Below are 72,089 nucleotides of genomic sequence, written 5' to 3'. Positions count from 1 at the left end.
TATTAGAATGAAAACAGATTTGAGTGGTTCTTTGGGAAGTGTCCACTGGGTATATTTAAGCTTTGCCCAGGGTGAATGGAGCTCCACTACGACGGTGTTACACTGCAGATGAATGAGAGACTGAGGCCAGGGCTGGCTGTCCTCCCAGAGGCTAAATGATGAATTATGGAGCCCTGTTTGTCTCTGTTTACTCAGACAAATGTACCCTTGCTTGATTCATTTACTTCTAGTGTATATGTGAAAGAGAGGAAAGAGAAATGCTAAGGTTGTCAAGCTGAAGCTCAATGGTGTCACTAGACATCAGCTGACAAGAGATTTCCTTCTCACAACACTGTGTCCTGAGGACTCTGTTTGCACATACCAAAAACCATCAGGAACAATGTGTCCTTCACAGACAGGGAGGCTAGTAGACATCATGATGAAGCTGAATGTGAAGCCAAAGTGCTGGAAAGTGTCTGCCTGTCCTGGGCGGCAGCTCACTGCACAAGCACGGCAGACAGAGGGAGAGACAGCTGGAGATACAGGCAGATATACAGGCATTTGTAGCGACACAGAACAGCTGACAGACAGTAAGAAAACCAGGAGAGGGATGGAAATGATCACACATACAGACGATAATGTATGAAGTGACATATGGATGGAAAAGCAGACAAAACATACAAAAAAGACATGTTGCATGCATGACACTACTATATGCAGCAGCCCCTCAGGTGTTTGGGGCTGAACCAAGATAGTCTTTAAAAATTAGCCATTTCATCTTTCTTACAACAAAAAGTTTACTTAAAAAACCTTTTTAGTTTATAGCCATGCTAGCAGAATGGCTCTAGGGATGGCTATGTCAGTCAGTCAGTTGCTTCACATCTGTGACCCAGACTGTACAAAGTTTCAAGTCTGTCCTTCTAATAATTGTTGAGATATTTCAGAAATTCACTGTTCTCAGAGGAGGAATCCTACTGACTTTACTGAGCCCCTGAATTTTCCTCAAGCACCACAAGCAGACCATTGACTGGTTAAAAATTTGGTACAGGTATTCATGGTTCCCAGAGGATGTATCCTGAAGACTTTGGTAATCCATTGGCTTTCCTTGTAGCGCTGCCATTTCTGATTTTAAGTGCAATGCACAATGTATTCATGTCCCCCTCAGGATAAATTGTAATAACTTTGGCAATCCCTTAACTCACCTAGCACCATCATCAGGTTAAAAATATTCATTTGTTTAGTGCTTATTAACAATGACCACATCACAACAATATGTCGTTTAACTGTTTAACTGTAATTCAGGAGGTGTTAGTTGTTGAGGAAGAAGAAGACGGATGTCTGTTAGGTTGATCTGGGAGGATGTAGTGGAGATCGGGCAGAGGGAGACTCAGTGTGCGGTTTCTGTCTCAGTCGGTTTCTCCACCCAAGCTGATAATGGCCCCCAGATGGTACCTAGAATTAGACATGGGAGAGGTATGCACCAGATTGAACAAGAGGAGATGAGGGGAGAAGGGAAGAGAGGATGAAGGAATGTTAGTAGGGATGAGGTAGGGAGGGTGGGTCGAGAAATCTGAGACAAAGACAGTAGGATGGGTTGACCAGGTATGGGTAGCCTTGGCAGGTAATCACAGGTGTGGTTGAGGTGTGGCCCTGCTCTTGATTAGCATGCTAACCCATATTATGATGGTGACCGTGGTATACCTGCTCCACATCTGCTCGCCAGCATTGTCATTTTGAGCATGTTCGCATGCTAATGTTAGCATTCAATTCAAAGCAGTGGACCAGCCTCACAGAGCTGCTCGTGTGGCCCTTGACTCTTAAGTTGCGTTCCCAATCGCACTTTTTCTTTTTACTTTTAGTAGGTATGCAGCTGCCCTTAAAAGTATGTACTGTTGCATGCAGTATGCACACAATTGGGACATACTACTTCCTCATAATGTTGTCGAAGATTCTCAGTCATCCAAGTCATGGTAATCTTAATCGCTATATCGTAGGCAACAGGACTTGCTTGAGTTTTTTGAAGATGTTTCACCTCTCAGCTAAGAGGCTTCTTCACTGAAGAACTTAAGAAGCCTCTTGGACGAGAGGTTCAACATCTTCAAGGAACTCAGGCAAGTCCAGTTGCCTACGATATAGCACATAAGATTACTTCCTGAACTTTGACCCTCTTCCATTTATATCTGTTACCTTGGAGATTAAACAATACAAATAAAATGCCAGTTACCGCATTCGCCAGAGACAGAGATCAAGAGCTCTGATGCTGAAAAAACTATAGATTCTAACATACATTTGCGACAGTGAAATTTCATCTGCAGTTCTCTGTCATTTTTATAGTTATGTCCTGTTGTTGTTTGTTATAGTTTTGATTATTTTGTTCACTTAAACAATTAACATTCCTATTATTACTCTTCGACTGGTCATCAGTCACTTCAATGTGCTGTCATCTATAATTGCGACTTCTGACAGATGCCAAACAGCTGTCAATGAACTGTCAAACTGTCATCTGTTAATCGCTCAGTCAATGTGATGTGACGTATCATCCACTGCGTAGAGGATTGTGGGTCAGCTTGCATATTGCAACATTGAATTGGATTCTGTAGAACATCTTGGTATTTCTGGCTTACTGCATTTGACATACTATGTACTGGGACATACTAAATCTTTTGTCTGGCATACTATATAGGAGAAGTATGCAGAGCTGGTGGAGGATTGCCGCAGACGGGGGTGGCATGCACGGTGCATGCCCATCGAAGTGGGGAGCAAGGGCTTTGCGGGAAGGTCATTATGCAAGGCCTACAGCCTCCTGGGTATCACTGGAGCACGCAAAAGGAAAGCTATCAGCAGAGCCTCAGAAGCTGCAGAGAAGGCCTCAAGATGGCTGTGGATTACTAGGGACAAGCTGTGGGCTAATGCTTCTTGGACACAGGCCGGGTATTGATCACTTGCCTGGGCGAGGGGGTCTGAAGTTGAAAGACCCAAAACCCCCTATGATGCCAGGTACTTTGCTGATGATGTGTCCAAGTGCATCAAGAGATGTATGTATCAACCCTGAACGCACAGTATGTCTTCTTAATTGCAGCTTGCGTAAAATCTTTAATTTAAACAATGGAATGGAGATTTTTGAGATACCAAATATTTTTAAGGTAATGTAGAAATAGTGCTGGCATCTTGTATTTGTCCACAAAAGTTCCCAGTGTTTACGTAAAGAAAAGAAACACCAGCTAATATATTGTTATACTGATATTGCACACCGATATAGAGTAAGTACAAACTGGCTCAGATACCTGTGGTTTTACACGCCAACAGATCAAACAAATTCAAAGACAGAATAAAGATAGTCAGACAGATAGACCGATGAATGACACAGAAAATAAATACAGAGGAACAAACAGACAACAAATGGATAGATAGATACACAGACTGACAGGGCAGACAGCGAGATGACAAAGGGCACATTGATCTGATTTAAACCCCTGTGCTTCTCTGCTTCCCTGCTCTGTCTCGCTGCTCAGCTGGGAAAAGGTCATCTCTTTCTGGCTTGGTTTCTCACTCACCGTGGCCTCATGCCTCCGAGGGCAGCCCTGCCAAAACGCCTCAGATCTCTGTGTGTTGGCAAACAATGAGAGGAGAGAGACAGTTTACTATAGGAGGAGGGGTTTTTCCTGCCACAGAATCAAAGGAAGGCATGGCCAGTGAGAGGAATGCAAAGAGACAGACCGATAAAACGTTAAGGACCCGGATGAGTAAGCTGTGACTGAACCTATGAATGAGACGGTGGCTGCATGTGGAGATGTTGGGCAGCAGAGAGTGGACTATAAAGGGGAGGAGAGTAACTGCATACAGAAATGACACATGAAGAGAAGCGGGCTGGTGGTGACAGCCCATCCTGCACAGAATCGAACGGACGGGCGAGTGATAAATGAGCGGCCATCAGAAAGCTGGGTGGGTGAGCTATGGGAGACCCTGGTGCTGACAGACTGTGCACTCCCTCAGACCCTTACACTGATACACACACTTACACACACCAGTTTCAAGGGAAGGACAATGCTATGACCATGTTGATGACAGCGCTAAGAAAAATTTAAACGCATGTAAGTAGTGCTCTGGATAACAGAGTGGGATACACATCAGAACACTGGGATACTGAAACATACTCAACATGGTCTGTAGACAATTTCTGCCTTTTATATTTTAAATTGGCACCAAAATACACATCAGAAGAAATGAAACTGTAGCGTCTAATGGGAAACAGAAACGTCCCACTGAGTCAGAATGTCTCTGCATCTCAAGGTATTTCTGCATTAGTTTCTTCTTTCTAAATATCCTCTTGTTTTGCACTCTACTGTACATCTTCCCCTTGTGAGTCACGCAGCTCTCATCTAGTTTTATGAGGTCCGGTTGCAGAAACGGCAGATTGGATTCTGATGTTTCATATACTGATATGAAAATATCAGGTGGCATGCTGGCCCATGTTTCTGTGGGTTTTTTTCTCAAAGAGAAGCATGCCAGGTGGTTTCGTGAGACTAAATCGCTCTAAATTTGGGACTGTAAATGTTTGTCAAGTGATAGACTGGAAATCTGTTGGGTTTTTTTCTTTGCCTTCAGTACAACCTTGGAGAGAATCCAACTTTTTCTGGCCCGAAATTAGTAAGCAAAGTAGCTGAACTGTCGTACATTTGGTACTGAAAATGAGACATCCTTTCGAAAAGCATGGAAATTAAAAATGATGACATATGATTTTGAGGCCTCTAGCCACCCAACCACACTGGCAGTGAGGTTAAAGGAATACTTCACCCCCCAAATGACCATTTGTATGTCAATTACTCACCCTGTGTTACTTTGAATTTCTGAAGAAATGCATCCATGGTTTTCTCGGAACGCCTCCAAGGTGAGCGAAGAATCCAAAAACTGAGAAAATTCTCAATGAATTGAAGTGAAAGGGGTCCATGTTTAACAGCAGCAAAACTGTATCAAAACATCAGTTTACAAACTCTCAAATGGGCAGTATAATTCACATCTCATTTATCAAGTCCTATGCACAGTACTTCTCAAACACTACCGGTGCCTGGATTGGTAGTTAGTGTTCTTATGTGACTTTGGTGAAGCTGAAATAACTCTTTAAAACACCAAAGTTACACAATAATACGAAGTACTGTAAAACTTGAATTAGTAGCCCGGGCTAGAACTTGGTTAAATCCCTGAACACAACAGGCGTCCATATGGGACAGGCCTTTAATTCCTTTTACAGAAAACTGTTGCTCAGCAAAGATGGGAAATGCGACCAAATCGTTTTTGAACCAGTATGAATATTAGTTGTGTTAAAATTAGGCTTTAAATAACATATCAATTACGTCATGATGCTTCATGGCACCCAAGGAAACGGCACCTAGCATACCGACACAACACGACTTTATCCTGGTAAAACAATATTCATAACTTGGATTACATTTCATGAAAAACACTTGATTCTTTTGATTGGTGGACTCTTACAGACTAATAGAATAATGTAAGGAATGGACACATATTCTGACTTTATGACAGCTTCAGAAGAACGGAGTCACCACTTTTTTTTCGTCATGCCAGTAAATCTGAATGAATTACAGTCTTCCTTGATGCTCATGGTTTCAGTGAAATGAAATCAACCGAGCTAACAATGTGTAGCAATTCCATATTGACCAAAGTTAAGACATTTATATTTGCATGCACAATCTAAACAGCTAACTAACATTAGCTCAAGTGGGTAGCCAACAATCCGGGTTTATACATCTAAAGAACTTCTATAGCAATGAATTGCATGGCAACCAGACCAGGCATTTAACCGAAACAGGCCTTTATTTGTTAAAATGTGTTGCCACACCTGGCTAATAAAAGGCACTGGGTGTTTAATTGGGACTGGGCTTTTAATCGATGTTTACAGTAACTATCCGATTGAGGCCGTGGTAGACCAGCAGCCACACCTGGCTAATAAAAGGCACTGGGTGTTTAATTGGGACTGGGCTTTTAATCGATGTTTACAGTAACTATCCGATTGAGGCCGTGGTAGACCAGCAGCTCTCATGTTCAGCAAGGTAAAATTACTCGTTACTGTAACTCTAAGTTTCACTTTCTGTTCAGTTTCCCGTCGGAAAAGGCCATCTGTTTGGGAGGTACTGATCATACGACTAGATAAATAAGATTTGGATTATACAAATGGTAAAATGGACTGCACTTGTATAGTGCTTTTCTAGTCTTTCAACCACTCAAAGCACTTTTACACTGCACATTCACCCATTCACACCATGGTGGCTGAGGCTACCATACATGTTGCCACCTGCTACTCAGTCACCATTCACACAGTCTTGCACACCAGTGGAACAGCCATCTGGAGCAATTTGGGGTTCAGTATTGTGCCCAAGGATACTTCGACATGCAGACTGGAGGAGCCGGGGATCGAACAATCTTCTGATTGCTAGATGACCTGCTCTACCTGATCGGCTACAGTTACCCTGATACTGAATGAGTTGTGTGAGAGTTTGCAAACTAATGTTTTTATCTAGTTTTGTTGTGGACTCAGTTTTGGATTCTCCTTCATGGAGGCAAAGTTATCCTCATGAATTCAGCGTAACACAGGGTGAGTGACTGATATACAAATGGTCATTTGGTGGTCATTGGGGGTGTAAAATGTTCCTTTAAAGTATGTTTCTTTTGCATTTGCATTTCCACCTCATCAGCTGTGAGCTTCTACACTAAAAGCAACCACACCTGTTTTAAATATATCTTTAATTTATCTAAAACCAGCCCCAAATACACGTGTGATAAACCCCCAAAAAAGCCTTGGTGTAAAAATACATAATTCACGTCATTGCAGTATTTGCTGTTTTTAGGCTCCATCAAGCATGTGGGAGTATTTCTGCTGTGCATATTCAAAAACTCATGACCCTGTTTCTATCTGGGGAAAAGTTATTCTTTTTTAGCAGCTGCAAGCCCCGGTGACGTACTTGGGCAGCGAGGCGCCCTCACCTCGTGTTCCCAATCGTCAGTGTTAGCAGGATATTATTAGCCTGGCTGAGAGCTGAAAAAAAGTCAGCAGCTCTGCCCAGACCTTATGCTGGATCAACCAGCAGCTGTGACTCCATCTTTGTTTTCATCCTGACCTCCGATGCTGTGTGTCTGTGAGTGTATTACACAGTACACAGCGCACAAGACCCAAACTCCTACACACAAATCTGTAGCTGTATCCTTACTGGGTTTCTGCAGACTCATATCCAGAGATGCCAGCTGAGGACATGGTTTTATTTTGAGCTGGTAACACACAGCTTCATTGTTTTCTGCATCTACATGGAGGGTTGATATCAAAATCAGCTGAGTGCCCTGATAATTTTGGATTCATTTTTTTAGTGGTTTATTTTTTAGCTCATATTCTTACTAATTAAATTCCAGTAAATAATAGTGGTTTGTTGTCTTGTGTGGATTCTACTTAACCTTCACAACCTAGCAGTAGAGATGCCAGTATTGCAGGCTAGAAAAATCCATGAATGGGCTTTATTTTGTCCAATTATTCTTGGGCACTGAGAGAACAGGTTGTTGCTGACAGACATTTTAAATGAAGGGAAATCTGTGCACAAAACTGTGGGTTGTATATTGTTTACCACTTAATTGTTGACAGACACTTTTTGCATAACAGGCCTAGTGATATGATGAGAGACAGGAAAGAGAGGACTTCTAAAATAGACCAAAATAACTACATTATACATTTTGGAAATGCCCTGAAAACTGTGGGAACAAATAGAGTATATCAGACAAAACAAATTGACCTTAACAAAATATAAGTATTTCTATCGTGGTGTTAACTCCTGTTCAGTTGACTATTTTTTATTCACACTTTCCTTTAGACAGTATACTTTTTCTGTCTCATGATCATAACCAATGCAGCAACCTGTGTGGTGGGCGAATGTTTGCTTGTTAGTCCCCGTGTCCTGTTTCCCTGGTTGCATATTAACTCATTTCCTCTCAGACAGTAACACTCTAGCAATATTCCCTCACTTACCATAATGAAATGCACACAGGTGGGCTGCAGATTTCACACATATTTCAGCATGTTGTTGTTGGAAATTAGGTAAGCAGTGGTAGTTGACTATATGAGTGTTTTAGTGATGTCAAAGTGTTTGAGTGGTGTACCGGAGCAGTGGAGTCGTGCAGAGTTCTGTTATGTACACGAGTGCTTCAGTCGTGTATCTGGGGGGGGTGTTATATTTACTGTAAATGTTTAAGCGCCGCGTTGACTGTATGTCTGAGAGATGAAAATGTGTGTTATGTAAATTAAAACATGAATCATCGCCTCTGTGTCCTCACATACTATAAGAACTGCTATAAAAGAAACCTGGAGGCAACAGCTGTGTGTTGATAATGTCTGTACTGGAACAACAGACAGATCTCATTTTCTCCTTATCGCTCCATCCTGTACAGACCTGAGGCAGTGATCAACTGACTCACGCTGAGACAGATTGAAACCGAGACAAATAAGGGGAGAAATCTAGAGATAATGGACAACCTTAAATTATTGGACCCTACAGAGCCCAGAGCTGAGGAAGCAAGCTGTTGGAGAGGTTTTTGAAAACTGCTTTGTCCTCTTCTAAAACATGTATCTCTAACACAAATCAAATACACTTGGAATTGAGTTTCTGTAAATGACCTACACCACCTTGTGTAAGTTACCAGCATGTGATTATCTGCGGTGTCATGATTCAAACTCTGCTTTCTGCTTTTGTAGGATGAGCCTCTGCTTAAAGGGACAGTTCACCCCCAAATCAAAAATACATATTTTTCCTCTTACCTGTAGAGCTATTTATCAGTTTAGATTGTTTTGGTGTGAGTTGCTGAGTGTTGGAGATATCAGCCACAGAGTTGTCTGCCCTCTCTTGAATATAATGGAACGAGATGACAGAACTACACCCACCGACTGTATCACCATGCAGAAGGAAGCGTGCAGCTACTGTTAACTCATCTAGCACTACTAAGCTAATACTAGAACAGGGGTCAGCAACCTTTGCTATCAAAAGAGCCATGTTTGATTAAAAATAATTTTTAAAATATCTGTGTGGAGCCACAAAACACATTTTAGCTTGATCATGAAGGTAACACAGACGAGTAAGTCTAAATTGGCCAATCAGCATTACTAATAGTATTAAATTTAATATGTTTTACCACAAGGTGGCTAGTCTGCAGTGGGCAGTCTATGATTATTTGGAACTTTAACTTTGCAGAGCTGGTGGTAAAAGCAAATGTTACTGTTCACACACTATTCATTTCTATATTCTCCTCCTTACTTTTTACCTCCGCCAAGGAGGTTATGTTTTCGCCGGCATTGGGTTTGTTTGTCTGTTTGTTTGTCTGCAAAATAACTCAAAAAGTTCTGAATGGATTTTGATGAAATTTTCAGGAATGGTTGATAATGGGACAAGGAACCGATGATAAAATTTTGGTGGTGATCGGTTGAAGCGCAGTGGATAAAATAATAAAATGGCGGGAAATCCGAGCTGCTTGGCGGAGGTCTGTGCTCTCTGAGTGCTTTTCTAGTTTGGATTTGGAATCCATAAATAGTCTGCCTGCTTGGTAGTTTTTGAGGTTTTGCAAAATTTGGAGAAGAAGGCCATAGACGTTTGAAACACATTTTAGTTGATTAAATGTGAACGCCACTAACGTGTACCTCTTGTGCTGAGCACAAGCTTCTTGTCCATGGGTAGATGCTTTCTTCTGCACGGTGATACAGTTGGCAGGTGTAGTCTAGTCTAGTCCATCTAGTTCCATTATATTCAATAGAGGGCAGACATTTCTACAGCCGATATCTCAAACACTCAGCAACTCACACCAAAACAATCTAGATTGATAAACAGCACTACTGTACAGGTAAGAGGAAAAATATGTATTCTTCATTTTGGAATGAACTGTCCCTTTAAAGCCTGAAATGTAGGGTGTGTTTTGACCTTATTGGAATGTTTATTTGAACGAGATCTGCAGCTGATGGTTATATTTTTTATTGATTAGTCATTTTAGTGTGTAAAATATGAAAAAAAAAAAAAAAAGCCCATCAACAGTTCCCAGAGGTTAAGATGCGTGACTTCTTCAAACTGCTTTTTGTCTGACCAATGCCTGCAAATGATTGCAATGATAATAAATGTGAAGAGATTCAATTTACAATGGTATAAATCAGAGAAAATGAGGATATTCTCACATTTCAGAAGCTGCAACCGGCAAATAGATGATATTTTTGATTGATGAGAGATCTTGATTGATCAGTTGATCAATAATTTTAGTACTAATTTGAATCATAGTTACTTGTCACATCATTTAATAGCACTTAAACCAAAATTTCTGATGCCAGATCTCCTTAATGCACATATAAAGTATGTCTGTAGCATTATTTTCTCAACCGTCTGATAAATCTGGATCTCTCTCCTTTGGCTTGCTCTCTTTGCACTTCCTATTGCAGTGTTTTGACAGAGAGATAATAATAAAAAAAAGAACAGGAGGATAAAGTGATTGAACAACCCATTTGACAATACTTTCTGCACCCTTTGATCCACCCCCAGCAGGAATTATTTCCAAAATAGTTTTTAACATTCAGAAAAAGGTCTTGTTTTTGAGTCCTCCAATGTCTAGTGCTCTCCTTTTAATGCATCCATTTACAATTGTGGTGACTTTATTCCACTGAATAGATATATTTTTTTTATTATTAAACGCAAATTCCACTCAACCCTTCTATGCAGCACTAAAATGTACTGGTTTACCTCAAATGACACTCTGTGCCTCAGTTTGGAGACTAACATCTGTCGAGAGCTATTCAATAAGGAGGGAGCATGTTGGAATAGGCTGCTGCTTCTTCTTCCTGGAACAAAGTGTCACATGTTATGGATGGCAGAAACATACTGAGAGGGAAAGGTTTACACAAGTGGTAGCTGCAGGCTGACGGTGCTCTCACCTACAACAAGGGTAGTGAAGAGAAGTGACTGCAGCAGAATGATTTTAGCTGCAAGGCCTTAACATCAGTCAGAAATGCTCCCTGTGCTATTGTGGAGAATCCCCAGTGCAGTCCAACCTGATCCCACATTCATGTTACATTTTGTTAGGGCTGCAGTTGCCCCAGAAAAGTAGGCTATGCTAACACAGCTTCCTCCCTCCAAACTTTAATTTAACATCTTTAATTTTACATGGAAATGCAAAAGTTTCAACCAGACATGGTCGCCTTCAGTCAAAATGTTGGAGTGAAAGAATTGGGAATGATGCAGCAGAGTATGGAGGCCCATTAATGCCTGTTTGATGAACAAAAAGACCCTGTTAATTCTCAAACAATGACTCAGTATCTTAAAAAATAATGATGTAGTATCACAAAATAATGAGACATTTTCTGAAAACAATGACTCAGTATCTAAAAATTGTATCTCAATATAATAAGTACCTCAAAATAATGAGACATTTTCTGAAAATAACAACCTATAAACCCATAAATAATGACTTACTGTCTAAAAAAAAAGTATCTAAAATAATCAGTATGTCAAAATAATGAGAAACTTTACTTTAAACATTACTTATCTTGAAATAATTACTTAGTAACTCAAAATGATGTAAAACTTGCTAAAAACAAGGACTTATCTCTGAATAATGACATGGTATCCAGCCAAGGTATGACCATGTCTAAATAAAAAAGATGCAGAGAAACTGATTTGTGCCTATATTTCGAGCTGACTCGAATACTGTAACGCACTTTTTACTGGCCTCCCAAAAAAACACCGAGAGACTTAAACTCATTCAAAACTCTGCAGCTCGGCTATTAACCAGAACCAAGAAGAGAGAGCACATCAGGCCAGTCTGAGCTGATCAACACTGCCTTCCTGTTTCATTTAGAATTGATTTTAAGCTCCTCCTCCTTGTATATAAAGCCCTACATGGGCTGGGACCAAGCTACATTGCCAACTCCCTTGTTAACGATTTACCTCCAAGAACACTGTGATCATCTGCTGCTGGTTTATTGGAGGTTCCCAGCAACAGCCGGAAGAAGATCGGACAACAAGTCCAACAAGTTACCCGTTTACTTTCTATTCACGCTTCACGCTGCTGCAACTCTTTTAAAATCATACTTGATATTATGATTTATAGTTTAACAACTCAATGATTTTATTAGTGGGTTCTATTTTGTGTCCATTCTGTCTATTTTCATGTGAAGCACTCAGGGCTTACACTACCCTTATTGTAAAGTAATTGTACTGCATTTCTTGCATGAAAGGTGCTATATGAATAAAGTTTATATCTCAGAATAATTGGTTAGTATCTCAAAATTATTAGTCTTTCAAAATGACGAGAAACTTAATGAAAAAATTCCTTATCTTGTAATAGTGATGTAGGACCTCAATATAATTAGTATAATGTTAAACGTTCTGAAAATAAGGGCTTATCTCTGAGTAATGACTTAGTATCTTAAAATAATTAGTATTTAAAAATAATGAGAAACTTTGAAAATAATGATTTATCTCACAATAATGATGTAGTGTCCTAAAATTATGAGTATCTATAAATAGAAACTTTTTAGTATCTAAAAAAATAATGACCTAATATCACAAAAATTATTTAATATCTTAAAATAAAAAGAAACTTTCTGAAAAAATTGACCTAGTATCTTAAAATAATGAGTAGCGTTTTCAAAAAGATTTACTATCACAATATAAAGTGAAGCTTTCTTAAAGTAATGACTCAGTATCTCAGAAGTAATGAGTTAGTATTGTTTCTCATGTTTTGAGATCTTAAGTCATTATTTCTTTCTCATTTTAATTTGTGTGTGTGTGTGTGTGTGTGTGTGTGTGTGTGTGAGAGAGAGAGAGAGAGAGAGAGAGAGAGAGTTTCTACCATTTTTTCCCCATTAAAGGGTTTTTAGGGGAGTTTTTCCTTATCCGCTATGAGGGTCCAAGGACAGAGGGATGTTGTGTGCTGTGAAGCCCTCTGAGGCAAACTGTGATTTGTGATATTGGGTTTTATAAATAAGTTTTAATTGACAATTAAATGGAATTAGTTTTGAGACACTAACTCATTATTTTGTGGTAACTTGTTCATTTTTGGGAGGGAGGTTTTTCATTATTTTGAGATGCTAAGCCATGACTTTGAGATGAGTACGTGATTTTGACAGAAGTAACTAATTATTTCTCATTATTTTGAGTTATGAGGTCATTATTTTTGAGAAAGTTTCCCATTATTTTAAAATAATAAACCATTATTCCAAGAAAGCTTCTCATTATAATGACTTAACATGACTTTGTTTTCATTACACTGGCCCAAATGGGCTTCCATGTGTAAACATTATAAGTGTGCATGTAATTGTCACCCGGCACCTGCGAGGAGATAATTGATATTTATGTGCCTCCTGATGGTTTCCCAGCATGGTGATAACTAACCAGCTGCACTGGGACACACAGAAAATCAAATGAATTGCAATGAGTTGATAGATCAATAATGGATGTATGATCTTTTGTGTATAGAGTGTGCTTTGGTAGTAATTATTACTGATTAATCTACTGATTTTTTTGTAGTAATAGTTGAGTTCATAGAATGTGACAAAGACAGGGTCTGTAGGTCTCCTGTTACATATTGTACTATCACCTTCATGAAATGATTTCAGGTTCAGTAGGTGGTGCTAACACAGTTTTGTATGGGGACCTTCCTGTGTGTTGACTCTCTATTTTTGTATTCACACGTCACAGAGGCCCTTTCACTACAGCAACAAAAAGTGTGACCCACTTACCTGTTTAAGTCCTTTTTGTCCCCATTTTCTGAAAGCCCGCAGGCAGTGGAAGAAGACGAATGAGACGAGATGATACTAGAGGGAGGGAGGGGAAAGAGCAGGGCTGTGTGGATGGAAAGATGGAAAGCAAGAGATATACAGTATGTGGCTGTGGACCGTTAAATATGACCTTCTATAAATCAAAATGTCCGTTTGTTTGAGGGCAGAAACTTCCCCTTGTCGCCCCTCTTTCCCTGCCTCATTCCTCCATAAATGGCTCGCCAAATCTCTTGCTGCCAGTCACAGTAATTCAGTCCAGAGTGGGGTCATTGTCCGCCAACACAGCAGCACCATGGCACCGCTTGTTCACTGTCAACCTTGTCTTTCTGTCAAAAGACTCTAATATCCTGGGAGCCTGTACTCATTCACCCTATTTTTGAGCCCTCCACTTTCCTCTCTGTAATGTATCGATCGAAGCGAGTGCCACTTATTCCCCTCTCGTACGCTTCTCCCTTCTTGTGACCTAAATTCCCCTCTGCGTGCTCATTAATTAGCTGATGCAAGTCTGCGGTCCTGGGGGAGTGTGGGGGATTGAAAAAGCTCATTATAGGACACATCAATAAGGTAGGATTAATCATCCATTGGTATATATTATCCATTGCTGTACGTGCGTGTGTGTGGTAAACAGGCCCACAGGTGTGAGAGCTCTTCTTCTGTGGTAATCTCTGTTTTCTGTAGCACTCTCCCTTGAGCTCAGTATATCACAAATCAAATGCTTGCTTCAGTGGGTATCTCTTAGAAAATCTCGCATTCTTATACATGTACTCATCTTACTGTACGTACTGCATCCATCCATCATCTTTACTCATTCTTACTCATGGTCTCTGGAGGTAGGAGGTAGTTGCAGTGATATGCAGCAGGCCAAAGGCAGGGGCACATCCTGAACAGACATACCATCATGCAACTCAGAACAGTTTCAGTATAACACAGTGCATCTTAACAGCAAAAGAGTTACAAAACGATGGAAGGCACTTAATCACAAATACATGTATTTCTCTTGCCTTCAGCGCTCTTTATCAATCTATCTTGTTTTATGTGAGTTGCAGAGTGTTGGAGATATCTGCTGTGAAGATGTCGGCCTTCTCTCAACATACCATACCATGACCTTTTCATGGTATGCTTTAATATGTTGCTTAATGGCATACTATACGAGACTTTTTTTTATCACATACTGTCAATCAATCAATCAATCAATTTTATTTATAAAGCCCAATATCACAAATCACAGTTTGCCTCACAGGGCTTTACAGCATACGACATCCCTCTGTCCTTATGACCCTCGCAGTGGATAAGGAAAAACTCCCCAAAAAAAACCCTTTAACGGGGAAAAAAAATGGTAGAAACCTCAGGAAGAGCAACTGAGGAGGGATCCCTCTTCCAGGACGGACAGATGTACAATAGATGTCGTACAGAACAGATCAACATAATAAATTAACAGTAATCCGTATGACACAATGAGAGAGAGAGAGTGAGAGAGTGAGAGAGTGAGAAGGTGAGAAGGTGCCCGGTGTATTATAGGGGGGTCCTCCGGCAGACCAGGCCTAAGTTAGCCTAACTAGGGGCTGGTACAGAGCAAGCCTGAGCCAGCCCTAACTATAAGCTTTATCAAAGAGGAAAGTCTTAAGTCTAGTCTTAAATGTGGAGACAGTGTCTGCCTCCCGGACCGTAACAGGAAGATGATTCCACAGGAGAGGAGCCTGATAGCTGAAGGCTCTGGCTTCTGATCTACTTTTGGAGACTTTAGGGACCACGAGTAACCCTGCGTTCTCAGAGCGCAGTGTTCTGGTGGGATAATATGGCACTATGAGCTCTCTAAGATATGACGGAGCTTAACCATTTAGAGCTTTATAAGTTAACAGTACGATTTTAAATTCAATTCTGGATTTTACAGGGAGCCAGTGCAGAGAAGCTAAAACAGGAGAAATATGATCTTGTTTCTTAGTTCCTATTAGTACACGTGCTGCTGCATTCTGAATTAGCTGTACGATGACTTTTTTAGGACATACTATATGATGACTTTATCATGTCATAATAAACTGACTTTTTTCTGACATACTACACTATGACCTTTTAATGACATACTATGACTTTATTTATATAATACTATACTATGACTCTTTTTATGTTATATTATAGGAAGACTCTTCATGTAATACAATACCTTTTTCTGACATATTATACTATCATGTTTTTTCATTATTTGGGATACCATTCTATACTATGACATTTTTTTCATGATTTGGGACGCCATACTATACTGTGACATTTTAAAATGCTTTGTGACAACATACTTTCCTATAATTTTTTTCATTATTTTTGATGTCATACTATACTCAGATGTTTTTTCATGGTTTCTGGACGACATACTACACTATGACTTTTTCTCATGATTTCAGACAACATACTATACTATGACTTTTTTTCATGGTTGGGGACGACATACTATACTATGACTTTTTTTCATGATTTCAGACAACATACTATACTATGACTTTTTTTCATGATTTCGGACAACATACTATACTATGACTTTTTCTCATGATTTCAGACAGCATACTATACTATGACTTTTTTTCATGATTTTGGACGACATACTATACTATGACTTTTTTCATGATTTCGGACGACATACTATACTATGACTTTTTTTCATGATTTTGGATGACATACTATACTATGACTTTTTTTCATGATTTTGGACGACATACTATACTATGACTTTTTTCATGATTTTGGACGACATACTACTATGACTTTTTTGACGACATACAAAACACACAAAAAAGTCATAGTATGTTGTCCAAAATCGATGATTTTTGATGACATATTATACTATGACCTGTTTTTCATTTTTTTTGTGACAACAAAGTATACTAAGACGTTTTTTCATTGTGTTTGATGACATACTATACTGTGACTTTTTCACGTCGTACTATACTGCTGCTTTTATGACACACTATACTATGAGGGTTCTATGGCATACCATATGACCTTTTTATGTTATACTGTATTGTCATTTTTATGACATAGTATACTATGACATTTTTATGACATACCATACTATGAGGTTTCTATGGCATACCATAATATGACTTCATGGATGACGTTTTTATGGCGTAATATACTATGACCTACTATAGCACCATAGTATAACTTTTTTGAGACATAGTAAATATTGTGACTTTTATCTTAAACTTGGTATCATCTTTAAAAGCATATTATACTATGAGGCTTCTATGGTGCACTACATTATGACTTTTTTGAAAGCATGCTATATTATGATGTTTTTATGCAACACTATGCTATGCTGTGACTTTTTTATGTCATACTATAATTTTTTACGCAATAATATATCATCAGATTTAATGGCATACTATACAGTGACATTCCTATGGCATAGGTCTGGTACACCAAAAAGTTTCTATGGCATGCTATACTGTGACATTTTTTAATGGCATACTGTACTATATTCCCCCAATATTACTGCCTAGCCATTAGCTAGCTCAGTGGTGCTCATTGCTTCAGCAGTAGATGCACGCCCTCTACTAAAAAGTGAAATGATTGGCAGGTGTAGTCTGGAAAATCATCCCTACATGAACTGCTCAGAACAAGGTCTGGGGATTTCCTTGACTAACTGGGTCATGATTTTTGGAAAGAGACATTGCTGTTGAGTTTCTGAAATGTATTATATTGGCTCTCAGCACCACAATATGTATTTTTGATCTTTGGGTGAACTGTCCCTTTAATATTGTAATCTTCATAAATATAAGATGTGTTGCCGGGTTGTGTCGTATTCTATTGAATTAGTTTTAGCAAGAGAGAATGTGGAAACTTGACACAGAAAGGACCTGTGCTGAAATTCAAACCCAGGTGCTTACTATGAAGAGACAGTGCAAACCTCTGGTCCCCTAGAGGGGAATTCTCTTTCCCCTTGTCCATCTCTGTATGACAAAAGAGCTTCATAAAACTTTGAAGCTGGTAAATATTCAGGACATAGCACAAAACTTGAGCAGGGTTGACTCCAGTGTTGAGGCCAGGGTACTTTCACTGAAGCGCATTTAACACCGAGCCACCCACTGGAACCACCTCTTCACTGGTTGACAATTTATTTTTCCAATAATGCTTTATTTACTCAGGTGAATTTCATTAACATATGATCTCATCTGCAGATGCCCCCAGGCAACAAGCACTAAGCAGATTTATGTATTCCACTTTAACTTCCCTCTGAGTTTGTTACCTCTACAGAGAAGTGTCACTCTGTCAGGGATCTGCGAGGCACTCTAATCTGATTTCTGACTATTTTTCATAATTCTATAAACCAAACAATTAATTGAAAAAATAATCAGTGCATTAATCAAAGATGAAAATAATCATTTCTTTTCTACAGCAAACAAAGCCATTGGGAAATTAAACAATGACAGGCTCACAGGATACATCAAACAGTGGTTTATTAGTAACAATTGATTATCAAAAACATATTTATCAAATATCATAAATATAGATAAGTAACTGATGTCATACATTACAGGCTTACTGGTAAACATTCATCATTGTACACTTATACTAAATGAGGGCACGAGTGGTTGTTTTTTTTCTGTACAGGTCATCTAAGGCTTTGTAACATTAACTCATGGCACAGTCCCACACATTACGTAAGCACCTCATCCATTACCATGTCCCATTTTATAAAGTAGCCAAACATTCATTCTGCCAGACAGCATCAATTCATTGTGCTCAGTTTTTGGAAACCACCCAAAAGTACAAAAAAACACCAGTGCAAACAACATTACCTCACTGGTAAACAACATTTTTCTGTCTCTGCCTTGTTCACACATTCTGTGTCCAGACTCTTAACCAACACCAAGTGGGAAACCCTTAGTGTTTGTCACAGTGTTTCTCCTACTGTCTACACATGTAAGGCCACAGGGACTGTGTCACCGGTATAAGCAGAGATCGCAGCTTCATACGGTGAGGCTGACAGGGTGCTTTATCGAGTGGGGTGAAAATAAAACAATAAAAATGTTGCATTGATATTCAAATGATTAAAGCCTGACTGATTAACTGGCCGGTTGATATTAGCTTATTGCAGATACATTTGTAGATGATGTGTCAGCGGATAATTAACAGGAAATAGCAGCACAATTGCACTATTACAAGTTTTTTCGGTCACAGAACACAGGCAAGGTTTTTTTTTTCGACTATCACACTCCTCACAAAAACATATTGAAGGGATCCACTTAAAAAAATGTTTGTCATGCTCTGTTGTTAGGGCTCTGGTAATAAGGCGATAAGGGCTGAGACAATTAGTAAAAACCATTAACTATTAATCTCGATAATTAATTTTCAATCCATTCGTAAAGCAAAAACGCAAATCTTTTAATGGTTCCAGTTTCTAAGACATAAGGCTTTGTTGTTTTTCCTGGAATCACTTCGAAGTAAACTACAAATCTTTGGGTTTTGGACGGCTGGTCAGACAAAAACAATTTAAAGATGTCACCTCAGTCTAAGAAATTTGACAATCCATTTTCTATTTTGTAACGTTACATGAATCAAAATATTAATGTGTTAATTAAACACAAAAATCATACATACAACATAAACATAAAGATCAAGATTATCAATACTGAAAATAACTATAAGTTGCAGCTCTAGCTGTGACTGAGGTCAACTCTAAACATGGTAAAGTGCCATACAGAGAGGCATGTTAAACAAGGCTATGTAACAATGTGTTAGTGTGTTTGTACATTGCATTGCATCTCTGGAGTGATTGTCAGAATGTTGTGCATAAAAACATCAAGGGCTAAGGTTGTATACATTCTTGGCTTAAATATGAATATATTCAGTTACTCACTTTTTTCACAGTGACTGCAGTGCCCGTTTAAAGTATCTGTTTAGAACAGTCCCATTCCTTGGTCTCTCGTTGCTGCTTGCAGCTTTCTCGAGAACCGCTCATCCAATCAACCTCACACGTGACACTGTGCTTCCTTCCTAAGCAATACATCTGTTATGACATAGTTTCGTCCTAAAGCATTGCTACAGTATATGCATCATATGCTAACAGCTGGGTATTTGGGACCAGGCTATTTCAAGGAACAAAAGCGTTCATTTTGAAAGTCACACTGCTGATGCTTGAAATGTTAAAAGGAGTCTGCTACAGTTTAACATCTCAGGTGTCTCCAATCTCTGTTTTTCATCTCTTCTTGAATGTACTGTAGCAAGCAATGAGAGAAGTAGGGGTTCCCAGTGTTGTAGTACTCAAGATCGGTCTTGGTTTTGAGACCACAACTGACTGCTTTTTTACTCACTCCTGTCTCAAAAGCCCTGTTTCCACCAAGCAGTACAGTATGGTTCAGTTCAGCTCAACACGCTTTTTTTCCCATTTCCACTGTGAAAAGTTGTGGATGGTACCAATGGAACCGTTCCATACTGTCTCCATTTTTCGTCCCCCCTCTGTTGGGGTACTTAGCACACAGATCTGGTACTAAAAGGTGGAGCTGTGAACACTGCAGTCTGATTGGTCAATAGAGGACGGTCACTCTGCTCAAGGCTGAGTTGTGGCTGGTTTCATGTAACCACTGTTCATACTGTAGAGAGTTTTATTAGTAAATTGTAACTATACAGTCAATGTTTTTCTGCCTCTCCCATGACATACACATAACAAGTGGGAAAAATTTAAATATCCCATGGAGAGAGACTCTCACTGCAGCCTGTTTTATTTTGATCTGGGCCTGTGTGCAACCCCGTTCTGTGGACGATACACGAGATGCAGACTGGTGTCACTGGTAATGAGGAATGAGGAAATACAGTGAGTGCTGGACGGAGCAGTGAGTGACAACAACCCCACCCACATTTAAGAGCACTGTTTGAGGTGGAAACACTAGGGTCTAGGTACCATGTCTGAAGGGTTACTTTTGGTTCCAAAGGTACCATACTGAACATGTTTAATGGAAACGGGACTAAAGAGTATGCAGGATTTTGTTTCAAGACCGGTCGAGTCCACAGCTGCGGGGGATATCACTACATTGTCTGTGCGTTGTTTGATTTGTTGGCTAACATCATCACAGTGATATGATGCAAAACTTCCTACTTCAAATGCATCCAATAACTTAACTCATTTCTTATTTTAAATGTACACTGTGGTCTTGACTCATGACTGCTTATGACTTGGTCTTGGATTAAATGGTCTAGACTACAACACCGGGGGTCCCTTTTCAATATGCTACACAGTATGAACATAATACAATACTGATAAAATGTTCCACAGATCTACTTTAAGGGCTCACACTCCCTTGGGTCCTCAGCAATACTCTTCATAAGTGCATAATCAATCAGCCAAACGGATGTTAAGAAAATCAAAGCAAGACCTACAGAGACTCTTTTCATTTTACTCAGATAATATTATGTATGCAACAAAAATCTGATCATCGTAATGGCAGTTTGAAAAGAAAAATCTGATCCAAGTCACTTAAAAAAAAGTTAAAGCATGTCTTGACAAGCCAAATAACTTGTGTTACAACGTGTTCCTGTGAAGATCTGCCCCGCTGCTGCAAATAGCCCCTGTGCATAAACTGTACTGAGGCGAGCGGAGCGTCACAGTTCACTCGACAGATCCACACTGTCTGCCGCTCAGTCTGTGTCTGATAGATTCGAGCCAGAAAACAGATGGGTGGGGGGGAGGCTTCTCTTGCCAGCTGAGAGGGGAAACCAGTGCTTTGAAGTGGATTGCAATCATTACTTCCCTCCATGTCCCTGGCACACTGGGTGCGACAAAGCTGTGCTGACAGCCATGGCCGCAGAGCGCGCTGCTTGTTTTGCTCGCTTTCTGTTTTTACATCAGGCTTGCTGATGTGGATCGTTACGTAGACTGAATGCACAAAACAATAAGGAGCGGCTCTGATTTTTGTCAAGTCTAACTTAATACATCAATGCAATACTCACATGCCATTTTATTAGGTACAATCATACATTCTATTGTAATCCAATACAACTGTTATGCAAAAAAGTCTACTTTTATAATGCATGTAATCAGTTTTCTTTTGGGCACTGAGGTCATATGATGGTGTTGTACTGGACTGCATTATATGCAGAGGTGTTTCTAATATTCTGCCCTCCAAATGTATGCAAATAGGGAGGACAAAATAATAGAAACACCTCATTTGACCTCAATTATGAACATCTAATTGAATTTACACATTTCCAACACTGTCCCCAATAACTGAGCGCTATTCGCTTTATATAGATCAATGTTAGGACAGAGCTGTTGTAATGGACTGCATTAGATTGTACAGGTGTACCTGATGAAGTAGCCACTGACTGTTAGTCTTACTTTCCTCTCAGGGTATCTAGCTATGTTGTTAGTTTTGGTGTTATTTGCCCTGAGATTTCTGCCACTCCAAATACAAGTGAGGTGAATTGAATTCAGTATTTTGAATCAATCTATCTATCTATCTATCTATCTATCTATCTATCTATCTATCTATCTATCTATCTATCTATCTATCTATCTATCTATCTATCTTTCCTCAGTGCCCACACAGAGCAGACAGCTAGTGGAGCGTGAGATCTTTGCTGAATATGACACAAAGTCATTTAGATTAGAATCGCGGACTGCACTTTTATAATACAGTAATGCCTACTTGTGACTGCTCAACACGTCACTGTGGAGAGGAATTATTAGCAGGGCAACCAAAGAGTGATTATGCCATCTTGGTGCTTTAATTTGAAGGATTTTCAGTGGCCTGAGACGATGTAAATATCTAAATTAAAAGGAAATCTGCAACTTTTTTTCTGTCTTATCCTTTTGCTCATTTTTCTTTGGACGTGCCAGTTTTTTTTTTTTGTCTAATCTTTTAACGTTGTGTGTGGCAGAAATCTCAGAGATGCATACGTCAAAACTATCTGCATGTCTAGATAACAGAAGTGAGGTGAAGTGAATCTTTATCTCAAATCTATCTTTATGTAATCAACCAAGAGCCGAAGTTGTCACCTTGACTCATGTAATTATTATTTCATGGAAATAGTATCTCCCGACCTCTCCTACCTTCTATCTTGGTCTATGTGACTCATGTAAAGCTACAGATGCACTCTCCACTATCTCAATATGAGAAATGATAGAGCTTGCAGCTGCTCTTATATAATAGGAATGCATAGGATTGCAGCTGAGTACATTACTACCTGTCCGTATTCATTTTTTTTTAAAAGTGGCTGCACATTCGTTATGTCAGCCACACAGCTAACAAGGCCAGGTTACCGAGGGCAAAATAGTAATCGCAGTCATGCCGACGGTCGCGGGGGCAGGGGACAGGGGACAGGGGACAGGTTTTGAGTCATGCGGGACAGACTGGAGGGTAAAATGTGGCAGGTTAAATTGTGACGACCTGATCGAGCAGAGTTCATTAGACTGGTCCTCACTTAATGGACTTCGTGGTTTGACGGACTGTCAGAGGCGGTGGGAGACTGGGGGTTGCTGCTGGTGAGTGAGGTAATGTGGCGTGCGTGTCTCCCTTCCAGCTCTTCATCCTGAGAAGTGAAAGCAGAGTTATGGATCAGTGAGGAGAAGAGGAGTTCAAATAACAGTTCATCTCAATAATACACATTTAATCAGATTCTGAAGAAAAAGGTTACAAATGCATAATAGACTTCTACTTAATGGCTCATTATCAAATAACATGGTTACTGTGATACATGGCCTTTGTCCAAAGCATCTGCTTCTATCGATAAATATTTTGTTCCCTTTCTGTTTTTTTACGCCTCTCGGCTAGAAAATGTAAATTCAAGGTACGTATTACCAGAATTTCCCCTTCAGTCTCATTTGGCAGCAATAAGTTAACGACAAAATCTTTACACTACTGTGCTTTTCATCCCTCGTCACTTTAATTAAAGCCGTCAAAATGGCTTTAAAAGGGGTTCTTTTGTGATCAGTGTGGCCATAAGGAATGATTAAGGTTATGGATGCTTCTGTAGAAAGAAAAACTTCAAAACATGTGAACCTATCCTTTAATAATCTCACATTTGATCTGATTTGAACTGCTCATCTTGCTCATTAGAATTCTGACTAGCCTCATCATAGATGCAACCAATCCCAGAACCCATCAGCTATTGTCTGACTACAATATCAAGGTGTCTATAGGTATCAGACAGTTAAATTTAATGCTTTTCAAGAGCTGTTTAAGACACATTTTAACCAAATTTAGGACAGATTTTTGGACAAATCATGTTTTACCTATTTAACATGAGTTAAGTCAATCTACACTGTACTAACAGGTAAGTGCAGGTATTAAGTAAAATTACAGTATTATAGTTTTTAAAAGATCTATAACATCAGAAACGTGGACTTTCACATAGAAAGGCTTCACTCATGTTCACAAAAAGAAATTTAAAAAATGGATAAATAAAATTAGATAAAATATTTGTAGCCGTTAAGACCTCACAAAGACTTTTAAGGCCTTATTGTTGTGACATTGAATTTAAGACTTTTTAAGGACCTGTAGACACCTTGAATAAAGCCTCTGGTGACAACTGCAAATATTTCAGGAGATCCAGTGTAGCCAGCGGATATCTGGACGTTTCCCGTGTCCCAATCATTGTTTACAGTTTCATTAGCAACTAGAGACAGGTGTAGCCTGTTGACTGGCAACATTGTGGCTTTTCTCTATTAACAGATATTTGCATATGGATGCAAATAAATTTTTAAAAAAGTCAGCATAATGTGATAGCCAATGTGTTCCAACGCTGGAATTTTGCTCTCCACACTGACTGTTTACCTGCAGGAAACCAAAGCCTGCTCAAAGGTGATTGGTTTTCATTTGTAGTCCGAATTGTGTTAACCATAGGGATGTAACGATACACTGATCCATATCGTCATCTTAAAGATACACATTTATTTTGAAATTCACATAGCACGTCTGTGTCACCATTTCTGGGCAAGCGCGCCTCCGCTCAAACAACAAACCGAGCTCAGAAATAAAATGGTCAAATCATATTCTAGTTGTTTTTGTGAGATGATGTAAATGATTGTGTTAGATGGGCATATGATATCGCGTCATATTGATCGCAGGCTCCTGAATCGAATCGAATCGAATCAAAATCGTATCGTGACAGACTTTGTGATATCAGCAAACATCGTATCGTTATCCAAACAAATCGATACAATATCGTATCTTGATGAAGCTAGTGATTTACACCCCTAGTTAACCATAGTACCAAACTCTTGTACAGTTGCCAACTGATTCTGCATACATGTGTAGACATCTTAAGTAGTAGGAGAAGTAACAGACGTCGTCAAATCACCTTCAACCCATTCTCACTAATTATCTCTTCACTGATCACAAGTGCTATATCATAGGCAACTGGACTTGCTTGTGTTTCTTGAAGACGTTTCACCTCTCATCCAAGAGGCTTCTTCAGTTCTAACTGACTGTTACAGAGTTGCAGGATTTAAACCCTGTGTGGGTGTGAACCCTTGCAGAGTTGCTGGAGTCACATGTGAACTCATACTTTCATAGCCGTTAAGGTCACGATGTGAGTCGTTGACCCACCTGGCCATCATGTGTGTCGTTAGGGTCAGGTGGGACCAGGGGTGAATTCATTTAGACCTGAAGAAGCTTCTTGGGTGAGAGGCAAAACGTCTTCAAGAAACGCAAGCAAGTCCAGTTGGCTACGATATAATAGCGCTTACGATTACCATGACCTGGATGACTGAGAATCTTCAGACATCTCTTCACTGCACTTCATCTCTGAAGCAGTAGTAACAGATGTGTATAACAGGCTGATTGTAGTAGAAGTTGGAGCAACTTGTTTTGCGTTTCAGTTTAAAACATATGAACAGCTTTACTTTGAGTCAGGCTGAAAAACGCTCTGTAGTCGTGTTACAAGACCTTTGTCCTCTTGTGAAAACTGATCGCAATATCTCAATTGACAGTTGACGAGACTTTGAAGGAATCGCTGACATTTTTCTCAGTTGTTTAGTGCCGTAATTTTTACGGCCAAAATCGGTTCCCTTTTTCAATGACAAAGTTTAGACTTGTGAGTGTTATCCATTTTTTAATGTCCTAGATTAAATTCTTCCAACACAATGCAGCTGTGCTTGTCAGTTGAACTCAGTGATTCCTTTAGACCTGAATCTTTTATGGAGTGGAATATGTGATCCCCCCCCCCGTCTGACTTGGAAAACATTATTTAGAGCTTAACTGAGTCTTGGCCCAATCCCCTTATGTTCGACTCAAAGTCAAAGCCCTACCACTTTCTCAGGCCCCGGCTTGTGACTTGTACTAAAACATGCCATTTTAGTTAAATTATGTGGCCCTGCAGTGTCCTCCAATTAATATCCGGATATATTTTATGGTCTTATTGATCGCATTTAGAGTATTAATTGGCCTGGCTCCAGAGTGAACTTTAATCTCTTCCTGTACATGGGCCAACAGGACACTTTTGACTTTCCCGAAGTCTAGATTTAACAAAAAGTTATTGTGGCCAATTAAAGTGTGCAAGTAAACCACAAGATGCATTTTTAAGTAGAAGAAACCCCCATCATGTCCACCCTTAGAAGCAGTGGTTCCCACCGTGTCAGCAGTCTCCTCCCCTTCAGTGTGCTCTCCATAGCGATTGTATAGCTCCATGTCAGACAGAGCGCTCTCCACTGCCTCCTCTTCATAGTCAGTGTTGTACTCTGACTCCTCTGATGAAGGGAAGGAGCGGAGGACAGGAAGCAAAGAAGCACATTGTGGGTGAATAAGTTGGAATATGTGATGTGTAGAAGAGGTGACAAACAAAAGTGGGTGTTCAGGTGAATGAGTCAGAGAAGCAAAAAATGTGAGGCATTGTGAGAAGTCAAACAGGGCAATGTGACGAGTGATGGATGACAAACAGGTTATAAATAGAAAGAAGAGGATGGATGAGAGGATGGAGACGTCTGAGGAAAAACACCTTTGGATGTTCTATGAGGTTGCACTTACAGATGGTTTCTAAAAACGATCTTAAAAACGTATATTGTTTCTGTTTGATTGCAAATGCTTAATTTGAAATATGAAATTTGCACAGGTCCTAATTTCCATCAGCATGTTACAACAGGGTTTATGCAGGATTCCTTAATGTTCCACCTTTTAAAACCCTTTCCATACATTTAAGGACCCCATTGCCACTTCAACTTCTAACCAGTTACATTAGCAACACAATTAAACTTGCATTTAGTATATACTGATTGTAAGATAGCACAACTAAACAATATTAATTTGCGATAATTCTTTGGACCACTGCATCAAGGTATATTAGAGTAATATCAGTAATGCATAAAAGCTAGAAACAAATCTTGTTCCCTGTAACACAAACACAAATTTCTTTTATCAGGCTAATAAACAGATTGTTTATATTATCGTCTTTCATATGTATGTTAATACACAATTAAAGGAATTGAAGGTCAAGAATTTCAGTAAATGTACTTATATAACCAGCATTTGACCAATAAACTTTGTATAACTAATAAAAGGTAATAAAACTTTGGTGAGCTTTAAGAGGGTGATGTCATGTAGGAGCTCTAACAAAAACCCATCATGGCATGTGCACGTAAAATGCACAGTAGAGACCAGGGACCAGATGTATAAATGACGCATTAAAAAACAAAAACCTTGCATATGGCTTTTCCCTTTGTGGTGAGAATGTGCTCATCTCACACATATTTCAAATCAGGCGTACATACAGGTTCCGGTCACAGTAAGTAAAGTCGAAAAATGTAATGAAAAATGTCATAGCATAGTATGTCATAAAAAATGTTATATAAAAAAATCATAGTATAGTCAGCAACAAAAAAATGTAATAAAAAAAAAGTATGGTAAAAAAATATATATATATACATAGTACAATAAGCCATAAAAATGTCATGATAAATATAATACAGTATGCCACTTAAAAAAAATTATAGTATAGAAGGCCATAAAAATTCATAATATAGTATGTCATAAAAATTGTCTCAGTATAGTATACCATAAAAAATTATATAAAAAGTCATAGTATAGTATGTGACAAAATGTTATAAAAATGTTATCTAAAAAGTCATAGAATGCCATGAAAAATTCATAATATAGTATGCCATGAAATTGTCATAAAGAAAGAGTAAAAATTGTTGTAGTGTAGTATTGCATAAAATAAAAAATAACAAAAATGTCAAATAGAAAGTCAAAGTAATCTCTTAAAAAATTCATAAAAATGTCATAGTATAGTATGCTATAAAAAATATTAACATGCCATCTCATAAAAAATTTCACACTACCATATAGAAAGTATTCACTTTCATAAAAATGGTCATAGGGTAGTATACCATAAAAACAAACAAAAAAAATCATAAAAATGTCATAGTACAGTATGCCATAACAAAGTTAGGTAAAAGGTTATAGTATAGGATGTCATAAAAATGCCATAAAATGTTCTAAAAAATGTCATGGTATAGTATGCCATAAAAAATGTCAAATAGAAAGTCATAGTATCTTTTGTCATAGAAATTGTCATAGTATAGTAATGTTTAAAAAAAAAAAATCCCATAAAACTTTCATATTATAGTATGCCATAAAAAATAATATATGAAATGTCATAGTATACTATGTCAGAAAAAAATGCTATAGTCATAAAAAATGGCATATACACAGTCACAGTATAGTGTGTCATAAAAATTGTCATAGCATGCCACAAAAATGTTTACTTTAACACATAATTGCTAAAATGTATTCTGCAATGGAGATTTCAGCAACCCATTTCCTCCTCCACATGAAACTGATCCATTTGGTAATGGAGAATGACAGGAAAAAAAAGGAAAGAAAGAAAACTCATCCAAAGACAAAGAACAGTGAGCACAGGAAAGACAAACATGAAAGAGTAAAAGCACGTCTTCTCCCAGACACAGAGTGCAGGCATGTTTACAGACTGTGATCATGAGTGTGGCTCAAAGTGAGAGTGTGTCGGTAGATTTACCATCCACAAGAGCAGGTTTGACGGGCTCGATGCGTGACACAATTTCTGCCAGGTCGGTAAAGGAAGCATTGGGACAAGTTACCACCTGAAAGACACACACACACACACACACACACACACACACAAACTCAAAATACATAAAAATGCTCAACACAGACTGAGCAAACAAACAGTTGGAGAAATTCTGAAATCAGGCACTGGGTCTATTTTAATCTGTTGGAATAAGATAACTAACCAGTGGGCTTTAACTTCGCCAGCTGCCAGGCGTCAACACCTTGTCTGTTAAAACGCTTCACTGTCTTCCTCCTTACATAAGCCAGTGGTGAAAACATGAAAATATTCCACTTCAATACACCGCAAAGACTACAGCCAAGAGCCAACTAGCACCTATGCTCTGCGCCTGACTGAGAGGAAATAACTCTCCATAGCAGCAGGTGGCGGTAGTCTGTATTCATCGTTAAAAAAGGGAAGCTGGAAGACCGACAGGACGGATTTAAGACACTAGTTAGTCAGTTAGCACATTAACAACACGAACCGATGTTGAAAGAACAAATTAGATTTAGAACTGCATTTATCGTGTGCTGGCAAACATTAACACAAACAACCAAGAGCTGTTTCGGCTGAAGCGCTCAATGGCTGAAGAAAAAACGTAATATCACACATTAGCTGTGTCCTGATTCAGGGGCTGCAGCTTTTGAAGGACGCATCCTTCACGGTTGACGTTGGCCGCCTCCTTTGAAGACTGCATCAGCCAAACTGAAAGGTCTCTGAAATAGGGCGGTCTGGTCTGCGGAGGATTTCCTGGTTTCATCACCAGTTGTTCTCACCCCGACACGTTGGCGTTACTGTTACCTTGCAACCAGCTGCGCTTGACAAAAGACGGAGTAAGCTAGTTAGCCCTGAATAATGGACCCAGAGATTGTTATTAAATATGTATTTCTTTAAATAATACTTGAGGAGATGATTCACCACCTGAGACACCACCATTTGATATATTTTAGGCTGATGGAGGACCGTTTTCAGGTCAACCTATTAAATTAAGACTGTTTAAGCTGCATGTTTTTAGCTAATAGTAATGTTAACCATTAGCTAGTGAACAACTGTTAGTTAATGCGCAAAGAATCTTGGGATAGGCTGGGCCACAAAGGATTCATCCGTTGCATCCTCAGCATTCTGGGAAAGAAGGCTGCATTTCTCATTATGCACTTTAAGGAGCCTTTCAATTGGGAGAGCCTTGGTCGCGCAGATGAAACACAGTTGGTCTTCAAATGCAGGCTTCAAAGGCTGGAGCCCCTGAATTGAGACACAGCTATTGGTTTCAATCTCACGTCCTCTAGACTTCAGCAGGTTGTTTACTTTCCTCACTTCTGTTTCTCTTCTCGTGCACTGAGCTGAATTGCCAATCAGAGGGATATCTCTTACCGACTCTCCTGCGCAGATTCAACATGCCGAACTGGCCAAAAAATAACAAGGACTAACGGGCTGACTAGTGCTAACGGTACGAGAAACACCGAAAAATTTGGTCAACTGACGCCTGTGTGTCAAGGTCGTATGGTGCCAAAAGGGGATGAAGAGACACACAATCTGTCCTTATAAATTCTGATAGACAGGCTCTTCCTCCACCATGCTAATTGAAAGATCACTGATCACATCTTGCAATCATTAGTTGCTTATTCTGGATCTTAAATACTGTCAGCTTTTCATTAGCTTTAACCACAAACTCCTTTTGTTTTAAATCTCCCCCACCTGATTTTTTTTTTTTTTTTTCATTCAGCATTTTGTGCAGCATTACTGAGCACATTATGTAGAATCCATCATGGTAAGAGATGCATTATTTCCCCCGAGAGTCGCACCCTACACTAGCACCTAAAATAGAAAGACACTCATTAACGGCCTATGTGGGGTAGCTATTGTTTTAAAGAATGAAAATTGGATTCATTTATAAGACCGTTTTCAAATCTGCGCCATCCTTATCTCCACAATTACTCAGGTTGATTTGTTAGTTTGTTGCTTTGGGGCTATTATCAAAACTCCTTTCGATATCAACCCTGCTATTTTCTGAGCATCCTGCTCGTGTTGTTGTTAAAACTGGGGGTAAATAGCTCATCTTTCTTCATCATTCTGTCTCCTTCCTTGTTTAGTTGGTCCTTTGTCTTTCTTTGACATTGCTGGGGGACAAATCTGGTGTGTGGTAAATCTGCTTCTCTGTGCTGTAAGAGCTGAGTGATGCATAGTTTTACTGTTATTGCTTTAACAGCAGTGCAGCCCAAGGCCTAACACATGAGGCTGTTGACGATGCCATGCAGCTGACAATGAGGATGTAGAAACAATAACAATGAGAGAAATTGTAGCCATTATAGTATACCCATGTGGTTGATTAAACATACATGGACTGCAAATGAAATCACAGATAGAGACCACACTCCAGAGGATGTGAATTTTGCTTTGTTTTTGCACAGGTGGGTACTAATGCAGAGCAGTTACTGAGATAATGTGTTTGTGAGCTAATCAGTTTGATTGCAAAACTCAGACAATCAAAACAAAGAGAGATTATGACACAGTATTTCATTGCGACTCTGTGGTTGCATGTTTTTAACTAGCTTGGACTAAACCATGAATGCAAGATAATTTGAGTTAGAAATGTCTCATGTCAGCTACTTCACTGTAGACCAACTGAGATACTTCAGAGTAGTGATGAGAATCTATAGTTAAGCCCAGTTCAGACCAACTGGTTTGTAGTGGAGTCCGCTGGTCAAGTCAAAATGACCACAGACGGCGTATTCGCGGATCACCGCTGCAGCAGGTGATCCGTCCATGCCAAGCCCTCTGTTTTCATCCTCATGGTGTGTCAGTGTCAGACAGTGGGTCAATACTGCAAATGCAACTGTGGCCACTATCTTTCTATCACTATCCTCATCCATATTTTAAGAATCTACAAATTATATTCAGCCACAAAATAAGTCTGGAAAGCTGGAAATCAGAACAGAAGTACAGAGAGTTGTTGCACTGGCGTGAACTAGCAGGTTTTCAGAACGTTGCAGAAAGGCACATTGCAAGTAGTTGCACATTTCGACTCGTATTGTCGCAAATCTTTGGTCAAAACCGGGCTTTACACTTTAAACCACAAGTAGAATTTGGTCCAGACTCAGTTGTTGCTCTGCATTAAACAGTCCTCAAGGGGGAAGTTCAACCTTTTTCAACCTGTACCCTTTTTTCCCATATTTTAGTGTCTACGTGAGTAATTGAAACAACAGTTTTTGAAACTGGTCCAGTATTGTGTGAGACCGCAAAACAGGCTGCAATGTAACCACTCCAAGCATATTCGCACCATCACATGCACAGACAGGTTCAGATTATTATACTAAGTGTCTTGCAACATTATGGAAAGGAACCCTACAGAGAAAGACCTTTTGTTAAAGAATAACAACCCGAAACAGCCCCGAAATCACTATCACCAATCCCACCAGACTCCATTAAATTAAATAGCAATTTTATCATCGTAAAACAGACTTCATTTAAAGTCAACAGACACAAGAAAAAACTAACCAACACAATCTTGGTTCATCTTTTCACTGTTTTGACAATCACCAACTCTGGTTTGGTTGAAATAAACCCTTAGTTCACCCCAATAGATGTGAAAATATGCTGCCTCTACACACGCTAAAATTACTGTTTACTTAAATGGAGTCTGGTGGAATTGGCGATGGCGATTTTTGAGCCGTTTCTGGTTCAAACAAAAAAAAAAAAGCCTGACATCATTATGAAAAGTATTCCAACAGAGATAGACCTCTGTTAAAGAGTAAGATACTTAAAATAATCATCTGAGCCCATCAGTGGCAAAAACAAGCACTTTAAGTGGACGTGAACTCAACTGAATGTGCACAAATGCCCCAAGTGGTTACATTGCAGCCTGATTCCTCGCTGCTGGCTGCAGCCCTGTCACTCAATACTGAATCAATTTAGACAATTGCTGTTCCCATTAGTCGTTTAGACAGAAAAACATGGGGGGGGGGGGAAGGTCCAGGATGGAATGGACCTACCCTTTAATGGCTCTCTTGTCATATATTCTACAGTATTCCCAAGTGTTTTTCCCTCCCTGCGTCCTTACATGACTCTTGCTTTGGGTGTGGTGGAACTCCTCCTGGTGTCGGTCTTTCAACATTTTCTCCACCACTCCACTGCGGCCCCACACGTCAAACACAGTCTTTCCATGCTGGTATCCCACCTCCTACACAACACCAACACACACACATCAATATTATTTTCTATACTGACAGCAAAATCATTATACAATATATGCCAGAAGGCCTTGTGGGAATTTTTAGATATTTGACAGTTAAACTTACAGCAATCTCATCAAACTTGCCAAACTCCAGTGTTCTGTATCTGTCGATCGGAGGTCTGATGTACTCGCAGTAGTCGCTGCTCTTCACAGACTCCAGCTGCCTGACACAGCACACGTAGGCCAGTCGAGTCTGAATCTCTGCCATGTTTAACACCTGAGGCCACGACGGTAGAAATGAACATATGCATCACTGAAAAACACCTCCAAAAAATTCCTCATTGTTATTCACAGGACTCATTTACTTTTAAAAGATATCCTCGCACAGTCTGTTGTCTTTATTTTTAATCAATCCATTACCTTTACTTTCTCTGCTAGGGGGTTGAGGCGTTTCCATAGCAGCCACCAGCCTGAGAGTGAGTCGCCATAATTAGTAAGGTTGGTTTCATCCCGGCTGCCCACGTCAATAGCTATCACCACTTTGGCCCCCATGGAGCGTGCAACATCAGCTGGGAAAAGAGTAGGAAATGGAAACAAAAGGTGGGACAGCAGAGGAAGAGAGAGATTCATCAATCATATGTGTGACAAGATAGTCAAAACAACATGATCAAGGCAGAGAGAGAAAGAATGCCAATGGAGGTATGAATATTAAACTCAAAGGACTGAGTGTAACACACCTGGTAGGTTGTTGATATAACCTCCATCCATAAGCAGGTGTCCATCTTTGGGGTCGCAGAGAGGAGGCAGATACCCAGACAGAGACATGCTGGCACGAACATACCGCCACAGAGAACCTCAAACAGCAAACAGGCAACTTTTTAAGTTTTATGTCTAGTAAGCACAATTTATTTAATTGAAAGCAACCAACCTGAACTGACAGAAAATTAGACTCATCAGTGAGACTAATTCAAGGGTCAGTTCACCAATGAGGACAGAGGTGGCAGAAATCTAGAAGCCAGATAAAACAAAGACTATCTACTACCATAATCAGATACAAAAGGGAGGAAAACTCTCTTTTTGGTCATTTCAGCAGCAGTTAACGCAAGAACAAACAAGAACAAATAATTCTTTTATGGGGAGACACTACAGATGAAAACAAGTTTTCCCATGCACTAGTCAATTTTGAATTTTTCAGGCTTTTTTGCACCCATAACATGTCTTCTTTAAGACTACTTGAAAGAAAATTGTCCAAAATGCAGATTTCAGGGTTCCCATGCATTTTCATGGAACAAATTTAAAAACTTTTCCATGACTTTTCAGGGACCCATGATACATTTTTTTTTCTTGCCTCACTTGCAAACATATCAGACTTAAACTCAGAAGGATCACAGGGAGAGAATGAAGAAGAAACGTACGTGATGGTAAACAAAACCTTCTCATACATCGCCACGTGTTAGAGTTACAATACGTCATCAGCTACAGAAAATAATTTTGCTGTTACATAACAGTACATGGAAGGTTTTCCATGGAAGATTACTGTAACAACTTCATTACACACAACAAAATTCCATGACTTCCCCAAAACGTTTGATGATTTTACTAATTTTGACTTTTCCAGGCTTGGAAAATGGGAAATTTCTTGACTTTTCCAGGTTTTCATGACTGTAGTTACCCTGAGATTTGGGTTTATTACAGTCCAGGTTTCTGTTCTGTTTAAGGTGGATATCTATTCTAAACTATTTTAAGCTGCACTGTGTGTTGTCAAATTAGGTTTGTAATTTGTCTGGTTACTGAATATGTTGTATGTGCACTTACGCATTTACACAAATTAGTTATTTTGATTTTGGTTTGTTTTTGCTTTTCTGGAAATGTATGCAAAAGGAATACATGGATGGCGCGGTCACTGTTGAGATTACATTCGTTTTTTTATTATTGACAAAATGTTTTTTTAGTGACCGTATGAATGGTTTCGTTTTCAAATAAATATTTGGAAACGACAACGTATGCTTCGGTGTACTTTTACAGAGTTTTGCAATATGTATAGCCACCTGTATGCATCAAAATGTAGAAACATCTATTGTTGCTTTTAATTTGCAGCTATACTTTTAATGAAGCTGACATGTTATGACAGTCAAGCACCCCCCCCCCCCCAATACCCTGATTGCTTCAATGACGTCATCAAAGCGAAAAAGCAAGTCTGTTGATTTCTGCCACATTGACGAGCGATTGCAACTGAGCGATGAAGCAATATCAAAGGGGCGAACCAAGCGACAGCGGAAAACAAAAAACAAAAAAAAAAAAACAGGTCCGGTGTGAACACAACTTTAACTGCAAGTAATCTACTAGGGAGGTTTCATGGTGATATCTGTTAAAAGTTTCACCTTATTCACCTGTAGTGTCTTCTCCTAAAATAAAATAAAATAAAAAGCAGAATACTGAACTTACCATCAGTGTGTACTCTCATGGCAGAGGCAGTGATGTCAGTTGTGATGTTAAAATATGGGATCCAAAGGTCCTGCATACACAGAAGGTCACATCAAGACAGATAAACATAGTAGATTCACATAATACATTTGCTTATCCTGCACCACCACCAGATTCTTTGAACAATTTATTGTCACCTCAGGGTTCTTAAGTAAAATCACCTCAATCTGTTTGCTCTTGAAGACATTGCTGATGCTAGAGTTGAAGGCAGCACCGGTGAACATGGAGGTGACTGGGTACGTTAAATCCAGAACCTTCTTAAACACTGATGTCATTTCCTGCAGAGAGAGCAGGAGAGAAGAAAGGTCAAATGGCTTCTATGCTCCACACAACAAGATGTTTTCTCCAGTACAAAGCACAACTGATGTAAGAAAATCTGGTGGGCTCTGATTGTTTTTTCTTAGCAGTTAAAAAAATCTTCACTTGTCATAAAATGCATTTAAACAGAGCAAAGTGTACCGCTCCATCTTTGCTAGGGGCAAACTTTTTTATTGCAACAGTGGTTCTTTTAATTCAATACTAAGGAGCAGTAACTGAACCAGCTGCTCCTAAAGGGAAAGTTCAGAACCAAGGACAGAGCCAGAGGAGGAGGGACTGGATACACTGAGGAGGACGAATCATACCATATGCTCAGCCTGCCGACCTGGAGACTGAGCAGGTGTCTCAAATCAGCCATCATGAATGGTCACAGGATTAAAGACGTAAGTATGAGCTGCACATTACAACCAAAACGCTTCTGTTCCTGAGCTAAAGGTGCAAACCACTCGAGGCTGTGTGTGCAGCACCAGCCAATTACTATTAATGGTTAATCAGCACAGCGTGGGTAATCATATGAAAAGCAAAACAGAGGTAATGAAATAAAAATGCTGTCAGAAAGAGTCACCTTCACAAGGACAGACTCACAGGCAGAAATTTGAAAATATTCCTCTCTCTGAATTGGGGCAAGTGGAGGAGGAGCTGTTAAACGCAGCTTCTGTTCCACAAACAGAATAATGTCGACTGAATGATCCCACTTGAACCATTTGTTTGTCACAATTATTTAGCCTAATTCTAGACATAATTACAAATACACCACCTAAGGAGAACACACTTGTAGGTCGTCTGTCCCCAAGCTCTGCAGTGAGCAGATGTGTAACATGCTGAAGATGTTTGATCAAGGTCATGATGCATCAACATTTTACTGTAAGTCAATTCAATACAAGTTAAAAAAAACTACGGGAAGGAGTTTTGTGGTGGCCTAAGACGCAGAACATCCCTGGTTCAAATCTGACCTCTGTCTTTCTGCATTCATTTACTGTCACTTCTATAGTGTCCCCTGTCTAAGAAAGGAAAAAAAAACAATATGGAGAAGGCACCTTTTGATGAAAGGTGGGATAGATTTGAAATTCCTACTTGATATAAAGCAGATCACTGACTCTTAATATTTGGGTTTATTGCAAGACTAGTGTCACTGTTGCTTTGACTCTCACCATTGCCCATTCTTTGGCCCTCATCCTCATGCGGCTGTGGCTTCGGTCCTCAGCATACAGTGCCCCCATCAGGGAACCGATAGAGGTGCCACCAATGAGGTCCACGGGGATGCCGCACTCGCAGAGAGCTCGCATTACCCCCACCTGGGAGCAGCCTCTGAACAGGTGGGTGGAGAAATACACATGAAAAGACAGAGATACATTTATGTAACCAAAAAGACACGGACATACCCAGCCTGCATAAGGATGAAACCAAAAAGCTTTTTAATTATATTCTGAGCCTGACAGTTATAAAATCTATTAAGCCTAGAGCAGGCATCATATTTAAAATATTATATTGTCCTGTTAGTTCTGACCAAGTCATTTGATTGTACAAGAAGCATTACATGAGTGTTGATATAGAGTATAACAGCACTGGGACTTTTAACTATGCATTTATCACTCTGCTTTACAGGCGTTCTAAACCGTTAACTACATTCACTGTTAATTAGCCTGTATTAAAGGTCATCGTAACAAACTTTTCACAGCAAACATGAACATATTTTCACAAATAACACTTGAAAAAAATAATAAATGGTTGTCAGATGGTTGTTTTTTTTCTTTAGATATGTTTTGCCTTTAATTGACAGGACAGTGAAGCGTGAAGAGGGGAGAAAGAGGGAGAGATATGCAGCAAAGGGCCACAGGCTGGACTCAAACCCGGGCCGCTGCGGCAACAGCCTTGTACATGGGGCGCCTGCTCTACCACTAAGCCAATGACGCCCCAAGCCTGGATACTTCATTGCAAACCTCCAGGTGTGCTCATATGACCTCAGCCGATGTTGGAACATACTGTCTGATCAGGCTGTTAAGTCACTAGAATCATACATGCCACCAAAGCAATTTCACTGGTTGCACCATAAATGTAAATATACAAATAAAGGTACATGATACTTATGTAAGACTAAAGACACCAGACCACCACTTCAAGATCCTGGTGGGAGTTCTGCTGGAAAAACATAATATGATTATTTTGTGACTACAACAGGGGTCTCAGGGGCAGGATGAATGCTGGAGGCTGTGTGGTAAATCAATGGTGGACCACTTTCATATTTTTGGGGGATGCCCAATAGTGTTGCACGGTATACTGGTACTAACGGTAGACTGCGCTACCAAAACACCACGGTACATATGATACCATAATGTTGGAGTACCGTAGTACTACGGTACCTCTTGGAACCACTACTGTGGGATGAGTTCAAACTCCAGTCACAAGAGGGTGAGTGTCCATGCGCTGCCCAATAACGGCGCGCGTTGGCCACCTGGCACTCAATATGCTGCTGCAGTGGTTTGTTTTCCAGTCACATGTCAGGTATTAGCTGAGCTGTTGAGTATCTTTGAGCAGTGAAAGTTATTATTTATTTTTACTTGTAGGCTAGATTTGTTTATGCTATAGAGATGCATAAGAGATGCATAAGATGCTACAGAGCTCTACGGTGCAAGCATTTTACTCGCATTTGCAACTAAATATAGTTTTGTGCAAGCAAAAGAAGTCATTCAGGAGCACGCTGTGCAAGTACAGATTTCAACCAGCAGAAGAAACGAAAGGCGAATCCTGCCGGTTGTGGGTTGAACAGGGGTCACAGACACAAACAGGAATACGTATTCCTGTCAAATACGGCGGTCATAGTGCTCCGCGGAGCAAGATAACGGCTTACCGGCGACCAAGAAGGTCCACCAAGTCTTCGTTGGTGTCATGACTGCCCAGAAATACCTCAACAGCCGTGCCGTGGCGGCATACAGGTATGTGACGTGTCAGGGGAGACGAGCTGTTCACATTTCTCTCTTTGTGGCAGGTAACGGTCCACAGACCTCACTGCATTTAAGGCACTGTTCTTTACCTGTCAGGGGAGGAGGGTGGCTGGTTGATTTTTATTTTATTTATTTATTTTATTTCAATCCCCCCTATGTTAATCACTTATTGATGCTGTTTTTGAAGTATGAATAAGTCAATAAGTAATTTATTCCATTGAAATATCATTGATGTATTATAGAAAAGTGATTTATCTTTTTATAAATGACAAAAGGCACATCTGCCTCATTTTTGCCGTGGTATCATGATACTACTCAGAATCGTGACACTTTCACTGGTATCGTACTGTGGGTCCCAAATTTGGTACTGTGACAACACTAATGCCCACTTATTTATCCATATTAGCAAGACATTGCCATAGAGATATGGATCATCTTTGGAATCGAAGTCGACTGTTCTTTTGTCATCCCGGACAATCTCATGACCCAGGACAATTACCTTTACAAAGTAAAGTTGGCCGCGAGCAAGAAAGCCATCACACAGAGGTGGCTACAGGCAAGCCCCCCTTTAAAGGATGACTGGATTGCAATTATTAACAAAATTCACTGGATAGGGAAACTTACATTTTCTTTAAGACTGAGATTCGATCAATATAAAATACTGGGAAAAATGGACCGTATACACAAAGGGATGTCACCTATTGCCTGGTTAGTTGGAAAACCCTGTTCTGTACCTATGCGTGGCTCTAACCAGCCCCTATTCCCCACTCACCGTTTCTTCTTTTCTTTTTTTTCAACTTGAAAACACAGTAATGTGTACACCTAGCTTACACAAAGTAGCAAGCTCCTGTGCAGAAATGTTTGTGTCCCCTGGCAACAGTCCAGTCCCAGTCTAGGTGTGGAACTACTTATGTAAGCGGAGCCAAATAAATGATCAAATAAATAAACAAACCATAATCTGTTGTTGTGTATTACTGTTAACTAATTAAGAGTGCTTGAAGAACTGCTGTATCAAAGCAATATCACACTCAAGGTCTGTCAGCTGTGATCATCTTCGGCATGAGGCCGCCACTGAATCACAGCCATGCTGATATTCAGAACAGCAGCACAAACTCGATCGGGACATTGCTTTAATATGACATGAGGTCTTAGAATAACTGTTTGGGAAGACAGACAGTGGGGTGACGTTACCTAGCCCCTCCTCCACCCAGGATAAGAGCGATAGCATTGCCCGTTAGAACTCGAGCCAGGCGGGAGAAGTCTGAGTGGCGGTCTGCTGGCTTCTCAAACACACGTTGATACAGCTCCATCTGAAAAACAGGGAAATCACTGTAATTAAAGTAGAGAGGAACGAGTGAGATGGTAAGAGGATAAAGAAGAACTGAGAGGATGAGGGAAAATATGTAGATGTTGAATGAAAAAGAGAGGATTGTGAGTAGTAAATGAGAGGCTTAGAGGAGAGCAGCCTGAAAGGGACTGAAGAAAGTGTTTTGATCTGCAGATGAGGACAAAAAAAAAAAAAAAAAACACTCTGGCCATATTTTCCATTCCTACCAGTTTGGGCAGGCTCCTCTTAGAGAAGACCCTTCGGGGACAAGAGAGATGGAGGTGTCTGGAGATCCAGCTTCGCATGTTGAGCCAGTCCACAGTTCCTTTGGGTGGGGGGCCGTCTTCTCTGTGTAGCAGCACCAGCTGCTTCTGGGCACGCACTGCACTTCCTTCCAACATACGCTCCAGCTAGAGGGAAGACATCGAGCACAGATGTTTCAGACGATTTTATTCTCCTCAGTTTTCTTCTGAGTGGCTCCTGTGAAGCACTTGCACAGAATTTTGAGTGCTAGCCAAGAAAATTACTGCAAACTCGTGACTACTAGAGTTTAAGTGAGCACAATAACTGCACGTGTACAGGTATGTGACTGTAATTTCATATTTATGTTTGGGAAAAATTTTAATGTTTGCAGGGACAAATCAAGAAGCAATTTCAGTAAGACTCTTATTTTGAAATAAACCATTATATTCACTAGAATTCTGGGTAGCATTCTGGGAAATAAGAACAGACTGGGCAATTATTTTAGAGATTCGTTTTTAATTACATTTTAATTTGCTTTTTTCCAAGTGCAATTTCCCTGCAGAGGTTGTTTTTTTTTTCCTTTTTTTTTTTAAAAAGGCTAAATAGTCTGCGAGGAAGGTCAGATCTGTTACTCAGACAACAGGCCCTCTTCTAAAGGTTTAGTGTATGTGCAAGGTAAGAGGGTGTCTGTGTGTGTGCCCTGAAAGATAAAATCAACCCAGAGAGCTATGACTCATTCTGAGCCTGAGCAAATATTGATCCCTCTTTCCATTTCTCCCACCATCTCCTGTTAAACGGGGATACGTTCCTTACATTTCTCTGTGCCCATTTTTCCTTTGGAAGGCAATTACCTCGGCTTCATCAGCGGGACGGGCACTTCCTTTCTCTCGCACCACACCTCTCTGTCACAACATCCATCCACACTTTGCTCATTTCGCAAATATGCCCAAGAGTCAGATAATAACCTTTCACAATCTGTGTGACCATTAAGTTGGTCAAACCCTGGGTATAAGAACGATTTAAGAGCATAATGATCAGCACTGACCCCAATATCAAACCAGACAGAGACGTGTTAATAGTAATTGGTGTGATGATTTCTCTGGAGAGAAAAGGCTTGAGAACGTATGGTCAGCTGTAACACGCACCATTAGCCCATTACGGTCTTTAGTTCACCTTCAGCTCCACAAGGGGTTCAGACAGATTTTCAACTCCAGATATCAACACCTGTCAAGTGTCGAAAAGGTGAGTCGACAAAGTAATTTATCGACAGCAATGTTTAAGTGCAGTTAATAGTCTTTTGATATTTTTCTTACAGCAAACAAATCCCATGAAAAGACCAAACAATGAACTAAACTAACAATTACTGTGTGTGTGTGTGTGTGTGTGTGTGTGTGTGTGTGTGTGTGTCTAAAGTCTGGTATAGTTTATTCCTCTGTGGTACTTCAGTGACTACGATGAACATGAGTTTATTTTGAGTCAAACTCTCATACACTGCTCTGCTAAAGTAAATACTCACTAGCTCACCAAACATGCCACGGAAAATAGTCCAGAGCAGCTACAGTAATCACTTCTGTGACACCTTATTTGGATAGTACGCCCAGAGACAGCAAACTAGCTCAATGACATGGCCAAACACAAGTATGACACTGAATATATTAAACTGTGTAAACCTTTGAACTGATGACTAAGGACAAATCTGGACCCAATGGCTGGACCAGTTGGGAGCCACTGCTATAGAAAACCATCTACAGACGACATGAAATAGCTTAATTGTTGAATCTCGACTAATAAGCTGTTGAAATGTTACAAATACAATATTACATTTGATTAAAACTACGGTTCCCTACTGTTGAAATGAAAGACCCTACACACCCAGACAGGTGTATTCAATCTCCCAGACTGATTATTACGCCCCTGTCTGGTGGAAGTTGGGTGGAACTATGCGGGGAATTATGTGAGAACACCCGTGTTCACTCTCACAGCTCTCACAGCATTGTTTTCAGCTGCAGCAGGCAATTAAAGAAATCAGTTTTGAAGGTTTAAGTATGAAAAATATTTTCACATGCAGAGATGTGCTGCTTTCCTTTGTCTGACATAATTGTAAATTGAATAAATAATAATCAAATAAAAGTATATCTTCAAGTTTTACACTGTTGGTCTGGCACAACTAGCAATCTGAAGAGATCATCTTGATCATCGGCTTTTTCACAGTATTCTTTGACATTTTATAAAACAAACAAATCATCAGTCAAGTAACCCTAAACCAATCAAACAAAAACCTTTGCCTCTCATTCTCCTCTCACTCTTTTAACCCACCACTAACACCTCACCTCCCCAACGGCTGGGTCCTGCTCTCCTAGCCCCACAATAATGATGCAGTCGGCCTGACGGATGCACCGCTGTGTCCACGGGGTCAGTGTGGAGTCCGTCTGGTAAAGAACTATGCGATGGATGTCTTCTTGCTGGCCCAGCCAGCTGGACAGACGGTACTCGTGGACACTGGAGAGAAAAGGAGTCCATTAATGACCGGCGGCACTGCCTAGCTGGCAGCACACAGTAGATCTATTTTTCTGCTGTGCCAATAAAGCATACTTAAACTGAATTTAATGAGTGAGTCAAAAAAGGCCGAGAGCCCAAGGACAAAAATTAATAGGCAAAAACTAGTATGAGTAGTAGTATGAGTTTTTGGTGGGTGCTTTCAGTCATTTTCAGCCACAAAACCTACCTGTCTAGTGCTGCAACTCCAAGTCGCTGTTTGATAATATCGCTAGTCAGCAGAAGAGTGGGACCTGCGTGTGAGAGATCAGAGCAGTTACAATCAATATGTCTGGTCGAAGCACTCAACTAAATCCTCTTGACTGAAGCCCCCTTCACACATGCACCGCAAACATGAAATCATCTAGACATTACCTGAAGGAGCTGTATGTGAGAACGCAAATGTCCACATCAGCTGAATTTGACAATAAATTGATTTTATATTTGCCAGCTCCTGAGTACAAAATCCATGTAATGTCCATGTGTGAAAAGATCAGGAAACAGTCCAGACAATTTACAGCCAGCGGGCGAGTTGACACCTCTATCATGCGGCTCACGCAAAATTGAAAGAAAACAAACATATGAGAGTCATTTACACGAAGACGGTGATGTAAATATCTAACTGTAGAGTTGACAAGATTCAGGAACTTCTGTCAGACAAATTCAAGGAACAGCAAGAGATCTGGTGTTTATGACCAAATTACAAACCGGCTATAAGACTGTTATGTAATCTACCTCATGTCCTGCCTCCTGCGCACTCTACCCAGGCACTACTACTCACCTAAACCAAACAGAGTATTTCCAGTAGGTGAGAAGACGTCTAAAACAGACAGTCTCCTGTTGTGTGCTAAATGTGTGAAAGAGAAATTCGGACAATAACTGGACTTGATTCTCTGGAGTTAATATAAGAAAACTGCTTTAGAGAGGTGGCGCGTAAGTTGGCGAAGAGCTTTTAATTAAAATATTGCAACAAAACAAACAAGGCTGCACTTGGAGTACAGGTAACACAACTCTGTTAGCTGTTAAATATATATTCAAAGCCCTAAAGCACACACACAGACACGCCAGGTCTGCCACGCCTCTTACAGTCATTCCCTTAAGCCTTACAGTAAATACTGTGCTGTCATAATAACCTCATTTCTTAATTTAACGTGAACTAATGCCAGTAATCGTACTTGACCCAAAGTACACACACAGCAAACACTGTCCCAGTTCAGATTTAAAACTGGAGTAAACAGGACATCTAAAATTAATCTACGGGAGAAGAGCCAGAGCAGTTACGTCATAGCAGGAAGTATCTATAATACATGAGGACCAGACACATAACACGTAACTTGTGACCTAGGAGCACAGCAGTAGGGTGGTAAGATGTTTACAAAGACCACATAGGACCTAAAGTTTCCTCAACCCTGAGCTCTGACCTCACTGTGGACGACTGAAGTGAAATTAACACATATGAAACTGTTTAAGCTCCTGATTTTGTTTCTCTTACCTATTGCCAGGAGTGCATGCTGCAGCTCCATGGTGAAGGCAGTGAGAGGCACTTCTTCTGACACAGGCAAGACTGTCACAGTGGAGAGGTTGGAGGCCTGGTTCCCTGCATCCCACTTACTGCCAGGAGTGTGGAGGGCCAAACTGCGAGCTGGGGACAAACGTGTACATGTTAATAAAACTCCCCTTCATACGCGAGTTGAACACCAATGTGACAACACTAGGTGCACATGTAGATGCACACACCTGTCAGAGGACCATTGACCTGCTGGAGGATCTTCTGTCCTAGTAAGTGGATCAACCTGGTGACAACCTGAAAGGCACAAACATTTTATAAGAGACTGTGCGTTAGTACCAACAATGATGTGTGAAAACAATTATCCTCCTGGGGACATTAAAGAACCTGACCTAACCTAGTAGGACGTGAGGAGGACAAGCCACAGGGTTGCCAGGTCCACTTATTAGCCGCAACTTTTGGGCTTGTTTTTTTGTAAAGTTGCTTACAAATATTGGTAGTCGGGTTGCAGTTTTTTGGGCATGTTTCTAAAGTGGAGTTGCTTATTTGGGCTTGCTCTCTAACGTCACCTTTCTCTATATATATATCTGTCACTTCTTTTGGGCTTGTTTCCATAGCCCTGGTTGCTTGTTTCTCTCCCAAGATCTGGCAACACTGACAAGCCGGCAAGCAACAACAACAATGGCGGCGTCCACAGGATCACAGGGAGCGCGTTGTGTTTGGACCCAGGCCCTGGAGGCAGATCTGATTCAACACTGGGAAGTACATCCATGCCTTTGCGATGTGTCGTCTCCAAGTTTGGTGACGTCACCGCGTTATCTGGGGCTCTGTCGGCGAGGGCTCGGTGGAGCAATCTTGTGGTGTGCACACACAGGTCATAACGCAGTTGGCGAGACTCCCGCTGACAGAAACACAAGTTGCCAGGTATGAACACTCAAAAGATTACGACAGTCTCCGCGACGCAAAATCAGGGGGAAAATCATGTAATGTGAACTGGGCTTAAGTCTCAAGAGTTAAGCCCGAAGTCTTAAGTTTTACCCTTAAAGTCTCAAGCGAGTCCCAAGTTACTGTGGTGAGAATCAAGCATGTCAAGTCCCTGCGATAGGTCAAGCCAGACAAGCCAAGTCATATGAAGTTCTGATGATCTACCCCAGTTTCCACATATCAATTTTTCAGACTGTGGTCATGAAAATTTAAGTTTTATTTTAAACATTTTGTGGCAACCAATAACAAGCCTCCGAAATGAAGAACAGTGGAGAGAGGGGCTCTGAAATTATAATATAGCCCTATACATCTAAAAGGCTCTTAAGGAAAAATAGAAGAACACAATAAACTGAATCTTGCGGTGGTGGTGTCACCAATTTCCGAGCTGCAGACCTTGCATAGCGCTGTTCTATTCTTACTACCATCATCAGCAACAATGCTTGCATCCAAATGATATTATTTCTGGACCAGCCCCCTCCATGATTGCTGCCTCGTGGGTTGGCCTCGACTGGTGTGCTGAGTCTTCGTAGGTTGCCAGGTTTGTGGGCATTGCACTAGAAATAACTAACTCATGTTTCAAAAACAGAACTTCTCTATATAAAGAAAAATGCACATATTTACTAAAAATAAAGCCCCATTCGAGTCACCTGTCTCAAGTAATAAAAAACAAGTCAAAGGCAAGTCTCAAGTCCTTGAATTTGCTCAAGTCTGTTGAGTCAAGTCATGTGCCTTGAGTTCCCCAACTCTGCAGACAGCAGCAGTTTCCTCATCATGTACATAACAATGCTTCAAAATGTAATGTATGTCAAGTATTTTTCCATTCAAACCGTTAAAATAAAAGTCTTGGAACCCTTCACCCACTATATTGATGTTGAATTATTAAAATGCTCATGGTCAGGGGTACGGTTTAAATCAACTCTATTAATTTTCAAAGCTGACCTTTTGGAAATCACCACAATCAAATCACTATACACTCTGTCCACAAAAAAATTAATTGCGTTTTCATTTCAGGTGAGGTTTGCCCTACCTGTGGGAACTTCCTTTTGATGGAGCTGAGAGCTCCCTCTGGTAATTTGGCCAGCTCAGAGTCTCGTACAGCGTGCACTGTGGTGGCTCTGTTTTGATGGGTCAAGGCCTCCACCTGCAGAGAAACAAAGGAAATAGTAAATTCTTTAATTATATATATATTTTTTAAAAAAAAAAGGTCCATCACAAGTAAAAGGCAACCCCAATCATTCCTGAACATTACAACACATGACATGATATACTACTAAATAAATCTTCACTTCAAGATGCAGACACTTTGGCGAATACCTACCTTACTTAGTTTCACTATTACTTTGTGACTGTTGAGCTTTGTATCAATCCAGTGACAAAAAAAAAGAAAAAAAGCAACTATAAATAAGACCTCTCCATCTCATCAGTCAGAGCTGACGTCAGTACAGCTGCGCTAAATATGTCTCTGCACGTTAGCTACCTTTATTACAATCCTATTATCACAATCACAGGAGCTGCCACGACAGCTTTCCTCCTCCAGGTAACAGTAACCATAGCATCCATCAACCCAGGTATTAATAGAAGCATCGGGGCAGAGATCAGCCACGCTGGCCAATGGGAAAGTGGGTGAAGTGTGACAAAATGACTTTGCTTTGCTAGTTTGTCACAATGAAAAGTATATAAGGATAATATAAATTCAGTATTATCTTGAAGTTTTGTTTGAATTCAATTTCAGCTGGTCTGTAGCTCGTATTCAGCCCCCCCCCCAAATATTCATAAGGTGTACTTGGTTGACATCTTATTTACTGGCAGTGACAGCAGTCTTATGGTCATGTTTTTGAAAAGCATACTGGCAGCCCGTTTTTTCAGCTTTACATACTGACAGTGAATATGTTAAGTGATGAGTAATTACTGGTAATTATTTCCTCATGCATATTTAAATCTGCAGGGTTTTGTATGGAAGCCCATTTCCACCAGTGTGATGAAAATAAGTAAAAAAACATCATGATGGGAAATGATACCTAATGAAAATCATTTTTTGAGATGCTAACTCGTTTTGAAATACGAGGTGATTTATTGAGAAAGCACCTCATTATTTTGAGATACTAACCCATTATTTTGAGAAATTTTCCCTTCATTTTGAGACACTTATTTTGAAATAATAACTCATTGTTAGCTCAAGTTTCTCTTTTTAGATACTAACTTGTTATTTTGACATAGTAACCCATTATTTTGATAAAGTTTCCCTTAATTTCAACACACTTGGTCATTATTTTTGAGATAATAACTCATCATTTTAAGATACTAACCCATTTTGAAAAAAGTTTCCCATAATTTTGAGACACTTGGTCATTATTTTGAGATACTAACTCCTTATTTTATTTATTAAGTTACCTGTGAAATGGGGGTGTTTTCGAAGCACCCCCTTTGTTTACACAACGTTAAACTCGCCCACCCTCAGTGTCGCGGTGACGCAGACCTCCTGTCTGTTTGTGTATACTGACACGATTTCCTTCAGTGGAAATGAAGCTTGTATTTAGTTGTATTTCACCTAAGAAACAATAAATTGTGAAGACAGAAAAGCCTCCACTAAAACAGCATTTTAAGTCTTGTGTGTGATTTATCCTTTAGGGATTCAGACTTTATCCTGGATTTAACCTGGCTTCATATGAGCAGAGGAAATCTCAGCTCATCGCTACGCTAATGCATACAATGTTAAATGCCATAAGCTGGCGCTAGTCACGTTAGCATGTTGTAATTGTTTGGAAAACTTGTTTAGTGTGACGGTTGTTTTGTTGGTGAAAGTTGTGAGTTGCATTGGAGCCAAATTGAGTGCTCTTACCATCGTTAAATGCTGCTGTTGGCCCTGGCTTTATATAGTGTGCCAGGGCTGACGTCAAAACCCTGAAGTTTAGCATTGCGCTGGTTCCCAGAAGAGAAAGTGAATGTGATTTTTGCATTGCGTTTTGGATTATGTCAGAAAATAAGCTCTGTGGCTAACACAAGTTTATGATACTTAGAGGTTTTGTTCAGTGAGATAATCTTCACATATGAACACCTTTCATACCGCATTTGAAGCTTAAATGTGATCACCAGAACGTTAGGCTTTAACGGACTACATGACTACTCCACGGTCGCATGACTCTTGACGTCACCGCCACTAAGCTTTCAACTGATTTCGGCCGCTTTATTTTAAAAACATTGTATAATGGGGAAATCGGACTGTTTAAGCTAAATAAGAAGCTGTAATGGCAGACTGCCAGCACTCTCGCCTGTTCGGGGGTGATGACGTTTAATGTCCCCGACAGGATTTGTAGTCGTATTGAGCAACTTGTTAGCAACCGCCTTTTTTACAACACATAAAAGCTTCAAAATTCACAAGTAGGGTATTTACTGACGTGTTTTATGTCGTAGAACAAAACCTGAATCTCGCTTAAGCTTTTGTTAACCACAGACCTTATTTGAGGCATTTTACCAAAATCCCATTCAAAAAACATATTGACTTTTAGACGAGAGAACCGGAAGTGCTAAAAGCGCTAACGGAGTTCCGGGTTTACTGGCACACTCTATATGAGACAAGGAAAGATCGCTAGTTGCTAGGCTAATTTATACAATGTAAAAATGACATAGGCTGGCACTAGTAACGTTAGCATGTTGTATTTGTTTGGAAAACGTGTTTAGTATAAGACAGTTGTTTTGTCTGTGAATCTTGTGAGTTGTAACGGAGCCAAATTATGTGCCATTACCTTTGTTACATGTTGCTGTTGTCCCTGGTTTTATATGAGAAGAGGAAACGATCGCTAGACACTAGGCTAATTTATACAATGTAAAGTGCCATAGGCTTGTGCTAATAACATTAGCATGTTGTATTCGTGGGGGAAACGTGTCCAGATAAAGACAAGTGTTTGTCTGTCAATTCTGTGATTTATAGTGAAGCTGATTTGCATACTTGTGTTTGAAACTGTCCCTATTAAGTCGTGTTTATTGTGTGTTTTGAATCAACTAAACTTTACAGCACTTAACACAGTCCTCTACCGCCAACTAGCGTTTTGGAGGTGTAACTGCAGAGTGACACCGCAGAAGTAAAAATAGAGTGCAGAATTTTTTTTCCCCCAAGACTAAATCGATTAGTTGAAGATTATGTACTTTAGTCGACAAAGATTTTCTTTGGTTGACTACAGCCCTAGTTAGGATGTTACACACCATGACATGTTTCAGCGGAAACTTCAGCCTTTCTCAGAAGTGTCACTTGGTGGTGGTTGTGATGCGTCTTTATCAGCTTATCTATCAATTAGCTATCAAGGCTATCAAAATAAGGAAGTCAAAACTGTCAAAACTGACAGGATGGTCACACCTCCCTAATATCAGCTGATTGATAGATCGGCTGATAAAGATGCGTCACAACCACCACCAAGTGACACTTCTGAGGAAGGCGTAAGTTTCAGCCAAAACATGTCAAGGTATGTAACATCCTAACACATGTCTGAGATAAAAGAACAACTAAAGTCATTGTCAGAAACTGAAGACATAATGAACACCATTGAACTATTAAGCAAAGGTTATGGAGAAACTTGTGTCAAAGAGTTTCACCACCTGGAACAACTGACAGGAAAAAGGGCACGCCAAAGAAACCTACACTGCCGGGATGAGGAAGTCATACCGGCCATCCTAAACATCAAAAACCCAATGCTAACCAAGAACGCGTGAGGATGGTTAGGAAAGTGCGAATGACTCTGGTCAAAGAAAGAATAAGATGCACAACGAATTAATAACCTCAATGTGGAACTAACACAAAAAATGGAGCACTTCAAACACCAGTTTCCCCTCCCCTGATTTCATTATGACATAAAGGATCTTTTTTTTTCCCATCACACTTGCAGAGATAGGCCTCCACAATTTTGATAGACTTTGTAGAAAAACTCTGTTCATCCTGATATACGGTCATTAATATTTATAAAGATACTAGAAGTGAAAAACATAGTAGATATTCATGGTCTTCCAACTACTATCAGCCATCTGTCTTCCCCCCCACCATCAGAATCCTTACCACTCCAATCAGGTCGCCACGTCCGTACTCTCCTATTAGCTCCTTCTTGCCATCTTCCTTCATGATTACAGAGCGCAGTCGACCACTCAGCACGATGAAAGTACTGTCCGATTTCTCTCCCTGCCTGAAAAATAAACAGATAACTTCAACTCGCTGCAAAAATGCAAATGAGCCTGTGAACCTCCATTGTTGACTTGTTTGGTATGAATATTACATCTATTGACTGCTGTCACGTGAATGTATTAATGTCAACAGTTGTTTTTCTGGAGACTGTTTTTGTAAGATATACACGGTTATCAGCAGAATACCTGTAGACTGCCCTGCCAGCCTCCACAGCCATCCAGTCGAGAGCAAAGTCTATCTGCCTGACAAAAGATGACATCCTCCTCACCACTGTGTGAGCAACGTTCAGCACTACCTGCGGCTCCACACGCATGATCCTGGGGAACAGACACAAATCAACAGGAAAAGGAGGAAAAAAAAGATGATAGACCATTCTCATCACTCTTTCAAACATTTTGGTTGAGTGTAGGTATGTTTTTTTTTTTTAACTCTACAGTTTACGCCAGAGGTGTCAAACTCATTTTAGTTCATCGGCCACATATAGCCCAACTTGATCTCGAGTGGGTCGGACCAATAAAACCATTGCATAATAACCTCTAAAATAACAACAGCTCAATTTTTGTCCGTTTCTTTTCATGTAAAGAAGTACAAGAACATTCCATAGACCTTCATCCATTCATAAAACAGATGAACAACCTGAGATGTTTTGAATAAATAAGTGCAGTTAACTTGTTCCTAAAACCTTGCACCTAGTGGGCCAGATTGGACCCTCTGGTAGGCCGGTTTTGCCCAGGGGCTGTATGTTTGACACCCCTGGTTTACACTGTCTGACAAAACCAGAATGCAATAACTACATATTTGGTCAACATCGACTTAAGATCAGAATTTGACTTTTTGACGTCTTTTCTTACCATAAAAATATTATATTTCTCCATTTTTGTGAAGGAAAAAAAAAGCCTCAAAAATTCTTAAGGACTAGAAAATAGAGGTAAATTCAAACAGTGAACTGGTGAGACTAACCCAATTTACCCACACAATTCAAACAGGAGCTAAATCTTAAATAGTAATGGAAGGTAAAAAAGTAAATCATCTTGCTTAAAAAAGGCCAGCTACCTTGCCTAGCTTAGCAGAGTCTGACTCTACTGCAATCAACACGATTTTGTGTGGCAAACTATATTTAAATAACATATTTATTTCATGATTAATTTCTTAAACTGGCTCCTTATTACAACGAACAAGAAAGCTCATGAAGACATGAGAGCGTATTTTGTTTGTAGCTAATATATTTTTCTTGCACCCTTTAGACGGTCCAAACCGACTGTAGATCATCTTAACGTTTAGATTTTAGATCAGTTCTGTGACAATTATTTATAATCAGAATAAAAAGGCTTAAAGTAAGGGTTTTAAAACCAATATATCTTTTATAAAAGTTGGCCTCAAAACTTCATCATGTACCTATAGTTACCGCTCTCTGCCTTTGTGAGAGCCAGTTTTTGTGCCCTCAAATCCGTTGTTTTCAATGTAGATGCTTGGACAGCACGCTCAAAAGAGAGAGCAACACTGTCACGATGTGCAATGGCTGCACCCTGAGATAAACAAATTTCAACTTTTGGAATGCAGCAACACGCGCTGCATGTCATCTGATAAGGAAAAACCAATCACAGCTGGCAGATATCTTTCCTTTCTTCTGTAAATATCAGTCTGTGATAAATGGAAAAGAGATTTTAGTATAGGGCTACCTAGAGTTTTACATTTGTCCCACAGATAATATTATAGGCTTAATACAAACTTAAAAAACAGCGCCTAGAGGAGAATCAGCCCCAAACTCAATGTCTAGTAAGTAGGCTATGATATAGTGCTTTGTATAGTTGCTTGGCAACATCTAGCACAACCTGCCTCCACGCCCTTGCAAGCTGGCCCAGAGTAGGCACGAGGGTAGCACCCAGCGCCCAACCTCGCATTTTCCAAACAGTCCCTGCCCTTGGCAGCGCAGAACTCCACACTGTATCTATTTCTGCATGGGTGTGTTTGTAGATGTGTCCATGTGACTCACTCATAGAAGTGGGTTTTGGAAATGGAGAGGAAGCTGCAGTCTCGCTGAGCTCGAACAGTGAATATGAGCGGCTCTCCAGTCAGGACGGCGAGTTGACCTACAAGCTCTCCAGGGTGCGTCACAAACAGACGGGTGTCTTCTTCGCGATCAATCATCCGCTGGTAAACGTGGAGGAGGCCAGAAATCACAAACTGGATGCTCACCTCCTGAAGTGCCAGGAAAAAAGAAGAGTGCAAATTTTGACAGTCTGAAGGAAAATGCCAAGATTCAGGTGTGCTACTGGGACACCTTGATTTGTTGTCAAAAATTAATTCCACAGAAATTATCACAGCATTAATTCATTATTGATATTATATGAATTTTACTTGCGGATTTAAAGGCAATATGAGAATTTAAACTCCTGTTTTGAATTACAACAGATGAATGCAGTTAAAGTTTCCCTGTTGAAGGGACCACAGAGCATGTTTAATACATTAAAAATACACAAGGTTCCTCTACACAGCCTAGAGTAAAAATGTAAAAAGCCTTGCAATAAATCTTCAGTGTCATGACACAGAAACGAAGTTGTAACTCTTTGTAAGTTGTTGTTCTGACCTGGTCTCCCTGACGAGCCACCACGGAGCCAGCTTTGACTTGATGGAGGGTCACTCTGCCCTCAAGCAGACTGGGGTCCTGGGACAGAAAAAATTATATAATCACAAAAGACAGCAAGCTCCCGTTATGTATAAGAACTGCCACACCTTATCTATCCACAACAGTGATCAGAATTTTCCCATAAGATGTGCCACATTGCACAATATGCAAAATTAATATTGAAAAATGTGGTAAGCCCTAAAATATTAATAACACTTGGTGTTTATTTTCTTTGATTGAGCTCTCACCTGCAGCTGGATGATTCCCAGCAGGTCCCTCTTTGCAGCCTGGAGGATTGTGCAGCTCTTACTGAGGTAGATGGCATCAGAGTGCCCCCCACTGTCTGTGTAGTGAAACACTTCAGAGGGCGTGTGCTGCATTGTAACACTCTTCTTTAGACTAGACTACAAAGACAGACATAAGAGAGAGTAGTGGCATAAGATGCAGAGGATGCTGGGACAGGGTGTTACATCTTTACCGCTGCCCTCTGATTCAATGTAAAGAGGTGATGTAACAGGAGAGTCTTACTTTGGGAATGACAGGACTGGGTGGAGCTTCATCTATAGTGACTCGGGCTCGTTCACAAGCCATGTTCAGGTCGATACCTGCAACTCAGGACAAAGAGGAGGATTATGAGTTTAAGGTACGTTGGTGTCCGTGTCCTTGCTTTCAGATCAGTGACTGCAGGAAATTAGCGCAGACATGTGCCATTTGGTGAACACTTATGTCCAAGTCAGTGACCCACCTGCGCAGTCGGTGGGCGCCGAGGTGGATCGCGGCTTCCTGTAGCTATTTGAAGGGCTGTCCTTTACACCATCTGTTTATGGTAGAGTGCCAACACTGGATCAGTCTCAACACAACACAAAGCGCAATCTCAAATGTGTGCGCAAAGTATGTTTATGTGTGTGTGTGTGTGAGTGTGACCTGTCTCTGTGGGGCTCTCCGTGGTCCCAGCGGGTAACTCGTCCTGGAAGTGCAAACGACGAGTCGTCTTCCCAGAAGCCGCCTCTCCCATCACATTGTTTATATTGGACAAGGGCACTGCCTGACTCTCCTGTCCATTAGGCAACAAAACAAGGAAGTTAACAGTCCACGTTGCAGTTAATCAGGACTACACTAACACCTTGAATATCCATAAAGTATTCATGCACAGTGGATTTGAAGAACAGGAAAATGAACATATTAAGATCATCACTGATCTCATCATAATCAACAAAATAAAAAAAAACAGTAAAATATCCAATGTGGGTCAGTGGGTGGTACTAGTAAAAACACTGATGGTATTTATTCCATTTGGTGATCACTTCCTTCTTCATTTTCTATTGTATTTAATTTATAAGTTACCTGAGAATGTTTGAAGACTTTGAGGCAGGTATGTGAACAATTACGATAAAAGCAAAGTATACTGTACCTCCGGCCTATGTACTACATGTTACTAAAGGATTCCACTAGAGGGTACACCAGAGACCTCAAGACATATAGAACTTTGGGATTTGCCTGATGTTTACAATGAACATGGAGACACTCCAGGAGGTAACTGCATTATTAATTCTGAGATCATAAAAAGCGACAGCAGCACGCTATCACAGATTGTATATATCAAGCATGTCATGACAATGGTGAGTATGTTCCTCTCATCCTGCCAACACTGCCCCTGCTGTTTATGTGTGTGCTACATTTTGCAAAAGCTTTGTATGTATTTCTGTGGACGTGCACAAGAGACGCAGGATCGAGTGGCAACCTCCAGGGCTGAAAAATGGAGCCAACACAAAAGTGCCAAAAAATGCCCAACTTTACAGCACAAATACACGGTTACAAATACGCTTTTGGTCTTTATAGCTTATTTCAACATTTATGACAACTGTGCGGGGAGATGAATTCCTATAAAATGCACCAGTTTACATGTTGTTAAGGCTTAAAGTCATACACAATTAGGAGCGGGTCGCTTTGAGTCACAGGCTGTCTGCTGATAGCATCCTCAGCTCCTCAGTCAGATCCACCCCTCGCTCCTCCACAACACCAAACTCTTGCCCAAATATGGTCACTTCTGGCTCCAAAGAAAAAAAAACAAGAAATACCGAACTTGAGGCTTTAAAATAGGAAACAACAAACCCAAGGGTGACATCACAGTAGCTATGTCTATTTTTTTATAGTCTATGTGCAAGGTAGGTTAGGCAACCATCATGTGCACTCAAACACTAGGTTAACAGCAAGTACTGGACTTATTATGAAAACAGTAACAGATCATTTAAAAAAAAAGCCTTCAGGAACTGGCAAAGGCAGCACCTTTCCACATACTCCCTTCCCAAATGATTTTAAGGAGTGTTCTGGTTCATTATCATACTACATCATAAAGTCTGAGGCAAGCCGGGTTTAAAGGTTACTGCCTTCCCTGTTTCCTGTAGAGGGGTCGTAATCAATTTTACTCATTTTCACAGAGCTTTATGAAGGACCGAGTTATGGTACTGTGCTTAATGTTGTGTGAAATTAGCTTGCATGTGTGTGACTTGATGTGTATGTGCCTTTCTGTGCTTGTTTATGTACAAATTTATACCCACCGGTGCTTAGGCATTCAGTGTGAACCCCTCTGTGTGACTGTGTGTATACACGCAAACGTGTGTGCACTAATTAATTTCCCTCCTACCGGATTGAAGAGCTCAGTTGTTAGGCCCAGATAGTTATGAAGCGCCAAGAAGGTGACTCTTTGGAGCCGCACCATGATTATCTGCAACACACATAAAATCAAAAACTGAGGTGAACAGAGCAGAACATTATATACATCAGACTGTAGTTACATCTACATTAGATCACATTTAACTAATAATGTTTTGCACCAGAGGGAGGAAAATTTGTCTTGAGGAAAAACTACACTACACAGTGTATATTTATTGTTTAACAATCTGTTACCTGAATGACGCGAACAAGTGTCTCTGGGTATTTCTTAAACACAGACTCAAAGGCTGATGCAGGTAAACGTAGGATGGTAGAGCGAGTCGCAGCCCGTGCACATACAGTCTTATATGGAGCTGGATAACCCTGTCAAAGGCAGGAAAAAGAATAAAGTTAAGACAGAGGGAGCAGTCTCCTCAGTCAATCTCATCCACATATTAGACTTCAGTGTCAATAGCCTCCTAACCTGTCCGTGTAATAATGAAGTGGACCAAGAGCATTATTCACAACTCTTTAACAAGCTTTGATTTCTTGATTTTCCTGAGTCTAAACAGTTGTTGACAAATCATATACACATGCCAAACCATCACAGGAACCCTAAACAATGCCTCCAGGATTTTGCGAGCTGACTTTGGGATTGTTGCAGCTGGAAAAACCTGATTTTACGATAGCTTTTCTAAAAAATTGCGATGCATAGTCCAATGTTTATGGGCATTTCTTTGCAATAAACTTGCGGGGGGCAAGAGAAAATTGCAAAGCCAATCATGTGGCAGCAACTCAATCCATTCAGGCATGTAGACATGGTCAAGACGACCTGCTGAAGATCAACCTGAGCATTAAAATGGGAAGAAAGGTGATTTAAGTGACTTTGAACGTGGCATGGTTGTTGGTGCCAGACGGGCTGGTCTGAGTATTTCATCTACTGGGATTTTCATGCACAACCATCTCTAGGGTTTACTGAGGATGGCCCCAAAAAGAGAAAATATCCAGTGGGCAGCAGTTCTCTGGGTATAAATGCCTTGTTGATGCCAGAGGTCAGAGGAGAATGGCCAGACTGGTTCAAGATGATAAAAAGCCAACAGTTACTCAGATAACCACTGGTTACAACCAAGGTCTGCAGAAGACCATCTCTGAACCAACAACACGTCCAACCATGAAGCAGATGGGCTACAGCAGCAGAAGACCACACCAGGTGCCACTCCTGTCAGCTAACAACAGGAAACTGAGGCTACAGTTCACACAGGCTCACCAAAACTGGACAATAGAAGACTGGAAAAACGTTGTCTGGTCTGATGAGTCTGGATTTCTGCTGCCACATTCAGATGGTAGGGTCAGAATTTGGTGTAAACAACATGAAAGCATGGATCCATCCTGCCTTGTATAAACGGTTCAGGCTGGTGGTGGTGGTGTAATGGTGTGGGGGATATTTTCTTGGCACACTTTGGGCCCCTTAGTACCAACTGAGCATGATTTAAACACCACAGCCTACCTGAGTATTGTTGCTGACCGTGTCCATCCCTTTATGACCACAGTGTACCCATCTTCTGATGGCTACTTCCAGCAGGATAACGCACCATGTCACAAAGCATATAACAACAGCTGCTTGCCACCCATCTGCTATTAATGTCATTTGACATAGCGCTGAAGGACCGTCCTTGTGAGAGCATCTCCCCCTGCTCTCCGCCCAGTTAAAATGAGCTTACACAGTACAACTGGATCTCACCACTACTCGTCATAGTTTGCTGCTTGAGCAGAAGACCCGCAGCAGCAGTTATTATCTGACATGAGCTGTTACATTCACACTAAAGAGGCTTTACTGTCAATAAACCTGTTAATAATGATTGGATTGATTGATTGGACAGTCGAGGTTTGAGTGAATGAATAAGCTGCTTGCAGCTCTACAATGAAATTACATTTTACCCATTTCAAAATAGTCAAATTTGCAGTTAAGTTGCAGTAACTGAACAAAATTTCACAGTCGTACAGAATTCAGGGTGAATATGTGAAAAAAAATCCTGAAGGGACTGCTTAAAAGATGCAGTTTTGAGTAAAGATGTTTAACCTGAATGGAGAAATAAAACAGGATGGCATAGGTAATGGAAACAAGACAGAGCAAGCCACTGGACAAAATACCTAAATTAACTATGTGACACAAGGTGATGTGGGTGTATTTGATGAACAAATTGAGGTGAACAGGAAGAAGCATGAGTGGAAATATGAACAATTGAGAGGAGACAAACAGATCAGAGGGCAAAAGAGGACAGAGACAAAGAGGTTGGTCTGATGGAGGAGAAATGAGGTGGAGGGGAAATAAGAAGCTCACAGTGATGATGTCCAGGATACTGAGCAGACTGTGGACGCTGTCTCCTGGGAGCACATCCTTCACCACTGGTTCTGTCCCATCCTAAAAGCAGAAAACACATGAAATGATACCAACAACAGAGTCTAACTTCACTGCAAAGCCACCTTTCAAACTAATCTGCAGGATCATGCAGGAGGACTTCCAAAACTAGCCACAATGCAGGGAGCTTAAATTAGGAATGGTATGGTACTCCTGATTTGTACATATAAACAGATTCAAGCAGCAGACAGAAAACACATTTAAATACAGACAAAAGGTATAGAGAGAGCCATCATTTTTTTGTCTACTTGCTGACCCCTAAGCAGTAGACTGCATCTAGATAAATGTTGCATTAGTGCCCTCTCCTGTTCATATTTTTTCATGAGCTATGCACATGGATACTGGAAGGTGTAGGAGAAAACTGAAAAAGTCGATCCATATACTCTTGCTTCACACTTCATTTAAGTCCCCCTCTGCAAAAAAATGTGTTTTCCTTATGTTTATGTCACATAAAATGTCTGATCTTGACTACAGTGACTTGTATCTGTGCAAAGTTTGTCACTAAAGACGTGTTTTCACATTCCTCTACTGAAGGAGGCGATGTCAGTGCACTTCCCTAAAATCTGACATTCAAACGTATGCTGAGCAAGCGAGACAAGCTACGCTGCGAACACAAAAGCCAGTCTCTGTGTAATATGGCAAACACATATTGACAGGGAACAGGATTTGACACAATGCCAGCAAAGAAACCTGAAAACTCCAGCACAGAGCGGACTTGTCAGTACAGAGAGTACCGTTTGCAGTGAATATACACTAATATTTGCTACAGTGGGGTTGTTGGTAGACGGTGGAAGGAAGCTCCAGGCTCCAGTTTACATCCCCAAACTGCAAACACTAACAGGTTTGCTGTAAAAACTTAAATTAGCATAGTTTAAGTTTTTACAGCAAACCTGTTAGTGTTAGCAGGGGATGTAAACTGGAGCCTGGAGCTTCCTTCCACCGTCTACCAACAACCCCTTTGTAGCAAATATTAGTGTATATTCACAAACTCTAACACCACGTCAGGCACTTCCAGTTAGCCTACAAGCTAACACACAACAGAAATAAAGATGCTAATGATACTTACTATTCTGATAACGTCTGCTAAACACAAATTTTGGTGCACAGCAGACTTCTCATCTGAGTTTGGGTCTGACTGAGACTCAAACATGTACGAATGAATCTCTCCAATGATTGCTCTAACACTAGCGCTTGCCATCATTGTGTGTACTACTCTTGGACAGGTCAATCTAGCAAAAGCAGCGATGGACAAAGCAGACAGCAAAAGCAAAACCTAGCGAAAGCTAAACCTAGCACAAGCAGCGTAGGTGGGCGGGGCAGAGGCCAGATCCAGAATTTCTCAGCGAGGGATAAGAGTACATCTGCCTCCAGCCCCTTTTCTTTTTTTGGTCTATTTGTGGGAAACTATATTAAAAAATATTAGGACAAATATTTCATACTTTAAAATATGTCTGGAGGGGACTACTTTGATATTTACCTCATATTCAGTCAGTTTATCACTCTGCCAAAGAAACAAGAGCCGTGCAATAGCTTAAACCTTCTCAAAAAGATCAAATGCAAGTGTGTAATATGATGGGTAAATTACTGTACGCAAAAAACAAGTTTTTCTGGAAAAAAAAAAAAAAAACTACAAATCAACATGAAATCCACTTACGTTTTCCTGGATGCTAAGCTCAAGCCGTCCATCCTGGACCACGAAGATGCTGTCGTCATCGTCTCCTGGCCTGAACAGACCTTCACCCTCCTGGAGCTCGATAAACACCATGTGTCGACACAGCTCCAGGAACAGGGGCTTCTCAAAATGACCCAACACCCTACAACCACAAAGTTGCAGGACACACACATCATAAAAACAAATGGGAGAAACAATGAAAGAGGCTAAATCTGTAGAAGTTGTTTATTTATCTACCTGACATTCTTCAGCATGTAGAGGACTTCGGAGGGCAGGTTTGAGCTCTGCACATCAAACTCTGTTAGGTCAGCCTCCAGCAGTGAGGGAGGGGGCTCCTTGGGCTGCAGGGTGGGAGGATCTTTGCGGATCCTCAGGATTCTGTCGAGAGAAACCAAAAGATATCTAACCAATTCTGAAGAACTGTTTCAAGTTGCACACTAGGGCTGCAACTAACGACTATTTCTTCATTAATGAATCTGCTCGTTATCTTCTCAATTAATCGTTTTGTTAATTAAATGTCAGAAAATTAGTGAACCAAGGCCTGCATACTTCCCAAAAGCCCCAAGTTACATCTTCCAATGTTATGTTTTATCCAATCTACAGTCCAGAAATCCAAAGCTATTCAGTTTGATATCATGCACAAGAAAAAGCATGAAAATGGCACATCTAGGAAGCGTACAATTAGCAAACATTTGGATTTTGTTGCTTAAAAACACACAAAAATGTAATGGTACATACTTGCGAGCTATGCTTAGAACTTTGGTTCTTTTGCGTATGCGTGGCACTTGCTTTGATACTGAGGTAGTGGTGGGAGGAGGAATCGAGGACAGCGTCCGGACCTTAGAAAAACAAACACATTCAAGATTATATTTATATTTTAACACAGGAGTCAAACTAATAAATCAAGACAGTGGGTGAAAATAATATCAGAAAGTGCTTGATTAAATGTAGGGAGGTAATTTTATCATGCATTCATTATTTAGCTAAATCATGCAAGCAATTTTCAGTCTAACTGTATCAGAGTGCATTACAATGATGAGCTACTGGAACCTTGTTTCATGCTGTTGTGCAATAACTTAAAGGATTACATTCAGTTTGATTCAGGGTAAATGTAGAAATAGAAATTCACACAGCATGCCTGTATATAAATAAATATATGTCTATTTGCCTAATTTACAGCACTGAGATGAGTCTACCCGACTATAAATATTTATGTGTGAGTGTGAGACAGAAATAGAAATAGAGAAAACCTTCCGCATGATCTTCCTCCCATAGAAGAGCACTTTATCACGTTTTCTGAAGCGATAATGTGGTGTGCCAGGCTCTTTTTCACCTTGTCACAGAATCCAAAAACAAAATGCAGAAGATAAAGCTACGTTAAGACCACATTCTGAGGAAAACTAAAAAGAAAATATATACCTTTGTGAAGAGCCTTATCATCAGAGGCAGACAGAATAAATGTAAAATATGTATTAAAGGATTAGAACACGCATCAAGTTCAGGAAGAGGTTGGATGACTCACGAGCCAGCTTATATCTCCTGTAAAGGAAGAGCACCACGATCCCAATCAGTGTGATGGCGACTGCAGCTCCAATCAGTACACCTGTGAGCTGGAAGACAGACAACAGCAGTGTAACAATTGTATGGACACAGAAAAATGCATTGTGGTGTAGTTGTCCGCAGAATAGGATGTTTTAGTAATATTATGCTTTGAAGTCCAAAGTTGTGTTTGAGTAAAATACCATCGACTAATTTGAGACAGGTTTTGAGTATGCAGTGAATTCACACTGAAAGAGACTAAATATAGTCACACAATGCACGTATACTGTTAGGACTCCCACCCTTAGAGTAGCTTCCCTGAGGAACTTAGACCACATTTACTGCCGTCTTTTAAATTGTCTCTCAAGACTCACTTTTACTGCCTTGCATTTTCTTAATTGTTATATCTTAAATTGTTCTTTTATGTCCACTTTTATCAAGTTTCCTTCATTTTTTAGCTGTTTAATTTGCCATTGTTAATTGTATTTTATTGTTTTCCTGCTTTCTTTTGTTTGTCCTTGTGTGTGAAGCAGTTTCTAATGGTAGTTTTAAAAAGCGCTATATTAATAAAGTTATTATAATTAACACACTAGTTTTGAGTGTGCTGTTGATGTACAATATTGTCCCACAATGGAGTGCCAAAATTAAATAAGGAGACCTGCTAACTGCTGGGCAAAAGGAACACATCAGTATTAAATCTTTGGTTAATCTTTTGCAGTGTGTTTGTGAAGTTTGACTGGCAGTAACATTCCTAAGTCATGGTTTGTTAGTATGAAACAACATAGGCCTAATATTGATTTCTTACACTAGCTAGAAATAACAGTATACTATGAAAATAGTTTATAATACATACTTAAAAGAAACAGTATGTTGTATGGTCTTAAGACATGTTACAAGTTCTTTACATTTGATGCAAGGATAAATGCAAACATGCTTTATGCAGGAAGTGATTCCAGACTAGACAGGATGCTAAAAACTACAGTTAGTCTTCACTTTAATTAACAGATGTAACGTGACCTCAGTGATATGACAGGATAATACAACCCCAATACCAAAAAGAGTTGGGATATAGCGTAAAACTTAGATGAAAACAGAATGCAATGATATGCAAATTATTTTCAACATATATTCAATTGAATACAGTACAAAGACAATTTGTTTAATGTTCAAACTGATAAATGTAATTGTATAATACACTTACTCTGGATTTGATTCCTGCTGTAAGCTCCAAAAAAGTTGGGAGAGGGGCATGTTTACCACTATGTTACATCACCTTTACTTTTAACAACACTTAGTAAGTGTTTGGGAACTGAGGAAACAAATTATTGAAGTTCTGAGACTGAAATTCTTTCCTGTTCCTGCTTGATATACGACTTCAGTTGCTGAAGAGACTGGGGTCGCTGTTGTCGTATGTTGGGCTTTATAATGTGCCCCACCTTTTTAATGGGAGACAAGTCTGGCCTACAGTCAGGCCGGCCTAGTACCTGCACTCTTCTACTATGAAGCCAAGCTGTTACAACAGGAGCAGAACGTGCCTTGACATTGTCTTGCTGGAATATGTATCAAGATTCATGGTACCTTCACAAATGTGCAAGTTACTTGTGCTATGGACACGAACACACCTCCATACTATCACAGATACTGGCTTTGAACTTCGCACTGTTAACAGTCTGGATAGTCGTTAAACTCTTTAGCCTGGAGGATATTATATCAATGATTTCCAAAAACAATTTGAGATGTAGACCTTTCCGACCACAGCACAATTTCCCACTTTGTGTCAGTCCATCTCAGATGAGCTGGGGCCCAGAGAAGTTAGCTGCATTTCTGGGTATCGTTGTTATATGGCTTTTGCTTTGCATGCTAGAGTCTTAACTCGCATTTGTAGCTGCAGCGAGGAACTGTGTTTACCGACAATGGTTGTACAATGTGTTCCCCAGACCATGTAGTAAGATCCTTTATACAATCACGTTAGTTTTAAATGCCATGCAGCCTGAGGGGTGAAAGGTCGCAGGCATTCAATGTTGGTTTTCAGCCTTGCCCTTTACATGCAGAGAAAAGACTTGCACACACCGCCCCTACATTTTTTTTTTTTTTTAAAAATCAGGGTTGTAATTTGAGTAGGAAAACATGTTAAAAGGTACTTTTAAGAAATCAAAATCACATTTGATTCTTGATTCTCTCTCCTGTGAATCTCAAACATGCTAACCAGAGGGATGGTGGGTCCGATAAACTGGAATATTTTCGTCTGTGGAAATGGTGCAAAAAGAAGCCCAACTCCTCCACAACTATATTTACTCAATCAATAAAATAAAAAGTAACCCTGAAACAAAACCCCTGTCAACACAGGTCAGGGCAGTGCTTTAACTGCTTGTAGAAACGGCTGTCACACTCAATTGTTATTTCATACCATGGTGGTCTGCATCCTATCCTCCACAAACTGTTGCAGTCGTGATGTAAGGTCATTTTTGCTGTTCACCAGCACCTAAAAACACAAGTACAGTTAGCACAGTTGCTTAAATCAAATTATCAGTAATAACTTAAATAAAGTCACCGTAGCTATGCCAGATGTTTCACTATGTGTTAAAATAAATAGTGTTGCTTACTGAACTCGCCCATCTGCAGAATTCTCCGTCACCCTCTGTTTTGCAGTCCATCCTGCAAGACAGCAGTGCTAATTAAACGCTACCACGGCAAATCAAATGTGAAGTGACATTTGGGGAACTGTTGTGACACACAGACAGTGGGGGTTCATGTGAGGAGGTAACGTTAACACGAAGAGCTCACGAGTTGTTCAGAAGGAAAAAGGGAAACTATGAAAACAGGAACATGGATTTGTGAATCAGCAGCTGCTACCCTCATCCTTTGGCTTCGTGTCTTCATTTAAATGAGACTACATGACATGACAAATTAGCGACAAGCTAGCATAATTAGCCTGTAACAAAGTAACTGATGACTTGCTCATTTCAAGTGGTCTCCACGTTAGCTATAGCTTGACGTTAGCTAGCTAGCTAGCAGCTGGTAGACTTAAGTTACACGTATTACCGCTAATTATATAAAACAAAAGTCAACTTGACATCTAAGCGTTAACGTTATGAAATTCTCAGTGGACAGAAATCACTGTTCTTACTTTTCGAGGATTTCACAAGTGCTGCTTCAGGCTCGTAACATTGCTTGACAGACGATGGAGCAGAGTTAGCAGTCAGCTAACAAAGTTTTTGTATGTTGTCACTTACTTAGTCCCGCCCACGTCTATATGTCGACCAATAGCGTTTTCAATGTCATCTGTTACCTTGGTACCGCTCAAGGTACTTGTCCAATCAGAGCGAAGCAAGCACATCCTGGACTTCCTATTTACAACATGAGAGCATCTCCTATCACAGGTCCTCTGACTGACTACATTTGCACAACGCACAATTTTAATTTAAGGATTAAGGCTTTAAATCAAATCAGATCTTGTGGTTATAACTAAGGACAATAACCAAACTACCGTACCTGAGTACAACACAGTATTTTACTCGGGCATTTCCATTTTATGCTACTTTATACTTATACTATACTCTTATACTATACTTATACAATGTTTCAGAGGTAAATGATTAGAGACAACCATCTTGCTTTCACTGTACAAAAAGTATTAAATTTATATATATGTGTGTGTGTGTGTGTGTGTGTATATGTATATACATATATCTTTAAATTTAATATATAAAGATTAACTCTTCTGTATGAGTGTTTTACTTTAATACTTAAATACATGTTCTTGATGCATACTTTTGCTTAAGTAACATTTTCAGTGCAGGACTAGGAGTATTTTTTTACAGTGTGGTTTTACTACTTTTACTTAAGTAAAAGATCTGAATACTTCTCCACCACTGCTGCTGCTGACACGGCTAATGTTTTGCCATTGCTGGATTTTTCCTGTAACACCAGTAGACACTGGAAAACCACATTTACTTGGTTTAAGTATATTTACCAGAACATCGATTTCACCACTGCAGAAGTTCTCCTTCTTCTTACAGCCTTTGTTTGGTGGCATCTTGTTGATGATGTGGCAGATTCTTTGCACATGACACAACACCCGTCCTTAAACAGTGTTTAGAGGGCGTTACCTGTGCTAATAGATTATTTATTATCAATTTGGAGTCATCATTAAACATACCTTGGTAAGAGCAGAGTTGTTAAGAGTGTTTGGCACATCTAGAGTTGACTTATGTTTTGTTTTGGGTTTTTTTTTTAAACAGAAAATTAAGAGAAAATATAAGAAAATTTTAAGAGGATGTTGCAACATGAGGCCAAATATTTTACAGTAAAATTAAATACACAACGGCATAGAAACTAGTTAAAATTAACACCTCCTTAAGGCGGCTTACATATAAATTCATCAGTGATAATAATCCAGTGAATGTATAGTCGAGATGTAAGAATAAAAACTTTTATTTCATCATATACAATTATTATATATAAATTCATATGCATAACTTAATATATTTTTCCTGACATTTAATGATACACATCATTGCAATTTATCCCGACATTGATACAACCAACACCAAACTTGTTCATGTAGTCTTTAATAGTTACCACATCAAAATATTAGTCTTTGTCTATGTCAAAGTTAAACATAACTGAGTCACTACATGCAGTCATTTACACACAGAGACACAAACAAACAAATAAAAAAATGAAGAAGACGGACTATGAATAATCATTAGGGATGTCCATACACTTTAAAAGCACAGAGTAGCTTTACAGTTTGTCTATAGCCAAGGCCATTTCTTTTTTATGTTTACACTCGTAATTTTCTGAATATATAACATCTGATTTAAAGTTCCATCTGATTTCACGTCAAGATGTACTTATTAATATATAGCAATCAACATAGCATAAATGCTTAGACACAACACATGCATGCAAAGTGAGACATAACATAAATATTATCTGGGATTTACAGTGCTTTCTCATTCTTACTGGGGCTAAAAAAGAAATCCACGTCAGTACAATCAGCGCATGCAACAATACGTACAGTGCATCTAAATACACATTTCAAGCGACTTAGAAGTAGTTTAACCCAACTGATGTATTCAAACCCAACTGATGAAAACAAGAATACTTCTTTATAGAAAGCTAATTATTGATCATGCCACTGCAAACAATTTTTTTTTTATCATCCAGCCTCTTATTTTGGCCCTAATAAAATATAAATCATGTACAGTTTTTAGGCATTTTGTCACCTATTCTCTGTTCTTTCTCCACATTTCTCACTCTATTCTTCTTTGTTCCCACTTACACTCTTATTGTTTTATTTTATTTAGGTACTTTGCCACAGCATGGTAGGCAATTAGGATCTCTGAGTCATTTGGGCACGTGTAACGAAACTCATCTTGTTTGTAGGCATTGTCCAGGTAACGCGTCAGACCTTTCAGCTCTGTGGGGATGTCAAAGTCACGGTACTTCTTACACACCACCTGAGGGAAGAGGGGTTTTAAGATTGTATAATTTGCAACAACAAAAAAAAGTCCAGGTATGGCTCATTACCACTTTTAACTCCTCTTTGCCACTGAGATAAAAATGAACAGATCTCTGAGTAGAGTTTTTATGCTGCTGAACTCTGCTGACCTTGACAATGTTGAGTTTGGGAAGCAAGTTGCAGTCTGCCAAGGTGAGGGAGTCACCATCCAGGTAGAGGCGTGAAGACACAGTGGCATTGGGCTTCTGGTCCAACTCATGAGGGAGAGGCGTCTCCAGGTACCAGTTCAGCTTCACCAGAGATGAAAGAAACTTCTTCTCCTGCACTAAATGACAGAAAGGTAAAACAGACTTTTATTATTCCTCAGGTCACAGTCTCCAAAATGAGTGTAAATGCTTTCCTGAGATAACACCCCCTTACTTTCATTGAATTCAGGTCTGGGATTCTTTACATATGCTGAGAACTTTTGGAAGATGTCTTCTCCGGCACCGTTGGACTCTTTGTATCGACAGCACAATTTTGGATACCTGCCATGGGTACAGTGATAATGTTGTGAATGCTGGTGGGATAATGACTGATAATCAACAAACATTGCCCAGGTCCAGACCTTGGAATCCGCCCGCTCCACTGAGTTCGAGTTGACTGGAAATGGAGCAGGCAACAACAAATATGTTTAACAATCAAGATGCAGTCTACTCACTGTGGCGGGGCTAAGGTCTCCTCCAGGAACTCCTCGATCTTGTTAGTGTCCGTCTTGACCTCACCGTTATAGATGAGAAAGGGAGGCTGAGAGCCTGGAGCCAGAGCCTTCAGCTGATCAGGTGCCCTGCAACACAACAGCAAACAACAAACAAGGCTTATCTTAATGACAAATGTTGAACTAAACAAATACAAATGATGAAGGCAGAAATAATGAGATGGCTTTCCATTACCGTTTCGTCCGATTTACTTCAGGTACATGCTTTGATAAATGTATCTGTACCCTCCCTGACCATCTAAAGACACCAGCAGACTGGGCATCTTTGAGTTAAATCTTTATTGTCTGAGAAAATCTTGATTGTGTTATTCTAACTTTCTTGCAGCGGTGCCCCTAAGGGGGACCAGGGGGGTGCTATGACTCCCCCTGATACAACTGCTGCTACCATCCCCCAGGTAAAGGTAGGAGTGGAATGAAGGAAGCAGTATTATGTGAGACTAGACAACTTAAGGCATCCATTGGTACCATTTTTAAGGGGGTCCCTATAACTCTCACATAGTTTTCACTTACTTCAACAGCACATCAGTAAGCAAATTCCTGAAATTAAGCTTTGGTTTTTAGTTTTATTATGCCATCCCAAGATTTTCAGTGGCTCTGGGGAGCACTGCTGCTTTATCAATACTATTTGTACTCATTCATCTAACCGCTTCATCCTCTTGAGGGTCGCGGGGGGGCTGGAGCCTATCCCAGCTGACATTGGGCGAGAGGCAGGGTACACCCTGGACAGGTCGCCAGACTATCGCAGGGCTGACACATAGAGACAGACAACCATTCACACTCACATTCACACCTATGGACAATTTAGAGTTATCAATTAACCTAGTCCCAATCTGCATGTCTTTGGACTGTGGGAGGAAGCCGGAGTGCCCGGAGAGAACCCACGCTGACATGGGGAGAACATGCAAACTCCACGCCCACGCCCGGGATCGAACCGGCAACCCTCTTGCTGTGAGGCGAGAGTGCTAACCACCACACCACCATGCCGCCCACTATTTGTACTACTGTGTTTAAAATTCTAATCTCTCTGGATTGTTATGATTATTATTCAATGTGTGTGGGTGTCTTCTAGGTATGCTCATTTCCTCCTGAACTATAAATCATACAGTATACAGTAAGTGTGAATGTGTTTGTCTGTCCATGTGCATTGTTATTGCACCATTTTCACCCAGTTTTTGTTGGCATTTTGTTGCAGCCCCCCACAACCTGTCTGAAATCTGATGACACTCAGACCATAACACTCCATGATCTACAAGCATTGTCTTGTGAGTTTTATGCCTCACATCAACCTTTTCTTTGGAGTCAAATTGAAATTCAGTAGGTGTGTAGTGCTGTTAATCAATCTAGATTGTTATTATGTGAGTTGTTGAATGTTGGACCTATCTGCCTTTTCTCAAATATAAAAAAACTAGATGGCGCTCGGGACTGTGGTGCTCAAAGCGCCAAAAAAATAGCATTTGAAAAACTCAACAGTAATGTCTCTTTCCAGAAACCACGACCTGGTTACTCAAGATAATCCAGAGACCATGTTGAGAGCAGTTTCCTGTAGGAGCTTTTTTTTTTTTTTTTTTCAATCGATATACATCCACCAATGACATCACCGCGCAGAGGTAATGGTGTAACTACTCATGGATGAGAGGCTCGGGCATCCTCCTGAGATGTAACATTAGCTAGCTTAGTGGTGCTAGGTGAGCTAGCAGGAAATGCATGCTTCCCTCTGCGTGGTGATTAGCTGGCAGGTGTAGTTTGGTAAAAAGAAAATAGTTCCTTTATGAAACTGCTCACAACAAGGTCTGTGGATTATCTTAAGCAACTGAATCATGATTTCTGGAAAGAGACATTGCTGCTGAGTTTTTCAAATGTATTTTTTTGGCACTTTGAGCATCTCAAACCGAGCGCCATCTAGTTCCATTATATTGGAGAAAAAGCAGATATCTCTGTGGCTGATATCTCCAACACTCAGCAACTCACACCAAAACAATCTAGACTTATAAATAGCTCTATGGGTAAGAGGGAACATATGGATTTTTGTTTTGGGGGGTGTACTGTCCCTTTAATGTGTCATACCCCTATCAGTTTCAAAGTCAATACAAATAACTTCATGGAAAAATAAAAAAGATGTGTTGTTACCTCTTCATGTCCACAGTCGTGAGGGTAAAGTTGGCCCCTTTTAGCCAAAGAATCATGAAGAGTCTCTGACAGAAAGGACAGTTCCCCACACTCTCCCCATCGTCACTGGCCTGACAGACAAATAGACATGACATTATGAACACATGAACTTCTCTTCTCACTGCTTGTGACATTAAAACAATAAACATGTTTTGAAACAGGAAGTTGGTTTCGTGCTCTTAACCAAACCATGAATACCTGCACAGGCATTCTCGTCGAGCCTGCTCTGCTCTGATACTCCAAACCCTCCACTGAGGAATTTCAAATAGAGAGTTGAGGCATCTTTACACACAGATTGAACAACCTAGTATTTAGATAGTGTGTGGTGTCTCTGCTGTATCATACATTTTCCACCACAGTCTTAAATTGTGTCACAGGCATGCAAGGTAGAGGCAATTGCATTTTTGAGAGGGCAGGACACAGGTTTCCAAACTGGACAGGCCTCTTTTCAGTTTCACCTGCTCACGAGTTCCCACACTGACACTGTCCATAAATAACAAGTGACACATATAATGAGATTAAGGATTCTTCATCAGTGCAGTACAGCACAAAAAAGACAATAGAACTGTACATTTTCAGTTTAGCATTGCCCTGAAATTTACTGCAACATACAAAATAATAATTTTAGAGTGTTTGGGTCCTGACATTTTGTAACAAACATACTTGCTCAAGCTCAAGCAGCACGTTTGAACGTCCCAGACATTTTGAGCTCAAGAAAATCACTTCATGAAGTACATAAACTATACTGAAGCACCAAATACATATAATAACATATAGATACTGCATTTATATTGTGTTATCCACATCTGTGGTGTCTTAGCAGATTTTTTTAAACACAGCACATCAAAATTATTGTTGGTCTCACCTTAATGAAGAGTTCAATCTTCGGGGCCTCGGCCATTTTTCTTTCTCTTTCTGTCTGTTCCTCTCTGTCTCGTGATGTCCGCCCGTCTCTGTTGGATCCACAAAATGGTTCATTTCAGTCACCATCAAGCCAAAGTCAGAAAAAAGTTACTGTGAAATTTACATTCTTGTGTAATCATGACTGTTTTGCAACCTCATTCTTTCCTTCACAATCTCACACATATCTCTCTTCCACAGTGTTGATGAAACTGGTATAAAAAATAGTGCTATACTCACAGTCAGCACTGGATGCAGGAACACCGCTTTATCCTCGCTGCACCTGTTGATTTTTTATTATTATTCCAGTCTTTCACCTCTTCCTGTCTCCTCTCTCCTCTGTGCCTGTTTCTGTTTTTTGTTCGTCTCTCACCACACCTGTCATGCTCCAAGAGGCAGCAGCCTACACCCCCTCCGGCCTTTCCAGTCAGACCAGCAAATCTGGATCTCGGCGTCTCAACCTTCCAGCATATTCTCTGAAAGCAGCCTGCCACTCTCAGTCTGTTACTGTTGCAGTCTGTCCACTTTGGTCTTTACCTGTCTCTGTCTGTCCCTGTTTGCTCTCTGTCAGTTTCTCTCAAATAAGTCAGTTCATGTCACAGAAGCCATATCACAAGATGACGAGTATTTTCTAAAGCCAAAGAATTTGCACAGTTGATTTTAATTAGAGATTTTAGGCTTTGTGCAGCTAGAATAATGTACAATTAAAATGTTGATTTACAATGATTATAACTTACAACATAAGTTCATTTTTCTTCGAGTGCTTGAAGAGTCTTTATAGTCTTTGAGTGCTCTGTTTGTACCCTGTAAGGTATGTATGTGTCTAAACATTACAAAACATAGCCTATGTGATTGCTTAATTTAATTTGTTATGACCCCCATTAACTGTAGCCAAAGCAGCAGCTATCCTATATCCTATATTATATACCAGCAGTTCCCAAATGATAGGTTACATCCAAAAGTGGGTCACGAATCCATACTGAATGGATTGAAAGTGACTCACCAATGTGTCAAGTTTGTAAAAACACACTTCATTTTGGAGTGCAGTGAATTTCCTGCACAGAGCTTTTATTTTGAAGTATTGTTTCCTGCTGTGAAGTAAGCGACTAATGGACAGCTATTAACACCCTCAAGACATGGCCAAATGCAAGTATGAGGCTAAATATATTAAGCTGTGTGGACCTTAAACTAATGACTCAGCAACAACACAATGCAATACCACACAGAACAAAACTCTAGTTAGTGAAACTGAAAGCAAAGGTCTTCCACAGAGTTTTTTTTTTTTTTTTTAAAAAATGAAGTGTCTCTACATACCTATTATAAATCAAAATCAAAATAGCCCCTGCAAAAATCATCACTGTGGCCAAAAAAAATCAAAAATCAAAATATTATCATGGTAGGGGAGACTAGGGTTGGTTGGC

General features: G+C 40.1%; 2 protein-coding genes across 3 annotated transcripts; both read right to left on the bottom strand.

Annotated features, from left to right (window-relative positions):
• Positions 1-18,214: 18,214 nt before the first annotated feature.
• Positions 18,215-64,596, bottom strand: pnpla7a (patatin-like phospholipase domain containing 7a). 2 transcript variants are annotated; one of them, XM_049604706.1, is made up of 36 exons: positions 64,506-64,596; positions 63,982-64,033; positions 63,786-63,860; positions 61,362-61,449; positions 61,090-61,172; positions 60,578-60,678; positions 60,077-60,217; positions 59,822-59,981; positions 58,090-58,170; positions 56,004-56,132; positions 55,741-55,821; positions 54,021-54,150; positions 53,842-53,913; positions 53,625-53,701; positions 53,345-53,500; positions 53,058-53,135; positions 52,464-52,669; positions 50,656-50,787; positions 50,348-50,471; positions 46,331-46,444; positions 44,550-44,616; positions 44,305-44,454; positions 43,003-43,066; positions 42,608-42,776; positions 40,262-40,444; positions 39,899-40,017; positions 36,917-37,073; positions 35,609-35,725; positions 35,409-35,478; positions 33,701-33,817; positions 33,384-33,532; positions 33,088-33,240; positions 32,850-32,969; positions 28,742-28,826; positions 26,344-26,459; positions 18,215-23,302 (listed from the first exon to the last, which is right to left on the bottom strand). In XM_049604706.1, exons 2-36 carry the CDS (start codon positions 64,030-64,032, stop codon positions 23,195-23,197), a joined length of 4,023 nt encoding a protein of 1,340 aa, XP_049460663.1. In that variant the 5' UTR covers position 64,033; positions 64,506-64,596; the 3' UTR covers positions 18,215-23,194. The 2 variants fall into 2 exon arrangements, with proteins under 2 accessions (XP_049460663.1, XP_049460664.1); XM_049604707.1 differs by lacking the exon at positions 26,344-26,459 and having other exon boundaries at positions 23,177-23,302.
• A 1,200-nt stretch (positions 64,597-65,796) lies between these two features.
• Positions 65,797-71,249, bottom strand: clic3 (chloride intracellular channel 3). The gene is made up of 7 exons (XM_049604719.1): positions 70,909-71,249; positions 70,634-70,721; positions 69,730-69,839; positions 67,546-67,671; positions 67,266-67,372; positions 66,995-67,170; positions 65,797-66,843 (listed from the first exon to the last, which is right to left on the bottom strand). The coding sequence occupies exons 2-7, from the start codon at positions 70,667-70,669 to the stop codon at positions 66,670-66,672; spliced, it is 729 nt and encodes a 242-aa protein (XP_049460676.1). The 5' UTR covers positions 70,670-70,721; positions 70,909-71,249; the 3' UTR covers positions 65,797-66,669.
• Between the last annotated feature and the right edge of the window lie 840 nt (positions 71,250-72,089).

Source organism: Epinephelus fuscoguttatus, linkage group LG18, assembly GCF_011397635.1.
Source record: "Epinephelus fuscoguttatus linkage group LG18, E.fuscoguttatus.final_Chr_v1".
NCBI classification, from domain to species: Eukaryota; Metazoa; Chordata; class Actinopteri; order Perciformes; family Serranidae; genus Epinephelus; species Epinephelus fuscoguttatus.
The sequence above is the reverse complement of the archived record's forward strand: the minus strand, read 5'-3'. Positions and strand labels throughout refer to the sequence as shown.

Coding starts and splice junctions, on each gene's coding strand:
- pnpla7a (XM_049604706.1), bottom strand. CDS start 64,032: ATGGACTGCAAAACAGAGGGTGACGGAGAATTCTGCAGATGGGCGAGT. Junction 44,617..46,330: donor TCAAAAGGAAGTTCCCACAG/GTAGGGCAAACC, acceptor TGTGCCTTTCAG/GTTGTCACCAGGTTGATCCA. Junction 40,018..40,261: donor AGAGGAGCCTGCCCAAACTG/GTAGGAATGGAA, acceptor CCTGTTTTTCAG/ATGGAGCTGTATCAACGTGT.
- clic3 (XM_049604719.1), bottom strand. CDS start 70,669: ATGGCCGAGGCCCCGAAGATTGAACTCTTCATTAAG. Junction 67,672..69,729: donor ACGACTGTGGACATGAAGAG/GTAACAACACAT, acceptor GTTGTGTTGCAG/GGCACCTGATCAGCTGAAGG. Junction 67,171..67,265: donor CAGACCTGAATTCAATGAAA/GTAAGGGGGTGT, acceptor TCTGTCATTTAG/TGCAGGAGAAGAAGTTTCTT.